The following is a 72089-nucleotide window of genomic DNA, read 5'->3' as shown; positions in this document are numbered from 1 at the left end:
GTTAGTGAGCCTGAACTTACGTCCATGTTAATCTTGATGAGTTTAGACCTTATGTCTATGGATTTGTGTTTAGCTTAGGCACAATCTTAGGTCATCCCTAGTAAGTTGTGTCTATGGTGTGGTATGACCGGATCTGATACAAGAAAGAAACTTGCGGGTTGACAGGTTATGTTTTGGTTATGATTATGCTAATGCTAAGAGTACTCTTGGGTTTTCGTGACCACGAGTTCTATATAGGATGATGTAAGTTGCAAGTTTAAGATGAACAAACACATGAATAGAAATGGTTATGTAAAGTAGTTGTCAAAAGTATAATAAATGTACCCTTAAGTTAAGATGACTAAAGACGATGTAACGGAAACGAGAAAAGCGTGAAAGCGGTTCAAGTAATACTGAAGTGTGAAAAGAATGAAATTTAGGGATGGAGCTTAGCATTCCTGATCGTTTAGAATATTAAGAAGTCTTGAAAAGAAAAGGAAGTATGAAGGGAATGTGAACTCGGTCCGGGTTGGACTGGGACCCGAACCCGATCTAGAATAGAAGAAGGGTAAAGGAGTCGCGATATGTGTGGTAGGTACCTTCCTTTACACCTGCACATGTTTTGTGTAACTTCCTACATGAATGCGTATAGGCCTTAACCTTTAATTGGAGAGGTAACGAAACTATCTAGTTGTGACTATAGTGAGTAAATGATTATTTTGTTCCCTTGGAGTGGGGTTAGTATGTTGCAACGTAAATGTATAGCAATGAACCTTCAAGTAAAGGGACTGAATGAAAAGAAAGAGTTTCCCTTAGGCAAATGTAAGAATGTTAAGAGGACCAAATTACTTACTTTTAAGGTAGAAATGTCATGAGTAAGAGATCTCTTTGGTCCTAGAAGGAGAGAAAGATGTGATAGATTAGATTGAACCGATTCTAAGTACCTATAAATATTTGGATCTTCATAGCTTTAAGACTACATAAATGTAAGAAGAACAAGATTGAATGTAAAAAGCCTGAAAAAGAGTAGTTCTTCTTATATTAAAAAGGAAGAGATATGGTACATCAAATGATTGTAGTATGATGTAAGACTTAGTAGACAGTTAAGAAAACTAATTAAGCATGGGGAGTAAAATTTTGCATGAGAATGAGCAATCCAACTATCATGATACTTAAGAACTGGTTGCAACTAAGTAGTAAGATGTGCATGATGTACGATGTTTAAAATAAAGACTAAGTGTATATACGAATGTGTATTATCGGTATCTAATGTGAGAGATGAGAAGATTTTTATGTTATGGTAATGAATTTAGAGAATGGAAGGAGGCGTCTCTGAAAATTCGCATGAGAATAGTCTGAAGAGAATTCATGAAAATAGGCATTGAAATGAGCTCTAAATCATAGATTGTACCTTATGGGTACATATATGAATAGTTGATTATCACAATGAAGGTACATACGAGTCCATAATTAAAATGGTGGGCGTAATCAGAAGTAGAGAAGCATGTTAAGGAACATGTTATGAATAGAAAGGAGAAATAATCGATAATAAGTTATCACCTATAATCAACAGTGATATGGGATGACGATAAGAGGAGTTATGAGTGTCATTAGTCAGAGAACAAGACACAGATGTTTGGTACAAACTTAAAATTGTAAAGTTAGTTTTGACTACAGAGTGGGAAAAATTAAAGATTAAGGTTCCCTACCCGTAAAGATGATGAGATATGTATTTAGGGCTACATTTGCATAGTAGCAATGAGTCTTGCGGCACGTTCTGGTTATGTATTGAAAAAGGAGCAGGTTCCGCTATTCATTAGCCAGAGAATATGATGTAGAAATTGATGATGAAAATGAAAATAGCGTACGTTTGATCTATAATTATATTAGATAATATTGAAGGCTTGTTCTGTAGTGACCCGAACTTTTCCATGTTTATATATATATTAAATGAAATTGATATTTACATGATTAAGCAATCCAACTTGTTAAGACGTGATTAATTGAAATAGGTTTCATATAGACAATTGACCACCCAAGTTGACCGGTGATTCACGAACGTTAAAACTTGTAAAAACTATATGATGACATATATATCGTTACATATATAGTTAACATGATATTATGATAAGTAAGTATCTCATTAGGTATTTTAACAATGAGTTATATACATAAAATTGTGTTTATTGAATTAAGAAACTCGAAACGATATATATAACGATTATCGTTATAACAACGTCTTACTAAATACATATGAATCATATTAAGATATTGAGACACTATATTTAATCATGATAAATGATAAGTAAACATGTCATTAATTGTATTAACAATGAACTACATATGTAAAAACAAAGACTACTAACTTAATGATTTCGAAACGAGACATATATGTAACGATTATTGTTGTAACAACATTTAACTGTATATATATCATACTAAGATATATTAATATATCATAATATCATGATAATCTAATAATTTAACATCTCTTTAGATATAATAAACAATGGGTTAATAACATTTAACAAGATCGTTAACCTAAAGGTTTCAAAACAACATTTACATGTAACGACTAACGATGACTTAACGACTCAGTTAAAATGTATATACATATAGTGTTTTAATATGTATTCATACACTTTTGAAAGACTTCAATACACTTATCAAAATACTTCTACTTAACAAAAATGCTTACAATTACATCCTCATTCAGTTTCATCAACAATTCTACTCGTATGCACCCGTATTCGTACTCGTACAATACACAGCTTTTAGATGTATGTACTATTAGTATATACACTTCAATGATCAGCTCTTAGCAGCCCATGTGAGTCACCTAACACATGTAGGAACCATCATTTGGCAACTAGCATGAAATATCTCATAAAATTACAAAAATATTAGTAATCATTCATGACTTATTTACATGTAAACAAAATTACACATCCTTTATATCTAATCCATATACCAACGACCAAAAACACCTACAAACACTTTCATTCTTCAATTTTCTTCATCTAATTGATCTCTCTCAAGTTCTATCTTCAAGTTCTAAGTGTTCTTCATAAATTCTACAAGTTCTAGTTTCATAAAATCAAGAATACATCCAAGTTTACTAGCTCACTTCCAATCTTGTAAAGTGATCATCCAACCTCAAGAAATCCTTGTTGTTTACAGTAAGATATCATTCTAAATCAAGGTAATACTCATATACAAACTTTGATTCAATTCCTATAACTATAACTATCTTAATTCGAGTGATAATCTTACTTGAACTTGTTTTTGTGTCATGATTCTACTTCAAGAACTTTCAAGCTATCCAAGATCCTTTGAAGCTAGATCATTTCTTGTCATTTCCAGTAGGTTTACCTACTAAACTTGAGGTAGTAATGATGTTCATAACATCATTCGATTCATACATATAAAACTATCTTATTCGAAGATATGAACATGTAATCACTAGAACATAGTTTAGTTAATTCTAAACTTGTTCGCAAACAAAAGTTAATCCTTCTAACTTGACTTTTAAAATCAACTAAACACATGTTCTATATCTATATGATATGCTAACTTAATGATTTAAAACCGAAAAACACGAAAAACACCGTAAAACCGGATATACGCCGTCGTAGTAACCCCGCGGGCTGTTTTGGGTTAGTTAATTAAAAACTATGATAAACTTTAATTTAAAAGTTGTTCTTCTGGAAAAATGATTTTTATTATGAACATGAAACTATATTCAAAAATCATGGTTAAACTCAAAGTGAAAGTATGTTTTCCAAAATGGTCATCTAGACGTCGTTCTTTCGACTAAAATGACTACCTTTAAAAAAATGACTTGTAACATGTATTTCCGACTATAAACTTATACTTTTTCTGTTTAGATTCATAAACTTAAGTTCAATATGAAACCATAGCAACTTGAAACACTCAAAACGGATTTAAAACGAAGAAGTTATGGGTAAAACAAGATTGGATATTTTTGCTTGTTGTAGCTACGTGAAAATTGGTAACAAATTTATATTAATCATATCCTACCTAACTTATATTGTATTATACATGTATTCTAATATATTATGTAATCTTGGGATACCATAGACACGTATGCAAATGTTTTGACATATCATATCGACCCATCTATATTTATTATTTGGAACAACCATAGACACTCTATATGCAGTAATGTTGGAGTTAGCTATACAGGGTTGAGGTTGATTCCAAAAATATATATACTTTGAGTTGTGATCTAGCCTGAGACGTGTATACACTGGGTTGTGGATTGATTCAAGATTATATATATCGATTTATTTCTGTACATCTAATTGTGGAAAACTAGTTGTAGGTTACTAACGAGGACAACTGACTTAATAAACTTAAAACATTAAAACGTATTAAAAATGTTGTAAATATATTTTGAACATACTTTGATATATATGTACATATTTGTTATAGGTTCGTGAATCGACCAGTGGCCAAGTCTTACTTCCCGACGAAGTAAAAATCTGTGAAGGTGAGTTATAGTCCCACTTTTAAAATCTAATATTTTGGGATGAGAATACGTACAGTTTTATAAATGTTTTACGAAATAGACACAAGTAATTTAAATTACATTATATGGGTGAATGATTGAAGCCGAATATGCCCCTTTTTCTTGGTAACCTAAGAATTAGTAAACCGATCTACTAATTGATGCGAATCCTAAAGATAGATCTATTGGGCCTAATGAACCCCGTCCAAAGTACCGGATACTTTAGTACTTCGAATTTGTTTTTATCATGTCCGAAGGATTTCCCGGAATGATAGGGGATATTCTTATATGCATCTTGTTAATGTCGGTTACCAGGTGTTCACCATATGAATAATTTTTATCTCTATGTATGGGATGTATATTGAAATATGAAATCTTGTGGTCTATTATTAAGATTTGATAATATATAGGTTAAACCTATAACTCACCAACATTTTTGTTGACGTTTTAAGCATGTTTATTCTCAGGTGATTATTAAGAGCTTTCGCTGTTGCATACTAAAATAAGGACAAGATTTGGAGTCCATGCTTGTATGATATTATGTAAAAACTGCATTCAAGAAACTTATTTTTGATGTAATATATTCTTATTGTAAACCATTATGTAATGGTCATGTGTAAATGGTATATTTTAGATTATCATTACTTGATAATCTACGTAATGCTTTTTAAACCTTTAACGATAAAATAAAGGTTATGGTTGTTTTAAAAATGAATGCAGTCTTTGAAAAACGTCTCATATAGAGGTCAAAACCTCGCGACGAAATCAATTAATATGGAACGTTTATAATCAATATGAACGAGACATTTCATGTTCATGTAATTAGGAGAATTTTATAAGCAAAAAGAATTTAATGGGTTTTGCATGAGGTATGTCAGATTCCCCATTTCTAGTTAATGTGGTTAAGAGGGGGAAAAAAAGGAGGGAAGGGGGGGGGGGGGGTAAGTGAAAATACATGGTTGAAGGGAGCATAATATTGGAAGATTGGTCATGGTGATAATATGATCGTTAACTTTATGGAGATAGATGAAGGTTAAAATAATCGTACCTCTATAGACTTTAGTAGAAATATTTTACCAAGAAAGAACCTATGGAAGATTCAAAGGTATGGAAGTTTATATACAAGTGATATGTGGGGAGCAAATGCGGGCTCTTGTATAGATTCGTGAATAGAGACTAAGAGATTATAGAAGATTTTAAATATTTAAGCAAATGAGTCATATAATGTGTGATTTGATGAAGAGACTTGAAAGATGAATTTTACAAGTGTAAAATTGGTGAAGGGTGTAATTTAATTAAGAAGAGAAATGTACTTATGAAATGTACTGTACAATTATACGGAAAGCTTACGATATGGAAATAATGGCGAGCATAAAAGGGATAAAGTCTTTTTATTTGTTTAATACTAAACACGATTTAAGATGATGATGCGAATAATCAATGTTGATGGTATGAGTTGTCGACACGAAAAGTACGTAAGGAAGTAAAATCTATGTAAATTGGTGAAAATTAAGAGAAGCTAGTGAAGAATTTAGAGTGATAACATGTTAATACTTTGAAAGAAGAAAATTAAGATGCGAGAATATGGTATAACGAGAAATTTTCTGGAAAAGAAATAATGATTTGTCTGGTATTAAGGACTAGTTCTCGGATATGAGGATTTTTATTGGTAAAGATTGTGATATAGAGGCCTAATAATACGGGAAAGGAGATAGAAAGCGGATAAATTGAAATATCTAATGAAAGATACATGAAGAAAGAGTACTTAAGGTATGAAATTTAAGAGATAGGGTGACAGAAAATAACGAATGTATGCCTAAAGAACACTTAGTGTGTGATTGATGGAGTGCACAAAATTCTACAAGAAATTACTAACATTAAGAGGAGATTAAGTAAAAGCTAAGTACTTTGGTTAACGAATTTGAAAGAGGTTAGTGAACAAAGTTTCGAAATTATGAAGACAAAGGTATAAATGATAACTAATTAGACGTAAAGCCTTAATAGATTCAGGAAGACTTATGATTATTTGAAACTATATACGATAAAAAGGGGAATTGGTCCCAACGAGTTATGAAGTATGTGCAAGGGCCGGTGAAGGTTCAAATGTAGTTGATAAGGTTTTTGAATTCACCAAGAAATATAAAGGAATGTTCGTGAGGACACGAACAACCTAACAGGAGGAGAGTTGTAACATCCCAAAATTTTAAGATAATATTTTATGAGAATTTATTAGTGATTCATTATGTTTAAGTATTTAACTAGCAAAATAAAATAGACAATTCAAGAATTTGTTAGTTAAATATTGGCAAGGACTAATCATGCAAAGTATGAAATGAGATGGTTAGTTAGTGTTAAGGACCACCTATACTATGTTTTGGTGGGGAAGGACCTAAGTTGCCAACTAGTGAAAGTTTATAAGTATTAAACTAGTCATGAAGCTTCTAGTTCATTTTGGGGAGAAAGTCCAAGAAAGAAAGAAAGAAAGAACGGGAGAGAAAGAGATGAGAGAAATTAGGGTTTTCAATTAGTGATCTAACCCTATAACAATCAAGTAAGTCTACAATCAAGGATGCTAGTAGCACAAAGAAGTAAGAAGATCATCATCAACATCCTTTTCTTCATGTTTTTCAAGTTTGAATTCTTAAGAAGAAGTTGAGGTAAAACTAGTAAACTTGAAATTATTGAAGTTTATGTTTAGTTTATGCTTAGATCATGATGTAATGGATGTTTTATGAGTTGAGTTAGTGAATTTTGGATTTAAGTGCTATGGTGTATGTCTAAATGGGTTTTGTTAATGAAATGAAAGTATAAGAGTAGATTATGATGGGTTTATGTTATGTTTATGTATAAATATTAGTTTTATAGTATTATGATACATGAATATGCATAATACTAGTTAAAAGATTGTGCATGGGGAAGAAGATGATTATATGTGTAATGAAATAGGTAAATATGGTTTTGTGCACATAAGGTGTTTGATAAAATGCTTCAATGAAAGTAAAAATTGTAATTTAACAAGAAATGTTATGGATAAGGAGTTTATGATGAGTAATGAAATAATATATTAGTTATTAATGGTAAAAAGGAGATTAAGAAAGTTAACGACTAGTAAGTTATGTTGCGCATGAAATGAGGTTAATTAATTAAGATTAATCTAGTTATGATTATAAAGATTAAAGGAAAAGTATGATTAATGCGAAATAACAAGATTAGCATTTTGTGTATTAGGTGCTAATCAAGGAAAGGAAGCAAACTTGGATGCAAATTGACAAGTGGCAAAGGTGAGTTAAATGGGGGTAATATAGGCGGGTCAAGGGTGATCTTGGAATCCATGATCATAAGTTATGTAAAAGAGATGTTTATGATTATTCTATGTTTTTGAGTTTAATTATAGAAGTGTACTTGTGGTTGTTTTGAATACGAGATAGGATGATATGGGTGACTTAATGCTCCCGGATTGCATCCGTGCAAGAGGGTGACGATTAAGTTCACTAGGTAAAGCTTAGACTTTTCTTCTATGTCAAAGTGCAAAGCTTAGACTTCATGTCTATTATAAGGCGAAAAGCTTAGACTTTGTGTCTATGTCAAGGTGTAAAGCTTAGACTTTATGTCTATGTCTATATCATGTGATAAGCTTGGATTTATATCCATGTGATAAGCTTGGACGGGGTCCATGTTAAGAGTAAGCTTGGATTTATATCCATGTTAAGTGTAAGCTTGGATGGGGTCCATGTTAAGAGTAAGCTTGGATTTATATCCATGTTAAGTGTAAGCTTGGACGATGTCCATGTTATGTGTAATCTTGAACACACATCTATGATAATGTTTTAAGCTTGAACTATGTACATGTCATGTGCTAAGATTAGACGTATGCCTAGGATGCGAGATGATCAAGTCCGAAACACGAAATCAACCTTCGGGTTGGAAGGTTATGGTTACGTTATGATTGTGTTTATGTTTTAAGTTTAAGATATTTATTTACCATTAACTCACTAAGCGTATTGCTTATTCCGTTATGTTGTTAATGTTTGTTAGGTTCTTATGCATCGAGAAGGTATGGGACGACAAGGTTTTAGAGGAGCATTCGGCACTTAGCAAGTGGTATGCAAGTCTCTTATTTGAATCTAGCTTTATGATAACCGCTTATTAACGCCAAGGGTCAAAAGTGTATTAAGATAAAAGATGTTTAAGTTTGTTTATGTGTTATGACGATTAAAACAGGTTGGAACGGAGTTGTTATGCATTGATAGTCAAACGGGTCACAAGTGTTAATTTGGTTAAAAACTACCATGTCAGGGCCTGATCCCGGAATGGGATTAAAAGATCCCGGATCAAAGGTGATTTTCAAGAAATCTGATCAAAACCTGATCCCATAGTGGGATGATGGGATCCCATAGTGGGATCTAAAAAAAAAATGTCATCGTTTTAGGGCGTTAAATTATTATTATTATTATTATTATTATTATTATTATTATTATTATTATTATTATTATTATTATTATTATTATTATTATTATATATAGATATCGATTCATGTATCTATTAAAATTTAGTGAACTTCATCAACCCATTTGTTTCATTATTGTTGTCATAAACCCCACACAAACCAATTCTTTACCCCACTTTGTGACTTATCTCATGAAGTCAGAAAATAACTGCATCTACATACTATTACATTTCATTTTATATGCACATATATGATCACATATATCATCATCACCATCTTAAGTTTTGATGATTAAAACACGCACCAATTTAAATCTTTCTTTGCTTACCATCAAAACTCAATACCATCATCATTATCTTCATACTAAACCACCACGAACAACACCATTGAACACCACTACATCCGTTACTGCTATTGTCCGAAACTTCTGTTTTTCTTTCGTTACTATCGAGAACCTGCAACCCTTCGTGAACCCACACTTAAAACCATCAACAAGATCTTTGTAATTACTATTGCTTTTATTCTATTTTCTGGTTTCATTATCATCGTCAACTACCCTAAAACCACCATTAAAACCTATGGATGTTTCTGCTTTCAGTTCACCGCAAAGACAACTCAACAATCGGATTATGCTACTGTTTTCGACTAAAACATCATCATCGTAACCTTCATCGATGCTACCAGGATGTTTCTGTTTTCGTTCATCACTAGATTACCATAACCACAACCTTCTTGCTCGATGAATAAAACCACCGAACCTTTATTGATTTTTTTTAGTTCAACTAATTATTAAATCGCCACCTTTATCTCTTATTGCAACCGAAGCTGCTGCTTGTTCAATACTTTTATTATACGGTTATTGTTGTTGCTATGCTCTCCTTTTGAAACACACGACCCATCATCAACTCAATATCACACACATATACCTTTGAAAACCCATTTAAAACCGCTACTGCTGCACCTTGTTGTTGCTTCCTGTCCAAACACCACCACACCACAACCACTATCCTCGTGTCCATAGTTACTGCTACTGCCACTGTTTTGTTTCAGACCATCACCATTGCAAACCATCACCACATCACCAAATATTCATCAAACCACCTTCGTGACCCATCTTGCTACTGCATTTTTTTTCTGTTTCTTTTAGTTCGACCCATCAAGTAAACCTTAAACTACTTTTCTTCATATTCAACCAACATTATTGCTGCCATTTTTTTTTTTTGGCCAACAAGGACGGCTCACAAAGAAATGATGTTCAATTATTTTTTTTAAAGAATAAAGATTAATGTAGTTGGTGAACCAAAGACTCGAGGGTTTTAATTATAAAATCGTGATATAATCTTAGTAACGGGCCATCCATGTTCTAAACAAAATGGCATTTTTTCTTTATTAGTGGCTGCCTTGCCCTACAAGCCCCACACGCACACTCATTAGATATAACGCATGCTCTTTTCTTTAAACGAACGGGATTAAGATATGATAAAGAATGAGTGATGAGCTAGACATTAATCCAATGTAGGCCGAGATCAATCAGTGCGTTTGAGACTTTTCCATGGTGGTCAATTGTTACCCACGTCATGTTGATGAAAAAGCAAACCATGAACAGCTGATTGTAGCTGAGATATTTTTTTTGTTTTGTTTTTGTTTTGGGTCTCGGTTGCTAGAGTGGTACAAGGCCATTTAAGCCCAACAATTTAATAGACTACATGATTGGGCCGATATGTATCTTCCTGTTGGCCAAATTCACTAGCTAGATATAGTGTGGGTTATGATGAGCTTAATGAGGTTACAATTATGATTATGGTGCATGATGATAGCGAGTTGATGTTACAACCGTAGGAAGGTTGTAATGGGAAGATATAAGAAATAATAAGAAGATGATGGTGATATAGTATAAGTGATAATGGTAGAAGAAATAGAAACAGAAGTTCGGGTTATACATATATTGGTTGTGAGATAAAACAGATAAACATAAATGGAAGATTTATTAAGGATGTTATCGGATTAGCGGGACGTCGCGGGTTCAAACCCGAACTTGGGCATTTTTAAGGGCTACCCCTTTGAGGTAGTTATTACTAATACTCTTATTATTATTATTTCATTATTATTATTATTGTTATTATTATTATTATTATTATTATTATTATTATTATTATTATTATTATTATTATTATTATAATTATTATTATTATTATTAGCATTTTACTATTATTGTTGTTATTACTAGTATTACAATTAATATTATTATTACTACTAATATATGTATTAATTATCATGAATTATTATTATTAAGATTATAGTTAAATTATTATTACTATTATTATTATTATCAATATTATTAAAAAAATAACATTTTTAGTAAAATCATCATTTTTATTACTTTTAGGATTACTAATATTATCATTATTATTATTAGTATTATTTTTAGAGACATTATTATTATTTTTATCCTTACTAATATTATTTTAGTATTATTATAACTATTATTTTAAAACAAGTAATATTATGTAAAAAGATACTTAATACATATAAAATAACTATATTAATATTTTAATGAAACATATAAGTTATTAAATGATATCACTAATGAATATATATATATATATATATATATATATATATATATATATATATATATATATATATATATATATATATATATATAACTGATATAGGTTCGTGAATCCGAGGTCAACCCTGCATTGTTCAGTATCATCATATGAATGTTTTACTACAAAATATTATACTGTGAGTTTCATTTGCTCCCTTTTTAAATGCTTTTGCAATATATATTTTTGGGACTGAGAATACATGAGCTGCTTTTATAAATGCTTTACGAAATAGACACAAGTAATCAAAATTACATTCTATGGTTGGATTATCGAATCTAATATCACCCCTTTTAGCTTGGTAGCCTAAGAATTAGGGAACAGGCACCCTAATTGACGTGAATCCTAAAGGTAGATCTACAGGCACTAACACCCCCCATACTGGAAAATGGTATGCTTTAGTACTTCGAGTTTATATTATACAGATGGATTTCTGTTTTGGGGATATTCTATATGCATGATGTTAATGTCGGTTACCAGGTGTTCAATCCATATGAATGATTTTTAAACACTTGCGAGTGTATGATTATTGAATAAAGGAAATCTTGTGGTCTATTAAAATTATGGAAATGATTGATTATGATAAACTTATGAACTCACCAACCTTTTGGTTGACACTTGAAAGCATGTTTATTTTCAGGTATAAAAGAAATCTTCCGCTGTGCATTTGCTCATATTAGAGATATTACTTGGAGTCATTCATGACATATTTCAAAAGACGTTGCATTCGAGTCGTTGAGTTCATCAAGATTATTATTAAGTCACTTATAGTTGGATATATTATGAAATGGTATGCATGCCGTCAACTTTCGATGTAATGAAAGTTTTTCTTTTAAAAACGAATGCAATGTTTGTAAAATGTATCATATAGAGGTCAAGTACCTCGCGATGTAACCAAATGTAATGTATTCGTCCAGATGGATTAGGACGGGTCATTACACATTGTTGGTCTTAAAATTCACAAGCTGATATATCTATGTTTATATCCAAATATTTCAGATATGTATTGTTAACTTGGTCGTGCACAACTTTACGTAGCACCTTCGACATATACTACATCAACCAATCTCAATTACAAGTACGATACAGGAACCATAACCATTTTCGTGCAACGCACGGGCAATGCACCTAGTATAGTGTATAATTAAACCACATGTTATGATATTATGATATTCATTAATACAACATATATTTCATTTTAACATAGTGCAAAGGAAATTTTAGAAGTTAACATTGATAGATAATACATTTACTAATGGTGCGTAGTTGTGCTAATATTTGCTACTAAATATATACTCCGTAATTATCTAAAGAGCCATTGGCCGAACAGTATCGAGGTAGCCCTTTTAACCAGAAGTTGAGGGTTCTAACTCTCCTTTTGTGGACAATTTGTATACATTTTACTCTATCCGTCTCAAAATAACTATTCACCTTACCATTTTATTTGTCTCAAAACAATTATTTCTTACTCAAAATAACCCAAAAATCTCTTGAAGTTCCAATTATATTATTGAAGAGATACATTTAGAAACGGCTAGTTAATATATCCGGAAATCCTTAATTAAAATAACTCATTTAATAAAGGGTACAACAATAGACAGTCCACTCATATCTCTTATATCCAACTAAAAGTCATATCACACACTTATTGTGGAACGAAGAGAATATATATATATATATATATATATATATATATATATATATATATAGTGGTAGGATCAAGAGGGAAGTAACCAATCGGGAGGAAGCAAATATTTTTTTTCTTCGTTTTTTGAAAAAACTTCATTCACGAACACTATAGATTGGATGAAAATAAGAACATTTAGAAAAGACACTTCGTGATGAATATTATTATTTTGGCAGGAAAACGCTCGAAGAAGTAATATATAACAATTATCGTGTTTTTCGAGCGTATGTTGAGGTTTTAGACATTAGGGTTCAGATATTAGGGTTTATAGGGTTTAGATATTAGAGTCTAGAAATTTAGGGTTTAGGGTTTAGATTTAGTGTTTAGATTTAGGATTTAGATTGAGTTTTTAACACGAACGGTTTAGAGTTTAGGGTTTAGGGTTTGGTGTTTTGGGTTTATGGAATAAACCCAAAACACCAAACCCTAAACCCTAGGCCCTAAACCCTAAACCATAAACTCTAAATCAGGCTAAATTTACTTCACAAAACATGAAGAAAAAAAACGTTAACATTATTCACGAACAATATTATCTTGAATGTTATTTTTGTCGATCGTTTTCCCGCCAAAATAATAACATTCATCACGAAGTGTCTTTTATAAATGTTCTTATTTTCATCCAATCTATAATGTTCGTGAACAAAGTTTTTTCAAAAAATGAAAAAAAAAAATTGCTTCCCCCCGCTTCCCCCCGATTGGTTACTTCCCCATTGATCCTGCCCCCATATATATATATATATATATATATATATATATATATATATATATATATAGGGGTATGATCAAGAGGGAAGTAACCAATCGGGGGGAAGCAAAAAAAATTTTTTTTCGTTTTTTGAAAAAACTTTGTTCACGAACATTATAGATGAGATTAAAATATGAAAATTTAGTAGACAAACTTTGTGATAAATGTTTTTATTTTGGCGGGAAAATGCTCGAAGAAGTAATATATAACAATTATCGTGTTTTTCGAGCGTATTTTGAGGTTTTAGCTATTGGGGTTTAGATATTAGGATTTAGATATTAGGGTTTATAGGGTTTAGATATTAGGGTTTAGAAATTTAGGGTTCAGATTTAGGGTTTAGATTTAGGATTTAGATTGAGTTTTTAATACGAACGGTTTAGAGTTTAGGATTTAGGGTTTATGGTTTAGGGTTTGGTGTTTTGGGTTTATGGAATAAATCCAAAACACCAAACCCTAAACCCTAAACCCTAAACTCTAAATCGGACTAAATTTTACTTCACAAAACATGAAGAAAAAAAAAACGTTCATATTCTTCACGAACAATATTATCTTGAATGATATTTTTGTCGATCATTTTCCCGCCTAAATAATAACATTCATCATGAAGTGTCTCTTCTAAATGTTCATATTTTCGTGTGATCTTGATGCCGGAAAAAAAATTCAAAAAAACGAAAAAAAAAAAATTGCTTCCCCCCGCTTCCCCCCGATTGGTTACTTTCCCATTGATCCTGCCCCTATAAATATATATATATATATATATATATCCTTATTATTATATTATAATAACAAAACCAATAATAGATCATCTAAAATTTCAAACAAGAATGGGCCAATAGCCTAGTGGCGAATGACTCACTCTCCCTTAGGGAAGGTGAGGGTTCGATTCCCACTAGGTGAGGATTTTCCAAATAATTGGATCAAAAACCATTCTTACCGGGCCCAAATGATCCTTTGGTCCCACGCATGCGAAGATTGAAACAATGACAATGCATGTTCGTTTATCGGGCCTGGCATGCTGTGGGAAAATGGGTGATGGTATTTCGCCAGGCTCCAGTGGGCTACCGGGGACCGCTGGATGGGTTGACAAGGTTAACACAGGGCTAACATTGTAGTGACCCGAACTTTTCCATGTTTATATATATTAATTGAGATTGATATTTACATGATTAAATGTTTTCAACATGTTAAGCAATCAAACTTATTAAGACTTGATTAATTGAAATATGTTTCATATAGACAATTGACCACCCAAGTTGACCGGTGATTCACGAACGTTAAAACTTGTAAAAACTATATGATGACATATATATAGATATATATATATATATAGTTAACATGATACTATGATAAGTAAACATATCATTAAGTATATTAACAATGAACTACATATGTAAAAACAAGACTACTAACTTAATGATTTTTAAACGAGACATATATGTAACGATTATCGTTGTAAAGACATTTAATGTATATATATATATATATATATCATATTAAGAGATATTCATACATGATAAAATCATGATAATATAATAATTTAAAATCTCATTTGATATTATAAATATTGGGTTAACAACATTTGACAAGATCGTTAACCTAAAGGTTTCAAAACAACACTTACATGTAACGACTAACGATGACTTAACGACTCAGTTAAAATGTATATACATGTAGTGTTTTAATATGTATTTATACACTTTTGAAAGACTTCAATACACTTATCAAAATACTTCTACTTAACAAAAATGCTTACAATTACATCCTCGTTCAGTTTCATCAACAATTCTACTCGTATGCACCCGTATTCGTACTCGTACAATACATAGCTTTTAGATGTATGTACTATTGGTATATACACTCCAATGATCAGCTCTTAGCAGCCCATGTGAGTCACCTAACACATGTGGGAACCATCATTTGGCAACTAGCATGAAATATCTCATAAAATTACAAAAATATGAGTAATCATTCATGACTTATTTACATGAAAACAAAATTACATATCCTTTATATCTAATCCATACACCAACGACCAAAAACACCTATAAACACTTTCATTCTTCAATTTTCTTCATCTAATTGATCTCTCTCAAGTTCTATCTTCAAGTTCTAAGTGTTCTTCATATATTCTACAAGTTCTAGTTACATAAAATCAAGAATACTTTCAAGTTTGCTAGCTCACTTCCAATCTTGTAAGGTGATCATCCAACCTCAAGAAATCTTTGTTTCTTACAGTAGGTTATCATTCTAATACAAGGTAATAATCATATTCAAACTTTGGTTCAATTTCTATAACTATAACAATCTTATTTCAAGTGATGATCTTACTTGAACTTGTTTTCGTGTCATGATTCTTCTTCAAGAACTTCGAGCCATCCAAGGATCCGTTGAAGCTAGATCCATTTTTTCTCTTTTCCAGTAGGTTTATCCAAGGAACTTAAGGTAGTAATGATGTTCATAACATCATTCGATTCATACATATAAAGCTATCTTATTCGAAGGTTTAAACTTGTAATCACTAGAACATAGTTTAGTTAATTCTAAACTTGTTCGCAAACAAAAGTTAATCCTTCTAATTTGACTTTTAAAATCAACTAAACACATGTTCTATATCTATATGATATGCTAACTTAATGACTTAAAACCTGGAAACACGAAAAACACCGTAAAACCGGATTTACGCCGTCGTAGTAACACCGCGGGCTGTTTTGGGTTAGTTAATTAAAAACTATGATAAACTTTGATTTAAAAGTTGTTATTCTGAGAAAATTATTTTTATTATGAACATGAAACTATATCCAAAAATTATGGTTAAACTCAAAGTGGAAGTATGTTTTCTAAAATGGTCATCTAGACGTCGGTATTTCGACTGGAATGACTACCTTTACAAAAACGACTTGTAACTTATTTTTCCGACTATAAACCTATACTTTTTCTTTTTAGATTCATAAAATAGAGTTCAATATGAAACCATAGCAATTTGATTCACTCAAAACGGATTTAAAATGAAGAAGTTATGGGTAAAACAAGATTGGATAATTTTTCTCATTTTAGCTACGTGAAAATTGGTAACAAATCTATTCCAACCATAACTTAATCAACTTGTATTGTATATTATGTAATCTTGAGATACCATAGACACGTATACAATGTTTCGACCTATCATGTCGATACATCTATATATATTCCGGAACAACCATAGACACTCTATATGTGAATGTTGGAGTTAGCTATACAGGGTTGAGGTTGATTCCAAAATATATATAGTTTGAGTTGTGATCAATACTGAGATACGTATACACTGGGTCGTGGATTGATTCAAGATAATATTTATCGATTTATTTCTGTACATCTAACTGTGGACAACTAGTTGTAGGTTACTAACGAGGACAGCTGACTTAATAAACTTAAAACATCAAAATATATTAAAAGTGTTGTAAATATATTTTGAACATACTTTAATATATATGTATATATTGTTATAGGTTCGTGAATCAACCAGTGGCCAAGTCTTACTTCCCGACGAAGTAAAAATCTGTGAAAGTGAGTTATAGTCCCACTTTTAAAATCTAATATTTTTTGGGATGAGAATACATGCAGGTTTTATAAATGATTTACAAAATAGACACAAGTACGTGAAACTACATTCTATGGTTGAATTATCGAAATCAAATATGCCCCTTTTTATTAAGTCTGGTAATCTAAGAATTAGGGAACAGACACCCTAATTGACGCGAATCCTAAAGATAGATCTATTGGGCCTAACAAACCCCCATCCAAAGTACCGGATGCTTTAGTACTTCGAAATTTATATCATATCCGAAGGGTGTCCCGGAATGATGGGGATATTCTTATATATGCATCTTGTTAATGTCGGTTACCAGGTGTTCACCATATGAATGATTTTTATCTCTATGTATGGGATGTGTATTGAAATATGAAATCTTGTGGTCTATTGTTACGATTTGATATATATAGGTTAAACATATAACTCACCAACATTTTTGTTGACGTTTAAAGCATGTTTATTATCAGGTGAATATTAAGAGCTTCCGCTGTCGCATACTAAAATAAGGAAAAGATTTGGAGTCCATGATTGTATGATATTGTGTAAAAACTGCATTCAAGAAACTGATTTCGATGTAACATATTTGTATTGTAAACCATTATGTAATGGTCGTGTGTAAACAGGATATTTTAGATTATCATTATTTGATAATCTACGTAAAGCTTTTTAAACCTTTATTTATGAAATAAAGGTTATGGTTTGTTTTAAAATGAATGCAGTCTTTGAAAAACGTCTCATATAGAGGTCAAAACCTCGCAACGAAATCAATTAATATGGAACGTTTTTAATCAATAAGAACGGGACATTTCAGTTGGCATCCGAGCGTTGGTCTTAGAGAACCAGAATTTTGCATTAGTGTGTCTTATCGAGTTTGTTAGGATGCATTAGTAAGTCTGGACTTCGACCGTGTTTACTTGAAAAATGATTGCTTAACAAATTTTGTTGGAAACTATATATTTTTAACATTTGAATATTATGTGATATATTAATCTCTTAACGCGTTTGATATTATGTGATAGATGTCTACCTCTAGAACAAGTCCCATTGACTCACCTAATAATAATGAAGAGTCAAATGTAAATTGGAATGATTCGTGGACTGATTCACAAGTTCCCGAAGAGGAACCGAAAGAAGAGTCGGAACCGGAAGAAGAATCGGAATCGGAAGAAGAATGGGAACCGGATGAAGAAATAGAACCGGTGGGGGAAATAATAAAACGGTTAAGTAAAAGAAAATCCTCAACCAACCGACCAAGGTTAATTATGGTCAATGGTGTTTCTGCCAAGGAAGCAAAATATTGGGAGGATTACCAATTCTCCGATGAATCGGATTCCGACGAGAATTCCGATGATGTTATAGAAATTACCCCAACTGAATTTAAAAAGGCAAAAGAAAATAATAAGGGAAAGGGCATAAAAATAGAGAAATCTAATTCCAACCCCGATGAACTTTATATGTATCGTCAACCCTCGAAGTCCTTAAGTTGTAACAATGACCCGGGAACCTCTAAACCACCAGGTTTTTCTAAACCAATGTGGAAAACGACGGCTCGTATTAGGGGAACATCATATATCCCTAGAAACTTGGCAAAACGAACCAAAACCGAAGAAGAAGAAACAAGCGAGTCGGAATAAGATAGTTGTATTCGTGTGGTGTAATATATGTAATATAGTGTGCTTATGCTTTATGATATATGTAAAAATTGCTTGTATTAATAAGTATTTTTTTTTATGAATCTAACTCTTGTCTATTTTACAGTATAAAAACACAAAATGGATAGACAACCCAATATTTTAAGAGACCTACCCGGAGACATGATTGATGAAATCTTGTCTAGAGTCGGTCAGAATTCTTCGGCACAACTATTTAAGGCGAGATCAGTTTGTAAGACATTCGAAGAACGTTCCAAGAATGCCTTGGTTTATAAAAGGCTTTCCTTCGAAAGATGGGGGATATCACATTGGGATATCCATAAGTTATGATGTGTTTACTTTGACGCATATATTGCGGGGAACCCAAATGCTATTTTACGCAATGGGTTAAGAAATTATTTTGACTCAATATATCCGAATATTAGACTTCATGATTTAGAAAAAGCGGCTAACATGCGACATAAAGAAGCATGTTATGCTTACGGATTAGTAATGTTCGCTTCTCACCAAAGTGAGAACAAGAACATCGGGCTACAACTATTAAACAAAACGTTCCCACAAGTGACGGAGTCGGTAATTGGGGTAATAAATGAGGTTTTTAGATTTTTACGGGACTGTTGGACATTACGTATCCCTCGTCCCTTTGACGACGTTACAACACGATGTCTTATCAACGGCAATAGCGGTTATGTTCCACAAGACCAAGGATGGGAAGTAATCCTAGTAAAACCAGAATGCATGACTTGTTTCTGGACGTATGAATTACGTGTCTTTATTGTCTTTGCTGAACGACTTGTGTACTAGCTAGAATTATCTTCACAACCATCTTGTATCAAATTTATTGTGTGCTATATTTCATGCTGTATGTAAAATAAGCTGTATTGTAAGTTTGTAAAATATTGTGTAAAAGTTTGAACTCGAAATATTATTATAATCAGTTTTTCATATAGAATTGTAGTAGTTGAATTGTATATTAGCTACTAAGTATGAACTTAACGGGTAGGTACTACCCGAATTTAAACTTATAAAACGCTAATTTGAAGAAAAAGCTTTTATAAATGAGTTCATATTATGCTACGAAATACTATTAACTACTCTTAATATTCTGTATGATTAACTTGTTCCATTTGACTATTTTGAAGGAAATGGCACCGACTACTCGACACACCGTGAATATGAATGAAGAGGAATTCCGTACTTTTCTAGCTTCAAACATAGCCGCAGTACAGGCTGCGCTACATACCAACAATAACCTTGGATCTAGCAGTACAGGAAATCGTGTAGGATGCACCTACAAAGAATTCACTGCCTGCAAACCTTTAGAATTTGATGGAACCGAAGGACCGATCGGATTGAAACGGTGGACCGAGAAGGTCGAATCGGTGTTTGCCATAAGTAAGTGTACTGAAGAGGACAAAGTGTACCTTCACAGGTTCTGTGTTAACATGGTGGAATACCTATCTAGAGCAAGTGGGAAAAGACGATGCGTACGCACTACCGTGGTCAGCATTCAAGCACTTGATGAACGAGAAATACCGTCCCAGAACCGAGGTCAATAAGCTCAAGACAGAACTTAGAGGGTTACGAACCCAAGGATTTGATATTACCACGTACGAAAGACGATTCACAGAATTGTGCCTATTGTGTCCGGGAGCATTCGAAGATGAGGAAGAGAAGATCGACGCGTTTGTGAAAGGATTACCGGAAAGAATCCAAGAAGATATAAGTTCACACGAGCCCGCCTCCATACAACAGGCATGTAGAATGGCTCACAAACTAGTGAACCAGATTGAAGAAAGAATTAAAGAACAGACTGCTGAAGAGGCCAATGTGAAGCAAGTCAAAAGAAAGTGGGAGGAAAACGGTGATAAGAATCACCAATACAACAACAACAGCAATTACAACAATAATCGCAACAATTATCCCAACAATCGCAACATCAATCGCAACTACAACAAATGGCCCAACAATAACAACAACAACGACAACAACAGCAACTACAACAATCATCCCAACAACAATAATAACCGCAACAACAACAACAATCAGAAGCAGCTATGCCAAAGGTGTGAAAAGTATCACTCGGGGTTCTGAACCAAATTTTGCAACAAGTGTAAAAGAAATGGTCATAGCGCGGCGAAGTGTGAGGTCTACGGACCAGGGGTTAATAGAACGAAAGGAACAAATGGTGTCGGAACGAGTAATGGCGGAGCAAGTAGTGTCGGAGCAAGTTATGCCAATGTAGTTTGTTATAAATGTGGAAAACCGGGCCACATTATTAGAAATTGCCCGAACCAGGAGAACACGAATGGACAAGGTCGCGGAAGAGTTTTCAATATTAATGCGGCAGAGGCACAGGAAGACCCAGAGCTTGTTACGGGTACGTTTCTTATTGACAATAAATCTGCTTACGTTTTATTTGATTCGGGTGCGGATAGAAGCTATATGAGTAGAGATTTTTGTGCTAAATTAAGTTGTCCATTGACGCCTTTGGATAGTAAATTTTTACTCGAATTAGCAAATGGTAAATTAATTTCAGCAGATAATATATGTCGGAATATAGAAATTAAACTGGTTAGCGAAACATTTAAGATTGATTTGATACCAGTAGAGTTAGGGAGTTTTGATGTGATAATCGGTATGGACTGGTTGAAAGAAGTGAAGGCAGAGATCGTTTGTTACAAAAATGCAATTCGCATTATACGAGAAAAAGGAAAACCCTTAATGGTGTACGGAGAAAAGGGCAACACGAAGCTACATCTTATTAGTAATTTGAAGGCACAAAAACTAATAAGAAAAGGTTGCTATGCTGTTCTAGCACACGTCGAGAAAGTACAAACTGAAGAAAAGAGCATCAATGATGTTTCCATTGCAAAAGAATTTCCCGATGTATTTCCGAAAGAATTACCGGGATTACCCCCACATCGATCCGTTGAATTTCAAATAGATCTTGTACCAGGAGCTGCACCAATAGCTCGTGCTCCTTACAGACTCGCACCCAGTGAGATGAAAGAACTGCAAAGCCAATTACAAGAACTTTTAGAGCAGGGTTTCATTCGACCAAGCACATCACCGTGGGGAGCTCCTGTTTTGTTTGTCAAGAAGAAAGATGGTACATTCAGGTTGTGTATCGACTACCGAGAGTTGAACAAACTTACCATCAAGAACCGCTACCCACTACCGAGAATCGATGACTTATTTGATCAACTACAAGGCTCGTCTGTTTATTCAAAGATTGACTTACGTTCCGGGTATCATCAAATGCGGGTGAAAGAAGATGATATTCCAAAGACTGCTTTCAGAACACGTTACGATCATTACGAGTTTATGGTCATGCCGTTTGGTTTAACTAATGCACCAGCTATGTTCATGGACCTTATGAACCGAGTGTGTGGACCATACCTTGACAAGTTTGTCATTGTTTTCATTGATGACATACTTATTTACTCAAAGAATGACCAAGAACACGGTGAACATTTGAGAAAGGTGTTAGAAGTATTGAGGAAGGAAGAATTGTACGCTAAGTTTTCAAAGTGTGCATTTTGGTTGGAAGAAGTTCAATTCCTCGGTCACATAGTGAACAAAGAAGGTATTAAAGTGGATCCGGCAAAGATAGAAACTGTTGAAAAGTGGGAAACCCCGAAAACTCCGAAACACATACGCCAGTTTTTAGGACTAGCTGGTTACTACAGAAGGTTCATCCAAGACTTTTCCAGAATAGCAAAACCCTTGACTGCATTAACGCATAAAGGGAAGAAATTTGAATGGAATGATGAACAAGAGAAAGCGTTTCAGTTATTGAAGAAAAAACTAACTACGGCACCTATATTGTCATTGCCTGAAGGGAATGATGATTTTGTGATTTATTATGACGCATCAAAGCAAGGTCTCGGTTGTGTATTAATGCAACGAACGAAGGTGATTGCTTATGCGCCTAGACAATTGAAGATTCACGAACAAAATTATACGACGCATGATATGGAATTAGGCGCGGTTGTTTTTGCATTAAAGACTTGGAGGCACTACTTATATGGGGTCAAAAGTATTATATATACCGACCACAAAAGTCTTCAACACATATTTAATCAGAAACAACTGAATATGAGGCAGCGTAGGTGGATTGAATTATTGAATGATTACGACTTTGAGATTCGTTACCACCCGGGGAAGGCAAATGTGGTAGCCGATGCCTTGAGCAGGAAGGACAGAGAACCCATTCGAGTAAAATCTATGAATATAATGATTCATAATAACCTTACTACTCAAATAAAGGAGGCGCAACAAGGAGTTTTAAAAGAGGGAAATTTAAAGGATGAAATACCCAAAGGATCGGAGAAGCATCTTAATATTCGGGAAGACGGAACCCGGTATAGGGCTGAAAGGATTTGGGTACCAAAATTTGGAGATATGAGAGAAATGGTACTTAGAGAAGCTCATAAAACCAGATACTCAATACATCTTGGAACGGGGAAGATGTACAAGGATCTCAAGAAACATTTTTGGTGGCCGGGTATGAAAGCCGATGTTGCTAAATACGTAGGAGAATGTTTGACGTGTTCTAAGGTCAAAGCTGAGCATCAGAAACCATCAGGTCTACTTCAACAACCCGAAATCCCGGAATGGAAATGGGAAAACATTACCATGGATTTCATCACTAAATTGCCAAGGACTGCAAGTGGTTTTGATACTATTTGGGTAATAGTTGATCGTCTCACCAAATCAGTACACTTACTGCCAATAAGAGAAGATGACAAGATGGAGAAGTTAGCACGACTGTATTTGAAGAAAGTCGTCTCCAGACATGGAATACCAATCTCTATTATCTCTGATAGGGATGGTAGATTTATTTCAAGATTCTGGCAGACATTACAGCAAGCATTAGGAACTCGTCTAGACATGAGTACTGCCTATCATCCACAAACTGATGGGCAGAGTGAAAGGACGATACAAACGCTTGAAGACATGCTACGAGCATGTGTTATTGATTTCGGAAACAGTTGGGATCGACATCTACCGTTAGCAGAATTTTCCTACAACAACAGCTACCATTCAAGCATTGAGATGGCGCCGTTTGAAGCACTTTATGGTAGAAAGTGCAGGTCTCTGATTTGTTGGAGTGAAGTGGGGGATAGACAGATTACGGGTCCGGAGATTATACAAGAAACTACCGAGAAGATCATCCAAATTCAACAACGGTTGAAAACCGCCCAAAGTCGACAAAAGAGCTACGCTGACATTAAAAGAAAAGATATAGAATTTGAAATTGGAGAGATGGTCATGCTTAAAGTTGCACCTTGAAAAGGCGTTGTTCGATTTGGTAAACGAGGGAAATTAAATCCAAGGTATATTGGACCATTCAAGATTATTGATCGTGTCGGACCAGTAGCTTACCGACTTGAGTTACCTCAACAACTCGCGGCTGTACATAACACTTTCCACGTCTCGAATTTGAAGAAATGTTTTGCTAAAGAAGATCTCACTATTCCGTTAGATGAAATCCAAATCAACGAAAAACTTCAATTCATCGAAGAACCCATCGAAATAATGGATCGTGAGGTTAAAAGACTTAAGCAAAACAAGATACCAATTGTTAAGGTTTGATGGAATGCTCGTAGAGGACCTGAGTTCACCTGGGAGCGTGAAGATCAGATGAAGAAGAAATACCCGCATCTATTTCCAGAAGATTCGTCAACACCTTCAACAGCTTAAAATTTCGGGATGAAATTTATTTAACGGGTAGGTACTGTAGTGACCCGAACTTTTCCATGTTTATATATATTAATTGAGATTGATATTTACATGATTAAATGTTTCCAACATGTTAAGCAATCAAACTTATTAAGACTTGATTAATTGAAATATGTTTCATATAGACAATTGACTACCCAAGTTGACCGGTGATTCACGAACGTTAAAACTTGTAAAAACAATATGATGACATATATATGGATATATATATATAGTTAACATGATACTATGATAAGTAAACATATCATTAAGTATATTAACAATGAACTACATATGTAAAAACAAGACTACTAACTTAATGATTTTTAAACGAGACATATATGTAATGATTATCGTTGTAAAGACATTTAATGTATATATATATCATATTAAGAGATATTCATACATGATAATATCATGATAATATAATAATTTAAAATCTCATTTGATATTATAAATATTGGGTTAACAACATTTGACAAGATCGTTAACCTAAAGGTTTCAAAACAACACTTACATGTAACGACTAACGATGACTTAACGACTCAGTTAAAATGTATATACATGTAGTGTTTTAATATGTATTTATACACTTTTGAAAGACTTCAATACACTTATCAAAATACTTCTACTTAACAAAAATGCTTACAATTACATCCTCGTTCAGTTTCATCAACAATTCTACTCGTATGCACCCGTATTCGTACTCGTACAATACACAGCTTTTAGATGTATATACTATTGGTATATACACTCCAATGATCAGCTCTTAGTAGCCCATGTGAGTCACCTAACACATGTGGGAACCATCATTTGGCAACTAGCATGAAATATCTCATAAAATTACAAAAATATGAGTAATCATTCATGACTTATTTACATGAAAACAAAATTACATATCCTTTATATCTAATCCATACACCAACGACCAAAAACACCTACAAACACTTTCATTCTTCAATTTTCTTCATCTAATTGATCTCTCTCAAGTTCTATCTTCAAGTTCTAAGTGTTCTTCATATATTCTACAAGTTCGAGTTACATAAAATCAAGAATACTTTCAAGTTTGCTAGCTCACTTCCAATCTTGTAAGGTGATCATCCAACCTCAAGAAATCTTTGTTTCTTACAGTAGGTTATCATTCTAATACAAGGTAATAATCATATTCAAACTTTGGTTCAATTTCTATAACTATAACAATCTTATTTCAAGTGATGATCTTACTTGAACTTGTTTTCGTGTCATGATTCTGCTTCAAGAACTTCGAGCCATCCAAGGATCCGTTGAAGCTAGATCTATTTTTTCTCTTTTCCAGTAGGTTTATCCAAGGAACTTAAGGTAGTAATGATGTTCATAACATCATTCGATTCATACATATAAAGCTATCTTATTCGAAGGTTTAAACTTGTAATCACTAGAACATAGTTTAGTTAATTCTAAACTTATTCACAAACAAAAGTTAATTCTTCTAACTTGACTTTTAAAATCAACTAAACACATGTTCTATATCTATATGATATGCTAACTTAATGATTTAAAACCTGGAAACACGAAAAACACCGTAAAACCGGATTTACGCCGTTGTAGTAACACCGCGGGCTGTTTTGGGTTAGTTAATTAAAAACTATGATAAAATTTGATTTAAAAGTTGTTATTCTGAGAAAATGATTTTTATTATGAACATGAAACTATATGCAAAAATTATGGTTAAACTCAAAGTGGAAGTATGTTTTCTAAAATGGTCATCTAGACGTCGTTATTTCGACTGAAATGACTACCTTTACAAAAACGACTTGTAACTTATTTTTCCGACTATAAACCTATACTTTTTCTTTTTAGATTCATAAAATAGAGTTCAATATAAAACCATAGCAATTTGATTCACTCAAAACGGATTTAAAATGAAGAAGTTATGGGTAAAACAAGATTGGATAATTTTTCTCATTTTAGCTACGTGAAAATTGGTAACAAATCTATTCCAACCATAACTTAATCAACTTGTATTGTATATTATGTAATCTTGAGATACCATAGACACGTATACAATATTTCGACCTATCATGTCGATACATCTATATATATTTTGGAACAACCATAGACACTCTATATGTGAATGTTGGAGTTAGCTATACAGGGTTGAGGTTGATTCCAAAATATATATAGTTTGAGTTGTGATCAATACTGATATACGTATACACTGGGTCGTGGATTGATTCAAGATAATATTTATCGATTTATTTCTGTACATCTAACTGTGGACAACTAGTTGTAGGTTACTAACGAGGACAGCTGACTTAATAAACTTAAAACATCAAAATATATTAAAAGTGTTGTAAATATATTTTGAACATACTTTGATATATATGTATATATTGTTATAGGTTCGAGAATCAACCAGTGGCCAAGTCTTACTTCCCGACGAAGTAAAAATCTGTGAAAGTGAGTTATAGTCCCACTTTTAAAATCTAATATTTTTGGGATGAGAATACATGCAGGTTTTATAAATGATTTACAAAATAGATACAAGTACGTGAAACTACATTCTATGGTTGAATTATCGAAATCGAATATGCCCCTTTTTATTAAGTCTGATAATCTAAGAATTAGGGAACAGACACCCTAATTGACGCGAATCCTAAAGATAGATCTATTGGGCCTAACAAACCCCATCCAAAGTACCGGATGCTTTAGTACTTCGAAATTTATATCATATCCGAAGGGTGTCCCGGAATGATGGGGATATTCTTATATATGCATCTTGTTAATGTCGGTTACCAGGTGTTCACCATATGAATGATTTTTATCTCTATGTATGGGATGTGTATTGAAATATGAAATCTTGTGGTCTATTATTATGATTTGATATATATAGGTTAAACCTATAACTCACCAACATTTTTGTTGACGTTTTAAGCATGTTTATTCTCAGGTGATTATTAAGAGCTTCCGCTGTCGCATACTTAAATAAGGACGAGATTTGGAGTCCATGCTTGTATGATATTGTGTAAAAACTGCATTCAAGAAACTTATTTTGTTGTAACATATTTGTATTGTAAACCATTATGTAATGGTCGTGTGTAAACAGGACATTTTAGATTATCATTATTTGATAATCTACGTAAAGCTTTTTAAACCTTTATTGATGAAATAAAGGTTATGGTTTGTTTTAAAATGAATGCAGTCTTTGAAAAACGTCTCATATAGAGGTCAAAACCTCGCAACGAAATCAATTAATATGGAACGTTTTTAATCAATAAGAACGGGACATTTCAAACATGTCCCTGCCGATACACATGTTTTTGAAACAATCTAAAATTTCAAACACTAATCCTAGCCTTCCATTATCATTAACATCTATAATCTACACCATCCAAATTTTTTAATCAACATTATGACCTCATAATCACCTTTAGTAGTTATTCAATGACTAAAATACCCTTGACATAAAAAAACGGGATCAATATGGTAAATTAGGAGTTCTGCAAAATTGAATTCATTCACGCTCAAACAAGAAAAACAGCCTGATTTCCTCTCAAAAAATACACTACAGATCTTCAAAATCAAGATTACATCTTCATCTGCAAAATTTATTCACAATTTGATAGAAGAAAGGGATTCTGAAGGAAAATTAGGGGTCTCTTCCATCAATCTCTTTCACTGCTTCTCTCAACGAAAAAAAACCCTATTATGCTCTCCACCGTCGTCGCTAGGGTTACAACAATTGGCAATTCGTACAGTTTGAGATCGAGAAATAGTGGTGCGGATAAGAAGGCGTCTGGTAGTCGTTTAACACAGTCAAATGGACGAATACGAACATTTCTTGATCTGAAACAACCTGGTAATGAATCAGGAAGATGATTCAAATGAACCTAATGTGTATTACACTGGTGGTGATAAAAGGTACAATAATTATTACTATAATGTAAGGTTTATTTATTTTATCAATTTTTGTTTATTATAATCTATTAGTAATAAAGTTGATTCATTGATTTGTTTATCATAGTAAACAGATCATAGTTTGATGATGATTTTGATGATTATATTTCTAAACTATCAAGATTAATGCTTGGCGTTCTATGTAGTTTTTAGATACTCTGAGATTAATTTGAATCGCTTCTAAGTGCAGTTATGTTCAATTGTTCAAAGATTATTGAGTAGGACTGAAGAAAAGAATATTCCTTTATTAGCACGTAAAATGTAATACTCCACGTATGAAATGATAGTAGATAATTCTTCAAATAGATGACGCTGCTCCATAATATGCATATATTCTTTGTAAACTCTTGATCACTATCAATCAGGTTTATGCTTTTGTATAGGCGTACAAAATATACTCTCTGGATAGATCATCTGATACCATAGGTTACAATATCTAGCTATAGGACATTAATCATGATTTGATTCATGATCAATACAATTCGCTAATGTAAATGTCATATACATTAAGCAGCAAAAGTGCACATGACATCCATTTATTTATTTTATAAGATTGTAAAAGCAATCTGACATTTAGTGTTTGATTGCAGTGAAATGCTTGTGCATGATCCGAAAAGGGTGAACTATGTGGAAGCTCTGTCTAACCATGCTAGACAAGCAGGTACAGAAGAAGGAAATCATGGTCATTATCATCAAATGTCATCTTCAAGCTCGAGAAGCTTTGCTGGAAGAGGAAGACTACTGTCTGGAGAGACAACAAGAGCTGCTGCTCCCATACAACCTGAATCCGAGGTTAACAACAACACACATATCACTTTTTAGACCAATGGATTCACAATCAATGATGGTCCTTTGAGGAGGCTGGATGATCCTCAAAATGCATGATTTTAGGAGGTAGTACAACTTTTTAACACGAGTTTGATCAACATACAATAACACTAAAAAATAAATCAAATAGGTTTCTTTGATGCCTAAAACCTTTGTCTGCTGGCCTGCTCTATATTGATGCAAAATTGATTATTTCAGTTTCTTTTATTATCTTGAACAATAAAGAACTCTCTTTTATAAAATCAAATTCAACATAAAAGGAAGAGTTGTTATAATTTGTGTAATTTTGCAAAACTTTATAAAATTTATTATGTCTACATTAATTTGAAATGAAAAACAGATCTTTGAACTTATGAACATCTGAAGTGGCGAAATGGGCGGGTTGGCCTTATTTAGTGATTCTTTTTTCGTACTTTATTTGGTTATGAAATGTTATTGCGTTATGGATTCCCATTTGGTTTTGAATTATGGAGATAACAAAGGGATAATACATCATTGAGAGTTGAGCATTAACAACATAAGTGCAGTATACAAATAAGTCTTGGGTGTCATTTGCACTACCGGACTTTTAGGGTCTTCATTTTCTTGATGTGGGTATAATTTATAGTTCTAAATATTATTGTGATACCAATCAACATGATGTAAATATACGTCTGATGCTCATAGATACATTTTGTACACTTAGTCTGATGCTTATAAAACTTATTCGTTCCATTTAATGATAAATTAGTATTTTGATTAAATCTATTAATTTTATTATTGAGTATTGTTTTTTTTTCTCGAGACTTCTTGCTATTTAATTAGTTTTAAAGAAATTCATTTTTTTTATTAAAGGTATTATTTTAATTATTCGCTTAACTTACATTTTGCTAATTTTACATGTGTTAGCTTTACATTTATTTATTTTTTCCTTTCTTATCTTGATACAGATTTGATCGTTCAATGGTTTGGTGACCAGAATTATCAGTGATACAAATATAGATTGTATGTATAATTTGTTACTATTATAGATAACAACCGGAGATAATGATAAGGGTGTGAAGCTTTATGATCCGGGGTATCTCAGTGCGGTACATGTTCGATCGTCATTTTGCTATATTGATGGCGATGAAGGGATTTTGAGGTACAGAGGGTACCAATTGAAGAGTTGGCTGAAAGTGGTTCGTTCTTAGATGTAGTCTACCTTTTATGTGAGTCATACACATTTAGTTTTTTTATTAGTACTCAAAGTTTGTGCTTATATGGTTATATGTCGTCTGTCTAAAAGAAGTAGAAAATGAGAAATTGTTGTTTGTTTTATGTACTAACAGTAGGTCGGTTCCTAAAAACATTACAAGTACTAATGATTTATATTGTCTGCTGCAGTGTACGGAAACTTGCCGTCTCAGAGCCAATTAGCAGGGAGTTCACTGTAGCACAACATCAGCCGATTCACAGGGTATCTTGGTAAGACGGTTTTACTTTCAAAATTTATGTATAGTTCACTCGATTGCATAATGTTGTTACAGGGTTAAGATCTGTACAAATCTAAGCCATTACGTGACAAGCAAATAGTTCGCATACTTGGGAAGGTTTGATTATTCACTACTTCATCCGTATCCTTTTTCCTTATATTATTAATTTATAATAAGTTTTTTTAAATTTCATCGGCTTATGTGTTATTGCTAAATGGCCAGGCACCTACTATTGCAATGGCATCATATTTTCGGATGGCGGGTAGGCCTCCCATTCTTCTATATAGCAACCTTTATTACTCGGAGAACTTCTTATACATGCTAGATTCATTGTATGTTCCTTATGATGCTTGAAAATTACAAGTCAACATGTCTGCTAATACTATATCATACTTTGTTTACACTTAAAGTCAGAGTTGAAAAATATGCAACATCTTAGTTGTTCCTCTTTAGACCACTCCTATGTATGATTTTCGTTCTATTCTTTCAGTAAAAATTCGCGGGAAATGAGAGATAAAAAAAGGGAAGGTTTTGCTTAGACATGCAAGTTTTCAACTGTAAGTTTGTTCCTGTTAAAAGTATTAGTTTAGATGTATTAAATTTGTTGTGTATTTTTTGTTTTACTTACTTTATTACTGATAATTCTACAATGATTATTTGGTTACACAGTGTAGGCTGTTGAGTACGCAGTCTTTAGATAATAGTATTGTGTTAGGTGTTAATACGGTTTCGTCTTTGTTAACGGGTCATGAATATGTTGTTACTGCTATAAATTGGAGCGAATAAAAAATTTCAATTGTAACTGGTCATCTTTCATTCGCTTTTGTACTTGAAGTTTGTTATGTAGTGGTAGCATTTTCGCCCGCTTCATCTAAAATTAGATTAAATGGCCGGGTCAATAAGACCAAAAGTTTAAAAAGCACTGCTCAAACAAGTTTAAAGTTTCCATAATGTATTATTGATGCATATAAATACCTCTGACAGATGTCTCCATTTGAGTATTTTGTTGCTTTAGGAAATTTACTTAAAAACTTCCTTCTCTGATGTCTCCATTTGAGTATTTTGTTGTTTTGCAGTGGATGAACTTAAACATAAATTTTCAGGTTATACCCAATCTTCAGGTAATACCCATGTTTTATTATTCGGGCTCAATCTGTCAAATATTTGGTGCTGGAGCTATATAACATTACACCTCGGGTCGGGCTATTTCGTCACTCTATCCTTAAAGTGTGTGAACAGGTGCTATACTTTATAGTATCCTCTATCAAAGGTCCTGAAGTACATCCTAATTTCTTTGTACATGTTTACATCTATACCAATTTCGGTAAAGTTTGTAAATAATTGATACAATTTAGAATGATGTATTGAAGTTGATGTTTCTTTAATATGAGAGTTATATTGTTGATTGCAGATTTGTGGAACTATTGTGACAACTTTCATTGCATGCTAAAGACGAGCATTACTGAGATGGAGTCTGGGTTCGGTGCTTGCATAGAACGGCGTACTGAGTGCATTACTGACTTTTGAGAGGTTGTTCGGCTGCTGAGGTATTATAATTTTCTTCTAACAATTGGCATGTTGAACAATAATTAGAATTTGTTGTGCACAGCCTTTCAAAAACATTATATATTTTGTGTTATGAAGATTAACGTTGCTAAACCATGACGAGTTCTGACCGATTAAACTCTGATTACCGATTTTTACAACTTTGACTAATATGATGTAGAAGATTGCATGTGTGTGACCATATATGTATGCTTATGTTAGGGGTATTTACGTGTGGATTATTTTGATTCAAAACTAATTACATGAAGCTTCTTTATGCATATTTTTAACAATCCATGCTACTTACTTTAGACTCATGGAGTGGTAACTATATGGTGTCAGATTGTAACAATTGTTAAAACTTGATAAATATCGTTTTTGTAGGGTTTCTTTCAGAAGATTAGTTCTCCCAAATCTTAGAAATCGCAACCAGTCCGATCCATCCATTTTGACACCTGAGACTTTTTTGTCATTTAATAAATCTAACTCTACTATTTTCTTGAAGGTTTTTACATTGCAGATGTGGAGTTTAGCAATACTGGATTACAAAGTGCTGAAAGTTTAGCGAAAGATTTAGGGAAATATGAGATCACGATAGATTCAAGGTGTGCTCCATTTTCTCATTTAAGCTTTAACATTATTTTGTATTATAGTTTTGGATTTTTGTTGGTTCATCTTGTACGTTATGTAGAAACTTTAGCCTGTGAAAAATTGATTGTCTACGTATGAGTGTTCGTTACTGGAATGGGTATAACTACTTTCGCGTATGGAAAAACTGGGCTGTTTACGGGTTTGTGGTTGTGTTGTTTACAGAATTACAGGTTTGTTTGTATTACAAACTTAACGTTTAATTGTAAAAACTATGTCTCTAAAATAATTTATTAATTGCTGGAAAGGATAGATCTGTTTTCAATTATATTAAGAAATTGAAGGGTTTAGCCAAACAGATTGTGAATCCACCCACACATAGAAGTCCTAGCAAAGGACATAAAAAGAAAAAAAGATAAGGTAAGGGAAATCTTTGAAGAGGCTGAGGCTAGATCTAATGATAATTTAGATGTCAATCAGAATGAGCAGGAGCATGATATTCAATCATCCGTGATTTCACGGAAGCTAATCAAAGTTCAAGAGAGTTGGCAATTGCAGCCCAGCACAACAAAACTTTTAAAGGAAAGAAAAATAAAGCCGAAGAGGTTGCTGATAAATTACAGGTTGGGTCTGCTGAGTGTTCGGATGATGTTAGGGAAGGTGATGATGACGAGCAGGAACATCAACCTACCTCTAAATTCGCAATAAAACCAAACAAGGTTAGTGGCAAAATTCTAAATCCTAAGAAAAACCCTAAAGAAAAACTTGAGTGGGAGAACTTTCTTGAGGGTATGTTCGATAGTAGCGAACGCCCAATCAAACATAAACAATGAATTTCGCTACACTAGGGGTCTCGGGAATAAGGATAAAGGTAGAAGAGTTGGGACCTTGATTAACAAATTCGACGTATGTACACCACGAAATTAGAAGGATGTGCATTATAGTTTGTGATTGTTGGAGTTGTGCAAATCTTTTTAGCAAACACATCAATTCCATGGTTATGCTGCCTATGTTTTAATGAAAAGGTGCAGACTTCTAAAGAACGATTTGAAAGTATGGCATAATTGAGTTGTAGTCAAAGATAAGATTGAGATGGCTACTGTTGCAAGTTACAGTTATGACTTGAAGAAAGTTCAAGTAATAAGAGATTTGTCTATGTTTTAAATCTCTTGTCTGAAGAAAAAAATGGATTTGAAGGTGCTTTAATTGGTTTTTCAAAGTCAAGTAGATAGGAAGAAAATGTATGGATTTGAAGGTGCTTTAATTGGTTTTTCAAAGTCAAGTAGATAGAAAGAAAATGTTTCAAGCTCATGTTACTTGGTTTATCGAATCTTCCCAAAAAAAATTGATTTCAAGATGCTTTAGGTGGCTTATTTGTTTATAATTTATTGTTTGTATATGGGGATTTGGAGGTCTTTTTGGTGGGTAGTGTGTTTCAATTAATTGACTTTTATATTGTAAATGGTGTGAGATTTTTTGTTGAGGATTTGATTCTACACAACTTACTGGTGATGATTACTTCATTAGATGTAAATGGTTAGGGGCTGGTCTTGGTTCATTATCTTCCATTGTTGTATCTTATGGTGATCATGGTTTTATTTGTTGGTCTAAAAACAGACGGGTTTCTTTTTATAACATGTTACGATTCAAGTTTAGCTTTCACCAGTTCAACACCTTTTCTAGAACAATTCACCGGGTTAACCGGTGGAAAAGGGTTCATTTGCGGTCTGTTGTTAACGCGAAGGTTTGTGTGGTACTTCAATTCTATAGGTGGCCGTCTCAACATTGGATGTTAGTTCAGTGGGTGTAAGTTTGTTACTTAATATTTGCTAGAGACACTGAGCTTCTTTTGTTTGTCATCCCATTATGTAATCTAGATAGTTCTCTATTTGTATTGTATGGGGTTAATTCACTTGGACATGTAATCATGTAAGTCCTTGTGAATCAAATTGTATCCTTTGACTTTTCACAATTTTGTGAAAATATTATGTATTTAATTTTCCGTTTTTTGCTAAAAAAAGTATAGTCAAAATTGGAGTTGTGAACAATTTGCTTTAACTAGTTTTCGAACCCTCGCTTCGCGCCGGGGGTTCGATTTTTAATGTATTTTATTGTGTTTAGTTACGGAGCCTGCGAGTGAAAAATCAACATATATGAAAAGTACCCTAAATATTTAGCTTTTTTTAAAAGTGTCCGTTTTGCGTATAGTTAGTGACATTGTGTTCATAAAATTATTTCGAGTTTAAGGATGGTGTCGGAAAAATTTAACTCGTTCGAGCGAGAAGATATGACCTGTTGAATGTTTGAGTGGAGTTTATTTAAGATATTTTATGAAAATTTTGATTTGACGCTTTAACCCCCTGTGTTGGGGGCCGATTTTAATTTTTGAACAAAGTGTGTGGGGCTTTTGTGGTGTTACTTGAAAGAAAGAAGGGGAAAAAAAGAAGTGAAAAGACGAAAATACTCCTGGTACTATTCATAAGTTTTGTCTAATAGTTAATATGGTAATTGCATGTTCATCTGACAAGTAGTGCAATTTAATAAGATTCTACTTTATTCTATTCTTATAAATATTATAATTATATAATTATGATTTTTAACTTCATGTTTTTTGGTTTTTCAGGTTGTAACTTGAAAAAAAGATGCGTTCATGGTTTTTAACTTTATGTTATTTGTTTTTCTAGGCTATAACTTGCTTGTTTTATTATGAGTAATTGAACATTACTACCGAAACAGTTTTGATTTATTAACAACCTAACAAATAGTATATAAAAAATAATTATTCTGACAATTCAAATTTTGATTCGTCCCTGAAAAAATCTCGCGAATTCGCGGGTCTTAAGCTATATATATATATATATATATATATATATATATATATATATATATATATATATATATATATATATATATATATATATATATATATATAAAGTATCTTATGTGTGTGTGTGTTTTTCCAATGAGAAGAGATAGAGTGAAGTTGGTGAGATGAAGTAAAACCAAGAGTATGAGTAAAGACATAGCAATGGGGGCAGAGGAGTTTGGTTTGAATATCTTACAAACTTCATTCGTCCGTATGTTTGGTGGAGAAATTACACAACTTTACCTCACCCCCCAACGAAGAACTCATTTACCCAACTTTTAATAACTTGTACTCCCTAATAAACTCCAGTTCCAATTTCAATTCCATTTCCATTTCCATTTCATGAATATAAATAAAAAATAAATACTTGTATCTTGGGAATTAATTAACTGATCTACGATGGAGATGGAACAACTGGTACACACCAGAGATCTCCTCAAGACCAGCTTACAACAATCAAGAGAAATCAGCTTTGAAATTTACAAGACTAGTGCTGCCAATGTCTCTCGTATCAATCACACTTTTCCATCTTTGGAATCACGCATCAGAAACATGGCTTCCAAATGTGCCACATTTGGCATCAAAGACCTTGTCGAGCGTGCACTTCCACCCCTTTATTCGGTTTTCATGGTCTACAAACTAGTACTTGACCTCCAGACTACGTTGCAGGTCTCACACCGCAAATCCTCCTCTTGTTTTGATGACCACCTCAACATCCTCAAACGCTTGCGACAGTCACTTGCACTTCTCACCAACACTTGCAAATTAGCGATCAGGTGGGTCCAAGATGTGAAGCAATTTCTTGATCAAAACACCACCACCACATATAATAATGATTATGATGATGACGATGATGATGATGATCATGACTTCCACCCCTACCACTCAAATGTTATCAAGACTTTGTATTTACTAGAGGAGTTGCAGGGAATTGAGGAGCGTTCCCTACTCGACGAAGGAATTCTTGGTGTTGCCTTTCGAGACTTGAAACATGAATTCAAATATCTTTTAATCCACAACAGTTTTCCTCTTCAAATTGATGAAACTGATAATCATCCATTACTACCACATCTTCCTTTTCCTGTTGTTGATAACCTTAAAGCCATCATTACATTTTTTGCAAACGACAATCATCATTTGGATGAATGCATGTCTATTTACACAAGGGTTCGTACCACAATTGTTCAAACAAGTTTACAAGGTCTTGGCTTGGATTATTTAGAGATGCCAATATCAGAACTCGAAAGCATGGAAGACATACAAGATTATGTAGACAAATGGGGGATGCATTTAGAGTTTTTAGTAAAGCATCTCCTTGAATTCGAATACGTACTATGCAACCAACTGTTTGGCCACATACAATTCGGTACAGATTGCTTCTCCAAGATTGCATTCCATTCAAGAATACAAGATTTTATCAAATTTGGGAATGCGGTTACAAAGGGTAAGAAAGAAGCACTCAAATTATTCAAGTTGTTGGACCTGTTTTCCACCCTCAACAATATTCGACATGTGTTCAACAAGATTTATGGCGGGAAACCTTGTTTGGAGATTCAAAATCAGATGAGGGATCTCATTCGAAAGGTGGTCAACGGGGCTTGCGATATTTTCAAGGAGATTTCAGCACAAATTGAGCTGCAAAGGCTATCAGATCCTCCTCCAGATGGTACGGTTCCAAGATTGTTAAGCTTCGTAACAGAATATTTTGACGAGCTGCTAGACGAAGACTACAGATTAGTACTCGACCAAGTTCTTGAAATCTACTGCAGCTGGAACTATAATAACAACAAGACATTATTCACAAAGGGGGGACTTAATGTTTCAGTTGAGGTTCACAACATGGTAAAAATGTTGGAACTTAACTTGGAGACATGGGCAAAGAGATACGAAGACGTGGTTCTGTCTTATATTTTCATTATGAACACGAGTTATTACCTGAGCAAACATTTAAAGGGTACAAAGCTGGGGAATCTAATGGGAGAATCTTGGATAAAACTACACGAGGATCGCGTAGAATACTATACAACACTCTATTTGAAGAGGAGTTGGGAGAAGCTTCCAGCTATCTTGATAGACGACAACGGTGGGGCCGGGGATGATGCGAAGAGGAAGAGGATCAAAGGGTTCAATGATGAATTTGATCAAGTGTACAAAAAACATTCAGGGTGGGTGTTGTGCGATAGAGGTTTGAGGTGGAAAACATGCCAGAAAATACTGCAAGTCATAGTCCCGGTTTATAAGAACCACATGATTAACAACATGGGCTTGATTGAAGGTGCGGATGGTTATGGTTCGAGTCCTAACAACAACAACTACATAAAATATAGTGCAGAGAGCCTAGAAAATTTGCTAACTTCCATGTTTCAACCAAAGTTAGATAAGTATGGCAGCAGCAAATGTACTACAAACTTAATGGGTAAGATCAAGAGTGCCATTGCAGGTCGCTTCTCACCGATAAGACTTGCGGCAGCTTAACCAATAATTTCATATAGCTCAACTCTTGATTGTGCAGAACGTCATAATCAACGGAGTACTTACTCTCTCTCACCTCATGTGATGTGTAGTACCATAATAATATAAATATAAGATGTACAAAATATATAATTCTGTATAAAACAGTCTTACCTTGTTACCTATATGAATCAAAAGTATATGAAACAATTTCATTAATAACTGTCATCTGAAAACAGTATACCGACTTTCTTGGTGGAGAGTATTGTTAAGATGCAAACGGCGATTAATGAAGAATCTATAATAAAATAAAGCGTTATAGAAAGAAAAAAGCATAATCAAATAACTAGAATAAAAGGCATCAACCATTGCATTGCATATTCAAAAAATTGTTCCATTCAGCAGAAGAAATGTAGCAGCATGAAGAACGTATGTATGTCCCTTACAGATAGTATAACTATCAAATAACTAAAATGAGGCAGCCGTCATACAAAATATCATGCTCAAATCAAGAAAGATACAGGAGTCGAAACATAACATAATGAAATACAATAGGTCACCGGGCTTTAAACACACTTGTCTCTTTTAACTCCTACTATTTTTGCTAGCACATTCACAACCAGTGAGTCATATAATAATTTACTTATAACTAGGACAATGTAATTTGTAATCTCACTATACTTTGGAGGCGATCTTCTTCAAGTGTTTGACTTTCTCAAATTCTAGGGGATGGTAATTTTTTTCGACTTCCCATGCTAGTTGGGCCATACCATTAAAACTTGATTTTGCACCTTTCTCATTTGTGACTTCTCTAGGAAAAGGGATCCGGACCTCATAAACATCATTTTGTGGACCATATAGATGTATGTCAAACCCTAACCGGTCAACCCACACCATCTTTGCTCCTGACACCTAAACAGCCAGCCAAAATTTATGCCATATCATAAACAATGCATATAACTAACCGGGTTTGGTCACAATTTCTCTAACCAAACTTGCTCAAGGGCCTAATTGCTTTAAAAAAGTTATCAACCAGTAACGTTCCATAGACAAACTGAGCAAATAATGGAATGCACATATTAGTTCAAACCTGAATATCTGAGTCCACATAGATATTGCAAAACCGCAGGACATCGTCCATGTTATGTGTGTTTATCTCATGAACTAGATGCTCCGCACAAGCTCGAAGTGGATCCGCTGTTGCCTGTTTATATTCTGAAGAAGTAACCCAAACACCATCCTGCCATTTTGTAAGATTGGGTTGGTCCCACATTATTCCATAGGACGTGTAGGATGCATGAATATAATTAATGCAGAAATGTACCTATTTTTCATATTAAAGAACATAAAAAGTAGATGTGTAAAAGTGGATAGTAGGTAGATAGACAGACCTCCATGAAGTTGTCCATTTGTAGTACCCGTTCCACACGAAGAAGATGAATAAATTCCGCATCTGCTTTTTCCCCAAACCTCTTTTCCCATAGCGACTGTAGAATTGAACATTTTGTAATAAACCAATCAATAGACGATTAATAATAATGAAGTTAATCACTGATTTATAAGGAATAATAAAATAACATTGGATGTTATGCTGCTTATTTTCCCCCCAAAGCATATTAGAATAACCGAATGTAAAATGTAAAATGATAAACAAGTGCATAATAATTAAGTAAAAGGGGGGCTGAAATGAAGAATACCTTGAAGAATAACTGATCACTCTGAGGACACTGAAGGATACCTTGAATGGTGCATTGTGTTGTTCGAAGCCCACATTGTTCCAACTGTCAAATTACTCAATTAATTAAAATTATTTGAACAACAACAACAAGTACTGTATTAATTTAATCATATCATAATAAAGTAAAGATAGAGAAGGGGATACCTGAACATTAAGGCTGGAGGGAATATAATTATTATTATTGTGGCTGGAATTAGAAGAAAAAAAGGAATGATAATGTTTAGGGTTCAGGCAAACAATTGGAGTGCCTTGTTCTGGATCAACGGCGAAACGGACACCAACACCAATTGAACAATTCTTAAATTCATCTTGAGGATAAGAAGTGGAAAAAGTAGCAACAGATGATAACTCCATTATTGTTCTCGAAACCTCCGCTGCAGATGGTTTTTTATTAGTTAATGATAGTGATAGATCGATTGTTTTTGATTGAGAAGCCACAGCAGCAAGTGAAGAACAACATCTCAACGTTTTAGATTTTGATTTGGAAGTGGAAGTGAAACAGATGATGGGCGGTTGTCGTTGTAATTTTGGGGAAGAGATGATAACCATGTTAGAAGATGATAACATTGAACTGGATGATGATGATGATGATGACCCTTTCCAATTCATCATAGAGTGGTGCTCTTAATGATGTGTATTTTGCACGGAAGAAATTGTCGAGTGGTCAACATTTTGGCTATGTTCGTTTTGAAGGTATTACCGATATCGATTCGTTTACCAAGGTCTTGAATTCCATTCAAGTAAATAGTAGATGGATTCGAGTCTATAAGGCTTTGGACAAGAATTCCTCAGGTGTCGAACCTCCTTTTGGCAGAAATCGTGAAAAGAAGACTACTGCTTTCCCTGCTAACAGAAATCATGGTCCTGTCCCAAATATTGATGGGCTCGAGGACTTTCCTCCGGCTCCTTGGAACCGAGGGCAGTCTAATTCATCTAAATGTGGGGACAATAACACTGCAATTCCATTTGATTATCTCGAACCCAATAATTTTCAATTCCCTGCCAATAATCGAATTGAAATTAAGGTTGGAGGTAAAAGTTACGAATTTAGCCTACCTGTGTCGATGAACAACCATAACCTTATTTTTAGCTTTAACAAGGATCGTGTCTCATGGACGTTAATCGAGGTTAACAATTTACCGAAAAAAGTCGAATGTGGTGATGCTTTGAAGAAAACCAGTGAAGGTGATTTGTGTTCGTCGAGTGTGGAGAAAACCAGTGAGTCCCAATCGGTGCCTGACAAGGTTTCGTGTATGATGGATAATGAGGTGGATAATGAAGTGGGTTCGAATGGTATTTCCTGCAATAAAGTGGCCATGGAACAAGATGAGGAAGGAGATGGATATGCAGGTGTGGACGAAAAGCTTGAAGAGGGAGAGTTTGTTCCATCTCCGTTTGACGGTTTTTCGGTTGATGTTTCTTCACCGGAATTTGTGCAGGTCGATTCTTCAATGGCCGGTATGGATCTTGGTTCGAGGGAGGATGATGCGAATTCCAATACGGCTGCAGAATCCAATGACACGCGTGACAAGTTGGCTTCCCCGGGACATATTCAAATTAACTTTTGGCCTGAAAATAATTTGGGTAATGGGCCAGTTCAATTTAAGGATTCTAAGGTGGACTGCGAAATTCCAATTGGGCTGAACTTCTTTACAGATGTAAATGGAAACGCTTCGGGTGAATCTAGTTTTAATGACCGGAACCTTGTTGACTCGAATGAGGTTATTGATTGTCCTTCATCCAACGCTGTTGCCCGTTTTCGTGTCAAGAGAAGAAAAGCCCCTCCTCTGATTAAAAGTCACTTCATTAATCATGTGTGGGGAAGGAGTAGTATGAAACTTCGCTGACGTCGGGAAAACTTTCGCTGGCAAGAAAGATTTCTTATTAATAATGTGATGAAAAATGCGATTGAGGACGACGATGAGGAAGCTTGTTGCTCATGTTGTTGTTCTTCCTCCAGTGAGTCCTCGGAGTCGGAAACATAGATTCTAGCTAGTCGTGGTGTGCGTTTTTCGTGTTCTCGTAATCTTGCGTTTTTTATTGCTTCGAGTCTCTTTGTGTTGTGAGTTTTTAGTTGGGTGTTGTCTCGTGTTTTTGGTTCTAGCTTCTTGCTAGTTCCGGTTCGTGTAATTTTTATATTTTAATAAATTCTACTTGCCTTTAAAAAAAATAATAATAAAATAAAATAAAATCATAGAGTGATTGCAGCAGCAGTAACATCCAAAATCAACTACTATTTCGGCTTTTTTGATATGGTTGGCCCAAACCGATTAAATCATAAAGCCCATTTATCATTTGGGTAAACTCATTTAATCAGGGTCCAATCCCACAAACTACACTTTCTAAGTTATTTTAGAAGAAGAAAAGTTCAATTTAATTAGGGATTCCAATGAATTGGATAGTGGCGGAAGCAGGATTTTATTTCAACGGGGACGAATTTTTTTTTAAAATCGCAGCAACTTTTTTGGACAAAATATGGAGTTTTTTGAGAAAAAATTGGAGCTTTTTATAAGGCAAAATGTTAAAATTTTTGGGCAAAATTTGAAGGTTTTAGGGCAAAATATGTAGGTTTTGGGGCAAAAAAAAATTCACCGAGAGCGAAGTCGAAAAATCCAAAATTTTAAACTGAAAATTGCAAATCCACTGCCCCCCATTCCCCCCCCCCCCCGACACACACACACACACACACACACACATAACCGCCCCTGGAATTGGATATGAATCGAATATTTTCATATCTATATTAATATTCATATTATTTTGTTAAATTAGTGTATATATATATATATATATATATATATATATATATATATATATATATATATATATATATATATATATATATATATATATATTCGTTAATTAAACGGGTGAATAAATATATGTTAGATATTACAAAAATTTATGAAAAATAATTTTATTATGAAATGAAATTGTCAAAAACATTTCATCATATTATATATATAAAAACACGTGTGATCGTTGTCGCACGACGGGATTTGAACACACAATTTGAAGGTTGATAAGTCTTTTAATACCATTAGTCCAGAAGTACTTTGGTAATTGTAAGTAAATATATGTTGAAACTAATATTACGTGAATCTCTAAGATTATTAGTTAGATGCACATGCTTTGACCTACTTTTAAATGTTATTATATTTTATTATGACCACTGTTTTCTGTATGGTTTAGAATTTAATTTACCTAAATTAATGTATGCATTTTGATACTTTGTTAAAAGTCAATAATAAAAAGATAATGTGTTTTATACTTTCAATAATTAGTTTATAGTGCATATGTATTATTATTATTATTATTATTATTATTATTATTATTATTATTATTATTATTATTATTATTATTATTATTATTATTATTATTATTATTATTATTATTATTATTATTATTATTATTATTATTATCTCTTTAACTATTTTAAGTCAGGATTAATATAGGTGACACTTAATAAATATGTTTTAGGATAAATTTATTTTGATGATTGATGATGATACAAATGACATGGAAAAACTATTATTTTGATCAAAGTGGAATTGAGATTGTGCAAAGTTAACAAAAAATTGTCAGTTTGAAGTTGGAATTTACTGTTTATCAGATTTTCAAATGAATATATATACAATTTATGCAAAATTAACAAAGTAAAAATTACATTTAGCACTATCTCGATCATTGACTTAGCTTTCGGGCTAGATGACACATATGCTGCACATTTAACCTTGAGACCATATGTTAACTCGAAGAAAGAAATATTTGTAATACATAACTAAGTATATACTCATCATTATGTCATTACCAGATAGAACTACACCCCCAACATAACAAAAAAACAAAACCTGCGCGCTAGCTAGCTACTGTACATATTAAACTATGCTTTCGTATATGAAAAATCTTCTAACAAGAACATCAAATCAACACTCATTGATTAATGAACACACACTATTTAGACTCCTTAAGCTTACTCCCTATACGTGCGTACACATCTTCTAGTTCTTTCACTACATCTCTCATTGACGGTCTTTTGCTTGGTTCCGTTTGTGTACATCTCAAAGCAAGCTGAAGCACTTGGGTCACTTGTTCCCTAACAAACGAATCATACAGATCATCATAAAGACCTGGATCCACAACCAATTCTAACTCTACCGTTTCACTCCAAACTGACCGCATCCATCTCACAATGTCTAGCCCTTCTTCAAATGAAGGATCAACTGCCTGTTTTCTGGTCATTAGTTCCAGCAAAACTACACCATAGCTGTACACATCAGACTCCGTGCTTTTCGTAGATGTAAATGCATTTTCTGTCCAAATGTTTATATCTTTATTTAGCATAATAATCATATATATGTAGGTATACACATGCTTTCAATTCAATAATTGTTTAAATTAATAAAAGTTTTAGGGTTTTTCCTGTTCAGGTTACCCGGGAAGGGCGAGTAATCCGAACCCATACTCTATTGTATGCAGCCCATCAGGAATACTCCATGCCTCCCTATTTCCTACTCTTCCCTTGCCACCCCATCAGGAGTAATTGTTCAAATTAATAACAGACAATAAAACAAAAATGAAATATAAACTAGACAAAATATCACGAATGGTTCTTGTAGTCTGTATCGGATTATACTTGTGTTTCCTGTGTTTTTTTCGTCAAAGATGGTCCTGTGGTCTGCCTTGAATCACCGGTGGTCCCTGTGGTTTGAACCACATGGACCATCCTTGACAAAAAAAAAAAACAAACCACGGGGACCACTAGTGATTGAAGTGCAAATCACATGATATCCTTGAGGGAAAAAAGCTCAGTGACCTGAGTGTAATCTGAAACAAAACACAGGGACCATCCGTGATATTTTAATTTACCTGGGGCAATGTAGCCAATTGTGCCACGTAACGTGCCACTCATTAGTGTGGAGGATGATTGATCCAGAAGCTTAGCAATGCCAAAATCAGAGATGTGTGGTTCCAACTCCGCATCCAAAAGAATATTCATTGGTTTGATATCTCTGTGAACTATAGCAGGATCACAATCAAAATGAAGATACGCTAAACCATGTGCGGTTCCAAGAGCTATGTTACAACGAATGCTCCAATCTAACAATGGAGGTGGATATACCTCATGCAATATGTCATGAAGACTACCATTATCCATAAACCTGTACAATATCAACCCATAATCCTTTTTCATCCAAAATTGTTCCAGTTTCACAACATTCCTATGTCTTACCTTCCCTACCGTCTGAATCTCTCGAATCATGCTCGTACTTCCTTCTTTTTCACCACCTCTAAACTCAAGTTTCTTTACAGCATAAACAATACCCTCATCCAAGGTTGCCTTGTACACACTTCCATGGGCGCCTTTACCAATTAAGTACGTGTCATCCAACTCCATTGTAGCTTCCATTACTCTACGAAACAAAGATGAATCGCTCTCTTTATCAGTAACCATTTCTTCAATGTCATGTTTGTCTCTTCGCGTACAATGAAACACCGAGTCAAGTCCAATGACAGCTGCAAACAAAAATGCTGACGTTCCAAGGGCTACCATTGCAGTTTGGAGCTTATTAAGTCCTTTACGTCTCTCAAAATGACTGCTACATCGTCTCAAGGTTATTCTGGTAGCATCACAATCATTCATAAGGCTGCAATCCACACACAGACCCAGATTCCCTAAAAATGAATAAGCCGACGCTTTGAGAAATTTCACCAACGCTGCTGGTATTTGACCCGTGAAGAGATTGTATGAGATGTTGAGGTCGGTTAACGCGTGAAGCTCTGCAAGTGACGTTAGGGTTCCGTTTAGATGGTTGTGAGAGACATCAAGGTCTTGTAACATCACCAGTTTATTGAAACCTGAGGGAAGTTTACCAGTTAGACTATTGATGCTGATATTCAAAGTGACAAGTGTATCGAGAGCTACTAATCCTGATGGGATGGTCCCACTTAATGAATTTCCACCAAGTCGAAGATCTATCAGTGCCTTGAAGTCTGCTACGAAACTTGGGATGCTCCCTGAAAAATGATTTTCTGATAAATCAAGTGTCAGTAACCCTGACATGGTCCGCAAAGCAGTTGGAATTGACCCGTTGAACGAGTTATGACTCGCATCAAAGTTCAACATCCTGCTGCAATTACCTAGTTGAGATGGCAATTGACCTTCGAATACATTGTAAGAAAGGTTTAAACCCTGAAGCTGCAACAGGTTTCCAACCTCCTTCGGTACAACACCGTAAAGCCTATTCATAGATAGGTTAATTTTTGTGATATTAATAAGATTGCCGTATGTTTTTGGAATTTCTCCTTCGAACCCGTTGTTTTGAAGATTCAAGAATAACAGGTTTCGGGTATTAACGAAGTCTGGAAGTGGCCCAGTCAGATTATTATATTTTAGAATCAATCTTTTAAGACTCGGGCAGTTGCTAAGATCAAAAGGAACACTCCCTTCAAGAGGATTTAAACCCAGAACCAGCGTCAAAAGTTTGTTACCAGAGCAAAGATTGGGTGGGACGGGTCCGGTGAAAGAGTTATTCATGAAATCAAGTATGGTTAAAGAACTGCTATTGATTCCTAACGTTTGAGGTATGATGCCCGAAAAACGATTAGTATAAAGAGTTAATTTTCTCAACTGCTTCATCCAGGTGACCTCGATTGGTAGTTCACCAAAAAGATGATTCTCGTATAAAAGAAGTTCCTCGAGGGTTTCGATTTTCCAAATACTCGTTGGAACCTCACCAGTTAAAAAGTTGGACATCAAATAAAGTTTTGTGAGTTTAAGCGTACCAAGCTCACTTGGAATTAGACCTTTAAGTTGATTAGTGTCTAGTTGGAGATCAACTAATGAGGTGCAATTCGAAAGTTCGTATGGTATCGAACCTGACAACTCGTTATCCGAAAGGTAAAGAAGAATCATGTTAGTGAGTTGACCGAAAGAAGACGGGATCGGACCTGTTAAGCCGCTTCCCACAACCGCAAACTGTTGCAGTTTACTACAGTTTCCCAACTCAGGTGGAAGACTGATAAATTGGTTGAAAGATAAATCTAAATAGATCAAGTTTTTGCAACTACCACCTAGAGGAATTTTACCCTCTAAACCAGCATCATGAGCATCTAAATAAACAATATTAGCAAGATTATTAAGGCTATCAGGTAAGGATTGGGTGAACCGATTATTATCGATACACAATTGTTGAAGCTTAGTCGAATTTCCCAAGTTAGACGGAATGAAACCGTTGAGGTTGTTAAAGCTTAATAACAGAATCTCCAAATTTGGAATGCGAAAAACGGATTCTGGAATCGAAGCATTGAGTGAGTTATTAAAAAGGCTTAAATATTTTAAGTTTAATAAGTTACCAAGGCTTTCTGGAATATTACCAGAAAAAAAGTTGAGGGACAGGTCTAAGTGTTGAAGAAGACTACAGTTGGCTATCTGTGAAGGAATTGGTCCAGAGATGTAGTTAGAGCTTAAATTTATAGATTTAAGGTGAGTTAACCGGGATATTTCTGGACCGAGTTGACCGGTAATTTGACAACCTGATAAGTCGAGAGAGACTATGAAGTTGTTGTTGTTCGGGTCACAGAGTACACCGGGCCAGGAACATGGATAAGGATCAGATGCATTCCAGGTGGATATAAGAGAAGGAGTTGAAATCCAGTGGGTTGAGAGTGATAATAATATCTGGCCATCAGGGCACAAACCAGATACTACTACAGAGTAGAATAAACAAGCAGTAATTGACCATAAGTTGATGAAACCAATCTTAATGATGTTTGTTCTTATCCTCATTAAACTGAATGTTTATTACAATAAGAATAAGAATAAGGGTGAGTGTGTCTGTATGTGTGGGGGATTGTTGTATGAGATGGTTGATGAGATTAATATATCATAAAAATTTCTCCGCCCACATCACAATTCTTTTTCCTTTTTATAATGCCATGATTATAATTATCGTCAAGTCAAATATATGGAATAGAATATATGCACATGAAATGTTATATCATGAAAAGTGATATATTGCAGATCTCGTTCATAGGTGGCTGTCATCGTATTTCTATTTCTATATATTATGAAAATATACCCTAAAATTAACTACTACTACAAGTATTTGTTTGTGTATGGTCTTTTCTTTCCATCTGCTTGTCAGTTTGTGTATTTCTTTTTTGTCTTGTTAGTGTGAATTAATATTAATATAATAATAACAATAATAACAATAATAATAATAATAATAACAATAATACTGTTGGACCCCTAGTTTCCAACAAATTAGACCACTAGTCCTTTTCTTTTAAAAAGTACAGAAATAGTCCCTCATATTATATCAAATGCATAGCGCTAGTCCTTCTGGCTAATGAAAGTTAAAAATGCCCGCTAAATTATATCATTTGCTAGGCACATGAGGGAAATGCAATGTTTCATTTTAAAGTCCACTTCTACGTCATTTATGTTGATGCGGTTTCAAGTACCTAAACTCCATATCCATTTATACACTTCCGTTTTAAACGAAGGAAGCTCGAAAATTTCAACAATTATTTTTTTTCTCCAAAGATGAAAAGACGTGTTAAGAAAGTATGAAAATTTGTTCTTGTTTAAGAAATTACGAAGAGAATACTTTTTTCCTTGAAATCACGAAGCATATATAATGCTAAACACATCTAATTAATATCATGTTTTTTTCCCTCTAAAAGAAACATTGCGAAGCTTACAATTTGAAGATCTGTATATGTGTATTAAGACTTAAAATGAAAAAAGCCCAAAAGAGGTAAGTAAGTCATCTTCTCCTCTAATTTAGTGTTCTTTCTAATCTTCAACATATAAGTCACCTAAATGATAATTGTAAGGTGTTGAAAGAATTTAAAAAGATGGTTAATGATATTGCTCAAATTATACATATTTTTCATAACTTTTATTGAGCAATATTCGCAAATTATTGGCCAGATTAACACACTTATATATACCTCTTGCGATTAATTTGCTATTTGGAGATTTCAGATTACATTAAAGGTTACTATCACAAAAAAGGCGAACTTGGAAAGAAAAACGATTAAAACTATTAAAAATCAGAAAAATAGAGTTGAGGCCGGCGGCCCATGCATGTTGGCCGCCGTCGTGAAGAAAATAAAACTTAACACCTAAATAAAGTTCCAAAAAGAGAGAAGTTTCCCGCCAAATTACAAACCGGCGGCCTGAAACCTGAGGATGGCGGCTGCGCGCGTAGTAAACTTTTACCAAACATTTATGACGAATCTCTAGCAACAGCACAAGACGGCGACCAGATATCTCAGGACGGCGGAAAAGCGTCTAACAACTTCTTTAAAATAGCAAAACATGTTGATCAAATGACAACTGTGTGACGACCTGACAAAATTGCCATTGACGGCGCCGTCAACTTAGGTCCCGTTACGTGGTCATAGTTCCTAAATGAGACGCGTTTGACCAAAATTATGTCGCATTCATTTGAAACGTATAAGACTTACAAAGTTTAGTTTACCAAACGGTTCGACAACAAGTTTAAGTTTACAAAAGTAATAAAGTATCAATGAAATAACTTACGACATAATAAGGTGAAAATCAAGGTTGCTATAAATAGCGTAAGTAAGTATGCTTTAAGTTTGAATCCAAATGTGCTATCACTAGCGTATGCATGTATGCTTGACCCCAAGCAAGAAATCAAAGTGTGCGGAAGCATGTATCAAGTAGCCAAGTATAAACCTGAGAAACATATAGAAAACTGTCAACGAAAGACGTTGGTGAAATCATAGGTGTATTTGTAAACGTTGTTTTTGAACCACCAGATTTGTATAAGTTGATTATCTAAATCGTTTGCATTCCAAAGTTGTACGTTTGTATAACACCCCGTCAAAAATCCCTTTAACGGAATGTTAACTCTGGTCCCAGTGCTTGGCTTGACTTCTACGTAACGACAGTAATTTACAGCGGAAACAATTAATACCTGAGAATAAAACAAGCAAAACGGATCAACAATAATGTTGAGTGAATCTACAGGTTTTAGGTAAACAATACAGTATGTTTAAGATACAATATTCCGAAAATGTTTATTAGTGGAATACCACCAAGGTTTAATGTTAAAAGTTTGTAGACAACACCGTGTCCAGTTTCAAAAGCTTGTTGACACTACCATGTCAAGTTTCAATTAGGTGTGGACAATATCATGTCTAGTTTTATCTCATTTGTTCATAAACCACAATTTTAAATAACGTTGTATAGTATCTGAAAAACAGTTATCAGAAAAATGGTTTAAGTTCCTTGACCACGAGATTTTACAAGTACAACTCCAAGTTGCGAAACGTTTGCATAATCTATGAGCACCTGAATACTAGCAATGATCCGAGTATAGAATCCACTATACCCGCCTTTACCTCATAAAATGTTATACACTTGTTCGAGTGTATCTAATGTTCAAAGTAAATGCACCACAGTTAATAATGTAGGGTGAGGTTGTCAACCCAACGGATCCGTCCATCTAAATTGTGCTTACACCGATGGTATTAAAAGTATTCAAGCTAGAGGCTTTGTGAACAAACTCAATATGCATATATAGTACTCATATCAATACAAAAAGTATTTAAAAATGTAAGTACAACAGCGTGTATTCTCATCCCTGAAAACATATAAAAAGTGGGACTGTAGACTCACCTTTGAATAAAGCTCGGATTGAAAAGTGGACAATTAACTTGTACGGTTTATAGCCGAGTAATGCAACCTAAGTATATGTATTTAGGTTGGTCAATAAATATGTTTTAAACAAGTGTGGTTTCATAGTATCAGTTGTGTAGTGACCCGAACTTTTCCATGTTTATATATATTAATTGAGATTGATGTTTACATGATTAAATGTTTCCAACATGTTAAGCAATCAAACTTGTTAAGACTTGATTAATTGAAATAGGTTTCATATAGACAATTGACCACCCAAGTTGACCGGTGATTCACGAACGTTAAAACTTGTAAAAAAACTATATGATGACATATATATGGTTATATATATAGTTAACATGATATTTTGATAAGTAAACATATCATTAATTATATTAACAATGAACTACATATGTAAAAACAAGACTACTAACTTAATGATTTTGAAACGAGACATATATGTAACGTTTATCGTTGTAACGACATTTAATGTATATATATCATATTAAGAGATATTCGTACATCGTAATATCATGATAATATAATAATTTAAAATCTCTTTTGATATTATAAACATTGGGTTAACAACATTTAACAAGATCGTTAACCTAAAGGTTTCAAAACAACACTTACATGTAACGACTAACGATGACTTAACGACTCAGTTAAAATGTATATACATGTAGTGTTTTAATATGTATTTATACACTTTTGAAAGACTTCAATACACTTATCAAAATACTTCTACTTAACAAAAATGCTTACAATTACATTCTCGTTCAGTTTCATCAACAATTCTACTCGTATGCACCCGTATTCGTACTCGTACAATACACAGCTTTTAGATGTATGTACTATTGGTATATACACTCCAATGATCAGCTCTTAGCAGCCCATGTGAGTCACCTAACACATGTGGGAACCATCATTTGGCAACTAGCATGAAATATCTCATAAGATTACAAAAATATGAGTAATCATTCATGACTTATTTACATGAAAACAAAATTACATATCCTTTATATCTAATCCATACACCAACGACCAAAAACACCTACAAACACTTTCATTCTTCAATTTTCTTCATCTAATTGAACTCTCTCAAGTTCTATCTTCAAGTTCTAAGTGTTCTTCATAAATTCCAAAAGTTCTAGTTTCATAAAATCAAGAATACTTTCAAGTTTGCTAGCTCACTTCCAACCTTGTAAGGTGATCATCCAACCTCAAGAAATCTTTGTTTCTTACAGTAGGTTATCATTCTAATACAAGGTAATAATCATATTCAAACTTTGGTTCAATTTCTACAACTATAACAATCTTATTTCAAGTGATGATCTTACTTGAACTTGTTTTCGTGTCATGATTTTGCTTCAAGAACTTTGAGCCATCCAAGGATCCATTGAAGCTAGATCCATTTCTCTCTTTTCCAGTAGGTTCATCCAAGGAACTTAAGGTAGTAATGATGTTCATAACATCATTCGATTCATACATATAAAGCTATCTTATTCGAAGGTTTAAACTTGTAATCACTAGAACATAGTTTAGTTAATTCTAAACTTGTTCGCAAACAAAAGTTAATCCTTCTAACTTGACTTTTAAAATCAACTAAACACATGTTCTATATCTATATGATATGCTAACTTAATGATTTAAAACCTGGAAACACGAAAAACACCGTAAAACCGGATTTACGCCGTCGTAGTAACACCGCGGGCTGTTTTGGGTTAGTTAATTAAAAACTATGATAAACTTTGATTTAAAAGTTGTTATTCTGAGAAAATGATTTTTATTATGAACATGAAACTATATCCAAAAATTATGGTTAAACTCAAAGTGGAAGTATGTTTTCTAAAATGGTCATCTAGACGTCGTTCTTTCGACTGAAATGACTACCTTTACAAAAACGACTTGTAACTTATTTTTCCGACTAGAAACCTATACTTTTTTTGTTTAGATTCATAAAATAGAGTTCAATATGAAACCATAGCAATTTGATTCACTCAAAACGGATTTAAAATGAAGAAGTTATGGGTAAAACAAGATTGGATAATTTTTCTCATTTTAGCTACGTGAAAATTGGTAACAAATATATTCCAACCATAACTTAATCAACTTGTATTGTATATTATGTAATCTTGAGATACCATAGACACGTATACAATGTTTCGACCTATCATGTCGACACATCTATATATATTTCGGAACAACCATAGACACTCTATATGTGAATGTTGGAGTTAGCTATACAGGGTTGAGGTTGATTCCAAAATATGTATAGTTTGAGTTGTGATCAATACTGAGATACGTATACACTGGGTCGTGGATTGATTCAAGATAATATTTATCGATTTATTTCTGTACATCTAACTGTGGACAACTAGTTGTAGGTTACTAACGAGGACAGCTGACTTAATAAACTTAAAACATCAAAATATATTAAAAGTGTTGTAAATATATTTTGAACATACTTTCATATATAAGTATATATTGTTATAGGTTCGTGAATCAACCAGTGGCCAAGTCTTACTTCCCGACGAAGTAAAAATCTGTGAAAGTGAGTTATAGTCCCACTTTTAAAATCTAATATTTTTGGGATGAGAATACATGCAGGTTTTATAAATGATTTACAAAATAGACACAAGTACGTGAAACTACATTCTATGGTTGAATTATCGAAATTGAATATGCCCCTTTTTATTAAGTCTGGTAATCTAAGAATTAGGGAACAGACACCCTAATTGACGCGAATCCTAAAGATAGATCTATTGGGCCTAACAAACCCCATCCAAAGTACCGGATGCTTTAGTACTTCGAAATTTATATCATATCCGAAGGGTGTCCCGGAATGATGGGGATATTCTTATATATGCATCTTGTTATTGTCGGTTACCAGGTGTTCACCATATGAATGATTTTTATCTCTATGTATGGGATGTGTATTGAAATATGAAATCTTGTGGTCTATTGTTACGATTTGATATATATTGGTTAAACCTATAACTCACCAACATTTTTGTTGATGTTTAAAGCATGTTTATTCTCAGGTGAATATTAAGAGCTTCCGCTGTTGCATACTAAAATAAGGACAAGATTTGGAGTCCATGTTTGTATGATATTGTGTAAAAACTGCATTCAAGAAACTGATTTCGATGTAACATATTTGTATTGTAAACCATTATGTAATGGTCGTGTGTAAACAGGATATTTTAGATTATCATTATTTGATAATCTACGTAAAGCTTTTTAAACCTTTATTTATGAAATAAAGGTTATGGTTTGTTTTAAAAATGAATGCAGTCTTTGAAAAACGTCTCATATAGAGGTCAAAACCTCGCAACGAAATCAATTAATATGGAACGTTTTTAATCAATAAGAACGGGACATTTCAGTTGGTATCCGAGCGTTGGTCTTAGAGAACCAGAAAATTTGCATTAGTGTGTCTTATCGAGTTTGTTAGGATGCATTAGTGAGTCTGGACTTCGACCGTGTTTTCTTTAAAAATGATTGCTTAACATTTTTGTTGGAAACTATATATTTTTAACATATGAATATTATGTGATATATTAATCTCTTAACGTGTTTGATATTATGTGATAGATGTCTACCTCTAGAACAAGTCCCATTGACTCACCTAATAATAATGAAGAGTTAAATGTAAATTGGAATGATTTGTGGACTGATTCACAAGTTCCCGAAGAGGAACCGGAAGAAGAGTCGGAACCGGAAGAAGAATCGGAACCGGAAGAAGAATCGGAACCGGATGAAGAAATAGAACCGGTGGGGGAAATAATAAAACGGTTAAGTAAAAGAAAATCCTCAACCAACCGACCAAAGTTAATTATGGTCAATGGTGTTTCCGCCAAGGAAGCAAAATATTGGGAGGATTACCAATTCTCCGATGAATCGGATTCCGAAGAGAATTCCGATGATGTTATAGAAATTACCCCAACTGAATTTAAAAAGGCAAAAGAAAATAATAAGGGAAAGGGCATAAAAATAGAGAAATCTAATTCCAACCCCGATGAACTTTATATGTATCGTCAACCCCCGAAGTCCTTAAGTTGTAACAATGACCCGGGAACCTCTAAACCACCAGGTTTTTCTAAACCAATGTGGACAACGACGGCTCGTATTAGGGGAACATCATATATCCCTAGAAACTTGGCAAAACGAACCAAAACCGAAGAAGAAGAAACCAGCGAGTCGGAATAAGATAGTTGTATTCGTGTGGTGTAATATATGTAATATAGTGTTCTTATGCTTTATGATATATGTAAAAATTGCTTGTATTAATAAGTATTTTTTTATGAATCTAACTCTTGTCTATTTTACAGTTTAAAAACACAAAATGGATAGACAACCCAATATTTTAAGAGACCTACCCGGAGACATGATTGATGAAATCTTGTCTAGAGTCGGCCAGAATTCTTCGGCACAACTATTTAAGGCGAGATCAGTTTGTAAGACATTCGAAGAACGTTCCAAGAATGTCTTGGTTTATAAGAGACTTTCGTTTGAAAGATGGGGGATATCACATTGGGAAACCCATAAGTTACGATGTGTTTACTTTGACGCATATATTGCGGGGAACCCAAATGCTATTTTACGCAACGGGTTAAGAAATTATTTTGACTCAATATATCCGAATATTGGACTTCGTGATTTAGAAAAAGCGGCTAACATGCAACATAAAGAAGCATGTTATGCTTACGGATTAGTAATGTTCGCTTCTCACCAAAGTGAGAACAAGAACATCGGGCTACAACTATTAAACAAAACGTTTCCACAAGTGACGGAGTCGGTAATTGGGGTAAGAAATGAGGTTTTTAGATTATTACGGGACTGTTGGACATTACGTAACCCTCGTCCCTTTGATGAGGTTACAACACGCTGTCTTATCAACGGCCATAACGGTGATGTTGCACAAGACCAAGGATGGGAAGTAGTCCTAGTAAAACCAGAATGCATGACTTGTTTCTGGACGTATGAATTACGTGTCTTTATTGCCTTTGCCGAACGACTTGTGTACTAGCTAGAATTGTCTTCACAACTATCTTGTATCAAAGTTATTGTGTGCTATATTTCATGCTTTATGTAAAATAAGCGGTATTGTAAGTTTGTAAAATATTGTATAAAAGTTTGAACGCGAAATATTATTACAATCAGTTTTTCATATAGAATTGTAGTAGTTGAATTGTATATTAGCTACTAAGTATGAACTTAACGGGTAGGTACTACCCGAATTTAAACTTATAAAACGCTAATATGAAGAAAAAGCTTTTATAAATGAGTTCATATTATGCTACAAAATACTATTAACTACTCTTAATATTCTGTATGATTAACTTGTTCCATTTAACTATTTTGAAGGAAATGGCACCGACTACTCGACACACCGTGAATATGAATGAAGAGGAATTCCGTACTTTTCTAGCTTCAAACATAGCCGCAGTACAGGCTGCGCTACATACCAACAATAACCTTGGATCTAGTAGTACAGGAAATCGTGTAGGATGCACCTACAAAGAATTCACTGCCTGCAAACCTTTGGAATTTGATGGAACCGAAGGACCGATCGGATTGAAACGGTGGACCGAGAAGGTTGAATCGGTGTTTGCCATAAGTAAGTGTACTGAAGAGGACAAAGTGAAGTACGCTACGCATACCTTCACAGGTTCTGCGTTAACATGGTGGAATACCTATCTAGAGCAAGTGGGACAAGATGATGCGTACGCACTACCGTGGTCAGCATTCAAGCACTTGATGAACGAGAAGTACCGTCCCAGAACCGAGGTCAATAAGCTCAAGACAGAACTTAGAGGGTTACGAACCCAAGGATTTGATATTACCACGTACGAAAGACGATTCACAGAATTGTGCCTATTGTGTCCGGGAGCATTCGAAGATGAGGAAGAGAAGATCGACGCGTTTGTAAAAGGATTACCGGAAAGAATCCAAGAAGATATAAGTTCACACGAGCCCGCCTCCATACAACAGGCATGTAGAATGGCTCACAAACTAGTGAACCAGATTGAAGAAAGAATTAAAGAACAGACTGCTGAAGAGGCCAATGTGAAGCAAGTCAAAAGAAAGTGGGAGGAAAACGGTGATAAGAATCACCAATACAACAACAACAGCAATTACAACAATAATCGCAACAATTATCCCAACAATCGCAACATCAATCGCAACTACAACAAACGGCCCAACAACAACAACAACAACAACAACAACAACAGCAACTACAACAATCATCCCAACAACAATAATAACCGCAACAACAACAACAATCAGAAGCAACTATGCCAAAGGTGTGAAAAGAATCACTCGGGGTTCTGCACCAAATTTTGCAACAAGTGTAAAAGAAATGGTCATAGCGCGGCGAAGTGTGAGGTCTACGGACCAGGGGTTAATAGAACGAAAGGAACAAATGGTGTCGGAACGAGTAATGGCGGAGCAAGTAGTGTCGGAGCAAGTTATGCCAATGTAGTTTGTTATAAATGTGGAAAACCAGGCCACATTATTAGAAATTGCCCGAACCAGGAGAACACGAATGGACAAGGCCGTGGAAGAGTTTTCAATATTAATGCGGTAGAGGCACAGGAAGACCCGGAGCTTGTTACGGGTACGTTTCTTATTGACAATAAATCTGCTTACATTTTATTTGATTCGGGTGCGGATAGAAGCTATATGAGTAGAGATTTTTGTGCTAAATTAAGTTGTCCATTGACGCCTTTGGATAGTAAATTTTTACTCGAATTAGCAAATGGTAAATTAATTTCAGCAGATAATATATGTCGGAATCGAGAAATTAAACTGGTTAGCGAAACATTTAAGATTGATTTGATACCAGTAGAGTTAGGGAGTTTTGATGTGATAATCGGTATGGACTGGTTGAAAGAAGTGAAAGCGGAGATCGTTTGTTACAAAAATGCAATTCGCATTATACGAGAAAAAGGAAAACCCTTAATGGTGTACGGAGAAAAGGGCAACACGAAGCTACATCTTATTAGTAATTTGAAGGCACAAAAACTAATAAGAAAAGGTTGCTATGCTGTTCTAGCACACGTCGAGAAAGTACAAACTGAAGAAAAGAGCATCAATGATGTTCCCATTGCAAAAGAATTTCCCGATGTATTTCCGAAAGAATTACCGGGATTACCCCCACATCGATCCGTTGAATTTCAAATAGATCTTGTACCAGGAGCTGCACCAATAGCTCGTGCTCCTTACAGACTCGCACCCAGCGAGATGAAAGAACTGCAAAGCCAATTACAAGAACTTTTAGAGCGTGGTTTCATTCGACCAAGCACATCACCGTGGGGAGCTCCTGTTTTGTTTGTCAAGAAGAAAGATGGTACATTCAGGTTGTGTATCGACTACCGAGAGTTGAACAAACTTACCATCAAGAACCGCTACCCACTACCGAGAATCGACGACTTATTTGATCAACTACAAGGCTCGTCTGTTTATTCAAAGATTGACTTACGTTCCGGGTATCATCAAATGCGGGTGAAAGAAGATGATATTCCAAAGACTGCTTTCAGAACACGTTACGGTCATTACGAGTTTATGGTCATGCCGTTTGGTTTAACTAATGCACCAGCTGTGTTCATGGACCTTATGAACCGAGTGTGTGGACCATACCTTGACAAGTTTGTCATTGTTTTCATTGATGACATACTTATTTACTCAAAGAATGACCAAGAACACGGTGAACATTTGAGAAAGGTGTTAGAAGTATTGAGGAAGGAAGAATTGTACGCTAAGTTTTCAAAGTGTGCATTTTGGTTGGAAGAAGTTCAATTCCTCGGTCACATAGTGAACAAAGAAGGTATTAAGGTGGATCCGGCAAAGATAGAAACTGTTGAAAAGTGGGAAACCCCGAAAACTCCGAAACACATACGCCAGTTTTTAGGACTAGCTGGTTACTACAGAAGGTTCATCCAAGACTTTTCCAGAATAGCAAAACCCTTGACTGCATTAACGCATAAAGGGAAGAAATTTGAATGGAATGATGAACAAGAGAAAGCGTTTCAGTTATTGAAGAAAAAGCTAACTACGGCACCTATATTGTCATTGCCTGAAGGGAATGATGATTTTGTGATTTATTGTGACGCATCAAAGCAAGGTCTCGGTTGTGTATTAATGCAACGAACGAAGGTGATTGCTTATGCGTCTAGACAATTGAAGATTCACGAACAAAATTATACGACGCATGATTTGGAATTAGGCGCGGTTGTTTTTGCATTAAAGACTTGGAGGCACTACTTATACGGGGTCAAAAGTATTATATATACCGACCACAAAAGTCTTCAACACATATTTAATCAGAAACAACTGAATATGAGGCAGCGTAGGTGGATTGAATTATTGAATGATTACGATTTTGAGATTCGTTACCACCCGGGGAAGGCAAATGTGGTAGCCGATGCCTTGAGCAGGAAGGATAGAGAACCCATTCGAGTAAAATCTATGAATATAATGATTCATAATAACATTACTGCTCAAATAAAGGAGGCGCAACAAGGAGTTTTAAAAGAGGGAAATTTAAAGGATGAAATACCCAAAGGATCGGAGAAGCATCTTAATATTCGGGAAGACGGAACCCGGTATAGGGCTGAAAGGATTTGGGTACCAAAATTTGGAGATATGAGAGAAATGGTACTTAGAGAAGCTCATAAAACCAGATACTCAATACATCCTGGAACGGGGAAGATGTACAAGGATCTCAAGAAACATTTTTGGTGGCCGGGTATGAAAGCCGATGTTGCTAAATACGTAGGAGAATGTTTGACGTGTTCTAAGGTCAAAGCTGAGCATCAGAAACCATCAGGTCTACTTCAACAACCCGAAATCCCGGAATGGAAATGGGAAAACATTACCATGGATTTCATCACTAAATTGCCAAGGACTGCAAGTGGTTTTGATACTATTTGGGTAATAGTTGATCGTCTCACCAAATCAGCACACTTCCTACCAATAAGAGAAGATGACAAGATGGAGAAGTTAGCACGACTGTATTTGAAGGAAGTCGTCTCCAGACATGGAATACCAATCTCTATTATCTCTGATAGGGATGGCAGATTTATTTCAAGATTCTGGCAGACATTACAGCAAGCATTAGGAACTCGTCTAGATATGAGTACTGCCTATCATCCACAAACTGATGGGCAGAGCGAAAGGACGATACAAATGCTTGAAGACATGCTACGAGCATGTGTTATTGATTTCGGAAATAGTTGGGATCGACATCTACCGTTAGCAGAATTTTCCTACAACAACAGCTACCATTCAAGCATTGAGATGGCGCCGTTTGAAGCACTTTATGGTAGAAAGTGCAGGTCTCCGATTTGTTGGAGTGAGGTGGGGGATAGACAGATTACGGGTCCGGAGATTATACAAGAAACTACCGAGAAGATCATCCAAATTCAACAACGGTTGAAAACCGCCCAAAGTCGACAAAAGAGCTACGCTGACATTAAAAGAAAAGATATAGAATTTGAAATTGGAGAGATGGTCATGCTTAAAGTTTCACCTTGGAAAGGCGTTGTTCGATTTGGTAAACGAGGGAAATTAAATCCAAGGTATATTGGACCATTCAAGATTATTGATCGTGTCGGACCAGTAGCTTACCGACTTGAGTTACCTCAACAACTCGCGGCTGTACATAACACTTTCCACGTCTCGAATTTGAAGAAATGTTTTGCTAAAGAAGATCTCACTATTCCATTAGATGAAATCCAAATCAACGAAAAACTCCAATTCATCGAAGAACCCGTCGAAATAATGGATCGTGAGGTTAAAAGACTTAAGCAAAACAAGATACCAATTGTTAAGGTTCGATGGAATGCTCGTAGAGGACCCGAGTTCACCTGGGAGCGTGAAGATCAGATGAAGAAGAAATACCCGCATCTATTTCCAGAAGATTCGTCAACACCTTCAACAGCTTAAAATTTCGGGACGAAATTTATTTAACGGGTAGGTACTGTAGTGACCCGAACTTTTCCATGTTTATATATATTAATTGAGATTGATGTTTACATGATTAAATGTTTCCAACATGTTAAGCAATCAAACTTGTTAAGACTTGATTAATTGAAATAGGTTTCATATAGACAATTGACCACCCAAGTTGACCGGTGATTCACGAACGTTAAAACTTGTAAAAAAACTATATGATGACATATATATGGTTATATATATAGTTAACATGATATTTTGATAAGTAAACATATCATTAATTATATTAACAATGAACTACATATGTAAAAACAAGACTACTAACTTAATGATTTTGAAACGAGACATATATGTAACGTTTATCGTTGTAACGACATTTAATGTATATATATCATATTAAGAGATATTCGTACATCGTAATATCATGATAATATAATAATTTAAAATCTCTTTTGATATTATAAACATTGGGTTAACAACATTTAACAAGATCGTTAACCTAAAGGTTTCAAAACAACACTTACATGTAACGACTAACGATGACTTAACGACTCAGTTAAAATGTATATACATGTAGTGTTTTAATATGTATTTATACACTTTTGAAAGACTTTAATACACTTATCAAAATACTTCTACTTAACAAAAATGCTTACAATTACATTCTCGTTCAGTTTCATCAACAATTCTACTCGTATGCACCCGTATTCGTACTCGTACAATACACAGCTTTTAGATGTATGTACTATTGGTATATACACTCCAATGATCAGCTCTTAGCAGCCCATGTGAGTCACCTAACACATGTGGGAACCATCATTTGGCAACTAGCATGAAATATCTCATAAGATTACAAAAATATGAGTAATCATTCATGACTTATTTACATGAAAACAAAATTACATATCCTTTATATCTAATCCATACACCAACGACCAAAAACACCTACAAACACTTTCATTCTTCAATTTTCTTCATCTAATTGAACTCTCTCAAGTTCTATCTTCAAGTTCTAAGTGTTCTTCATAAATTCCAAAAGTTCTAGTTTCATAAAATCAAGAATACTTTCAAGTTTGCTAGCTCACTTCCAACCTTGTAAGGTGATCATCCAACCTCAAGAAATCTTTGTTTCTTACAGTAGGTTATCATTCTAATACAAGGTAATAATCATATTCAAACTTTGGTTCAATTTCTACAACTATAACAATCTTATTTCAAGTGATGATCTTACTTGAACTTGTTTTCGTGTCATGATTTTGCTTCAAGAACTTTGAGCCATCCAAGGATCCATTGAAGCTAGATCCATTTCTCTCTTTTCCAGTAGGTTCATCCAAGGAACTTAAGGTAGTAATGATGTTCATAACATCATTCGATTCATACATATAAAGCTATCTTATTCGAAGGTTTAAACTTGTAATCACTAGAACATAGTTTAGTTAATTCTAAACTTGTTCGCAAACAAAAGTTAATCCTTCTAACTTGACTTTTAAAATCAACTAAACACATGTTCTATATCTATATGATATGCTAACTTAATGATTTAAAACCTGGAAACACGAAAAACACCGTAAAACCGGATTTACGCCGTCGTAGTAACACCGCGGGCTGTTTTGGGTTAGTTAATTAAAAACTATGATAAACTTTGATTTAAAAGTTGTTATTCTGAGAAAATGATTTTTATTATGAACATGAAACTATATCCAAAAATTATGGTTAAACTCAAAGTGGAAGTATGTTTTCTAAAATGGTCATCTAGACGTCGTTCTTTCGACTGAAATGACTACCTTTACAAAAACGACTTGTAACTTATTTTTCCGACTAGAAACCTATACTTTTTTTGTTTAGATTCATAAAATAGAGTTCAATATGAAACCATAGCAATTTGATTCACTCAAAACGGATTTAAAATGAAGAAGTTATGGGTAAAACAAGATTGGATAATTTTTCTCATTTTAGCTACGTGAAAATTGGTAACAAATATATTCCAACCATAACTTAATCAACTTGTATTGTATATTATGTAATCTTGAGATACCATAGACACGTATACAATGTTTCGACCTATCATGTCGACACATCTATATATATTTCGGAACAACCATAGACACTCTATATGTGAATGTTGGAGTTAGCTATACAGGGTTGAGGTTGATTCCAAAATATGTATAGTTTGAGTTGTGATCAATACTGAGATACGTATACACTGGGTCGTGGATTGATTCAAGATAATATTTATCGATTTATTTCTGTACATCTAACTGTGGACAACTAGTTGTAGGTTACTAACGAGGACAGCTGACTTAATAAACTTAAAACATCAAAATATATTAAAAGTGTTGTAAATATATTTTGAACATACTTTCATATATAAGTATATATTGTTATAGGTTCGTGAATCAACCAGTGGCCAAGTCTTACTTCCCGACGAAGTAAAAATCTGTGAAAGTGAGTTATAGTCCCACTTTTAAAATCTAATATTTTTGGGATGAGAATACATGCAGGTTTTATAAATGATTTACAAAATAGACACAAGTACGTGAAACTACATTCTATGGTTGAATTATCGAAATTGAATATGCCCCTTTTTATTAAGTCTGGTAATCTAAGAATTAGGGAACAGACACCCTAATTGACGCGAATCCTAAAGATAGATCTATTGGGCCTAACAAACCCCATCCAAAGTACCGGATGCTTTAGTACTTCGAAATTTATATCATATCCGAAGGGTGTCCCGGAATGATGGGGATATTCTTATATATGCATCTTGTTATTGTCGGTTACCAGGTGTTCACCATATGAATGATTTTTATCTCTATGTATGGGATGTGTATTGAAATATGAAATCTTGTGGTCTATTGTTACGATTTGATATATATTGGTTAAACCTATAACTCACCAACATTTTTGTTGATGTTTAAAGCATGTTTATTCTCAGGTGAATATTAAGAGCTTCCGCTGTTGCATACTAAAATAAGGACAAGATTTGGAGTCCATGTTTGTATGATATTGTGTAAAAACTGCATTCAAGAAACTGATTTCGATGTAACATATTTGTATTGTAAACCATTATGTAATGGTCGTGTGTAAACAGGATATTTTAGATTATCATTATTTGATAATCTACGTAAAGCTTTTTAAACCTTTATTTATGAAATAAAGGTTATGGTTTGTTTTAAAAATGAATGCAGTCTTTGAAAAACGTCTCATATAGAGGTCAAAACCTCGCAACGAAATCAATTAATATGGAACGTTTTTAATCAATAAGAACGGGACATTTCAAGTTGTCTTATTGCTCGACTCGACATGCTTCAAAGTAGAAGTCAACATACAGTCAACTAGTTCATGCAAGTCAAACAAAGTCAACCGAAGTCAAACCGAAAGTCAAACTTGGTCAAAGTAGTCAACTAAAGTCAACATAAGTAGGTTCATGTCAAATGTTGGTCAACATGTCAAACCTAAGTCAAACAACACGTTCTAGATCATGAATGGTCAATTTCACAATTTCAGTTTATCGTTGTGCACAAAGTTCATGTACATGTACCAGACTTAGCATATTATCTCATAGTACAAAATTCAAGTAAACATGGAAAACTCTAGATCATAAGTATACTCAAAATAGATTCCAAAAAGTCAGGCCAGGGTCTCATACGATAATTAAAAATCAGGAATCAAAAGGGGTACATTTATGGCTTATCAAGTCAGTTTCTGACCGCGCACTGATTTCGTTTTGGCTATAACCGGAGCTAGGGACATGCAATTGATACAAGACAAATGGCCATGGTTCAAGGACAAGTCAAACTAACACATATAAAAAGTTGAGCAATTTTTGTTTAGCCAATTTGTACAGTTTATTCGTGCAAGTTGAATGTTCAGTTTTCAGCTCAATTCAGAATTTACATAATGTGTGGCCCTATTGTGCCCAATGTATAAGGTTTTAGAGATTGACATTAACTAACCATATGTCACATATTATGTTAAGATTCATTTTACAGAAGCATACTTTCTAATTCCATAAACACAAACCACAGAGTATAAAACAGAGAGCAAGTTGATGTTTCGATCCTAGTTTAGCTAGTCACCTTCACACGCGATTATACGAAGATCTAGATACAATTAGACTATGATATCTACATGAAAAGTGAAGTACTTTTTGTGTAATCTTCAAATATATGAAGCTTTAAACACAGAAGTTAACTCATCTTATTATACAAGGCTGTTTCCATGCAAGTGCTGTATAAATCCATTTTTACACTAATTCAAGCATATCTCAAGTTATACATAAGCAAATGACATGATATCCTAGTGAAAATTGTGTGTTTATAAATTATCTATCCAGTGGTATAAATTTTACAAACCCATTCGTGGTCTATCAAACCCAGATTTCTGATTACACAACAAAAACACAACGTTAATTTCAATTGGCCATAACTTGATCATCCGGAAACGAAATCAAGCGAATCCAAAGCCCAAAATCAATAGTTTTTAGCAAGGAATCTAATTATCACATAATATCATGCATTTGAAAAATCAAAATTTACTGTACACATCAAATACAAATTCAGTTTTCGCATAAAACAATCAAAACGAGTGATTCAACGCATCTAACAATCATTAATCATCAAGACTTGAGCAATAGACAACCTAATACATGAAACATTAATAAAAATCATATTTTAAAGATTAGGGTTAGCTATTTATACCTTTGATCGCGAAAAGAACAATACACACGCGTAGAGGATAACACGAATTGCCACTTTGATGTTCAAGGTTTAATCAAAAATTGAGTTTGAGTGTGTGTGTGTGTGTGTGTGTGTGTGTGGGTGATGGGCGATGGTAGCAGGAGATGGAGGAAGAGAGGATCGACCAAAAAAAATAATGGGAAAAAATAATGCAGTTTAGGTTTACACATGCCATTTATATTTAGCCCTAATTCCCTAATTAACACTTAAGTCCCTCAAGTTACAAGTTTTAAAATAAAAAAGGGGGTGGGAAATGGGCAATCGGCCGAATGGCCCAAGTGGGGAGTCCCCGGGCTCGTGTTTTGCAATTCCTTGTATTCGTGGCTCGTTTCAAGTGCCGTTTAGTCGTACTGAAGGCCCGAAACGCTAAACCGATCGTTAAAACGTAACCAAACGTTAATTTATTAAAAATCCAATAAATTAAATATTTTTAAAAAGATAATAATTATTAAAATAATTATTAAAATAAACCCGAGCGTTTCGTTTCTCAAAAAGCAGTTATCAACACCGTATCGTTTTTATCGTATTTCTTTATCCGAAGTATTTATTAATATTAACCCATATTAATTATTGTAACCCTCCAAGGATCAAGTATGCATTTATTAGACATAAACACACAAAAGTCAAGTAATCGCCGTTAAATTAATTAACAGAAGGTTAACGAAAGTTACGAAAAAAGCAGGGTTGTTACATTACCCACCTGTTATTGAAAATTTCGTCTCGAAATTTTAGTGATCGTCCGCTGAAGTAGTTTCCTCTAGAAACAGTTGCGGGTATTTCAGTCTCATCTGGTCTTCACGCTCCCACGTGATCTCTGGTCCTCTTCTTGCGTTCCACTGAACTTTAACGATAGAAATTCTGCTTTGCTTCAACTGTTTGACCTCACGGCCCAAGATTTCGACAGGTTCCTCAATGAAATGAAGTTTGTCATCAATACACAGTTCCTCTAAAGGAATAATCAATTTTTCATCGGCTAGGCACTTCTTTAGGTTGGATACATGAAAAACGTCGTGTATACCGCTGAGTGCTTATGGCAGCTCTAATCTGTAAGCCACTAGTCCAACCCTTTCGGTTATCTCAAACGGTCCAACATACCTAGGACTCAATTTACCTCATTTTCCAAACCGTACGACACCCTTCCAAGGTGATACCTTAAGCATAACTTTATCACCAACTTGGAATTCTATGTCCTTCCGTCTAACATCGACGTAACTCTTTTGATGACTCTGAGCCATTCTCAATCATTCCTGGATCTATAGGACTTTCTCCATTGTCTCCTGAATAATCTCAGGACCTGTCAACTGACTATCTCCCAATTCGCTCCAACAAATGGGAGATCTACACTTCCTTCTGTACAACGCTTCGAAAGGTGCAGCTTTAATGCTCGCATGGTAGCTGTTATTGTATGAGAACTCAGTTAATGGTAAGTACTTATCTCACCTGTTTTCGAAATCAATGACACATGCTCGCAATATGTCCTCAAAAGTTTGAATAGTTCGTTCGCTCTGGCCATCTGTTTGGGGGTGATATGCTGTACTCATATCTAAACGGGTCCCCATTGCTTTCTGTAATGACTGCCAAAATCTGGAAGTGAATCTTCTATCGCGATCGGATATAATAGAGATATGCACTCCATGCCTAGAGACGACTTCCTTAATGTAAACTTGAGCCAACTTGTAACGACCCGGATTTTTCCGATCATTTTATACATATGAGATTAATATTTACATAAATTAAACATTACCAACATGATAAGCAATCCAAATTGTTGAGTCTTGTGTTTTTGAAAAGAGTTTTACACAACGTTTGACCGTCCAATTTGACCGATGATATCACGAACTATATAATATACGATAATTATATGATTGTGTACATATACATATTTATACATATTTAACATGATCTAAGGATGGTTTAACATCTCATTGTGTACTAATAACAATGAGTTATAAGTATACTTTGAGACTACTAACTTAAGTTTTCAAAACGGTAACTATACGTAACGTTCTTTGACATATATACCTATAACCTATAATGCTTATACAAGTATCGTATAAATATGTATTTAATTACTTTTAAAGGGCTTAAATACATAAAACAATATAAGTATATTCACAAAAGATAGTTATATTTGAATTCTCGTTCCGTTTCCTCAAGATTTCTACAAGTATATCAAGGGTATATGTAACCGTATCATACCCAGCTTCTATACGTATTTACTATTGGTATATACACATCACAATCACTTTATTAGCAGCCATGAGCCAGCAAATTTTAGATCTTAGCATGCATGATTAATCAATTTGGCATATTACAAGACTTTTACACAATATTACAAACTTATACATCATTTCACCGCCATTTATACTCCATTCCATTTTCATTTTTACTACACATTTTCTCTAGCTAAAAACACCTACTTGTAAGCTTAATTCACCTCTAAGAAATCCAGCAAAAACTCTCTCAAGAATCACCTTAATAACCATCATATTAAGATCAAACAAGAACACTACAAGATACTACTTTCATTTCAAGTCTATATTCTAAGTTTACTTCCAATCTTTCAATCCAACTTCACCACTCTTTAGGATCAAGATTATTTCCTATCTTTTCCAGTAGCTTTATCCAAGTAACTTGAAGTAGTAACCTTGTTCATAATCTTATTCGATTCATATTCATATAGCTATCTTATTTTGGGTTATAAATTATAACAACAAGAACATAGTTTGAATGATTTCAAACTTGTTCACAAACTAAATAGATCCTTCTAACTTGACTTTTAAAACACTTCAAGACCTGTAATATATCATAATGATATGCTAACTTAACAAGATACAACTTGTTTTTACAAAGAACACCTTAAAACTGAATTGGAAGTTTATATTCTGGAAAAATGATATTTCTTATGAATATGTTAATGTATAAAAATCTCATGGTTTAACTCAAAGTGTAAGTATTTTTTAAAAACAATCATATAGATGTTGTTTTTATGACGGAAAGGATCACTTTCATAAGATTCACCTAAGTTTGACCTATAACCTGTGATTTCGAATACAAACTAAGGTATTTACTGTTCATATTCATAAATAATGGCTCGATCCAAGGAAGTGGCAGGTTGAACCAACAAAAACGGAGTTGTATTGAAGAAACTACGGCTAAAACAAAATCGGGTATCCGAAGCTAGTTTAGCTACGAAATTATTTGGAGTAAAACTAAACTAATCATATCTTTACTAATAAATATGATATTTTATATATATTTACTTATGATTTGATTTTATATATTTCAGGACCACCCGTAAACAATACGAGAAGATTAATTATAAGATCTCATGATTGTACGCAACACGTCATTTGACAACACGGTACTTTATGTACGCAACACGTCATTTGACAACATGGTACCATGGGTCGAGATTAATTCCGATCAATACGAATACGATGAGGTCTTTATTTATTTTATTGAGCAACTAATTGTGGACCACTAACATCGGACTGCTAACTACGGACTAATAGATATTAAAAGTATTATAAGTATATATGTAACGATTATTTGAAAAGAAAATATGTTGATATATTATATATATGGTTAGGTTCATGATATCTATCGGAGACCAAGTCGTGTTAAATATCTTCAAGGCAAAAGTGAGTATATAGTCCCACTTTTAAACTCTAAATATTTCGGGATGAGAATACATGCATTTTATGATTTACGTTATGGACACAAGTGATTAAAAATATATATTCTACGTTGAGTTGTACCACTGGCATACTTCCCTGTAACTTGGTAACTACTATTTACATGAGGTATTGTAAACGCGAATCCTGTTGATAGATCTATCGGGCCTGACAACCCCAACCGGACTGGACGACCAGTATTCAACGGTTGCACAGTACTTCGTTTTGGTGAATACACTTGGTACGGTGTAGTAAGATTTCATAATAAAGGGAATATGCGACGTTGATTAAATGTTAAGTATGGTTATCAAGTGCTCAACCACTTAGAATATTTTTATTAAAACATTTATGTATATTAAATCTTGTGGTCTATATTTATAACGCTGCTAGCATTAAACCTATATCTCACCAACTTTATGTTGACGATTTAAGCATGTTTATTCTCAGGTGATAATTAAAAGCTTCCGCTGCATTATGCCGAATTTAAGCAGGATTTGGAGTATGCATATTTGTGTCAAAAATAAAACTGCATATCGGAAGATTTGTAATGTGAAATATGTTGGAAATCGTATTGTTATTATCAAATGTAAAGTTTGTAAAACTAAGATTATCGCTAAACGATAATCATTATTATGCTGTTTGAACCTTTGATTATAATAAAGGTTATGGTTTGTATTATAAAAACGTATGCAGATTTTGAAAAATGTCACATATAGAGGTCAATACCTTGCAATGATGAAATGTCCCGTTCTTATTGATTAAAAACGTTCCATATTAATTGATTTCGTTGCGAGGTTTTGACCTCTATATAAGACGTTTTTCAAAGACTGCATTCATTTTTAAAACAAACCATAACCTTTATTTCATAAATAAAGGTTTAAAAAGCTTTACGTAGATTATCAAATAATGATAATCTAAAATATCCTGTTTACACACGACCATTACATAATGGTTTACAATACAAATATGTTACATCGAAATCAGTTTCTTGAATGCAGTTTTTACACAATATCATACAAACATGGACTCCAAATCTTGTCCTTATTTTAGTATGCAACAGCGGAAGCTCTTAATATTCACCTGAGAATAAACATGCTTTAAACGTCAACAAAAATGTTGGTGAGTTATAGGTTTAACCTATATATATCAAATCGTAACAATAGACCACAAGATTTCATATTTCAATACACATCCCATACATAGAGATAAAAAAATCATTCATATGGTGAACACCTGGTAACCGACAATAACAAGATGCATATATAAGAATATCCCCATCATTCCGGGACACCCTTCGGATATGATATAAATTTCGAAGTACTAAAGCATCCGGTAATTTGGATGGGGTTTGTTAGGCCCAATAGATCTATCTTTAGGATTCGCGTCAATTAGGGTGTCTGTTCCCTAATTCTTAGATTACCAGACTTAATAAAAAGGGGCATATTCGATTTCGATAATTCAACCATAGAATGTAGTTTCACGTACTTGTGTCTATTTTGTAAATCATTTATAAAACCTGCATGTATTCTCATCCCAAAAATATTAGATTTTAAAAGTGGGACTATAACTCACTTTCACAGATTTTTACTTCGTCGGGAAGTAAGACTTGGCCACTGTTGATTCACGAACCTATAACAATATATACATATATATTAAAGTATGTTCAAAATATATTTACAACACTTTTAATATATTTTGATGTTTTAAGTTTATTAAGTCAGCTGTCCTCGTTAGTAACCTATAACTAGTTGTCCACAGTTAGATGTACAGAAATAAATCGATAAATATTATCTTGAATCAATCCACGACCCAGTGTATACGTATCTCAGTATTGATCACAACTCAAACTATATATATTTTGGAATCAACCTCAACCCTGTATAGCTAACTCCAACATTCACATATAGAGTGTCTATGGTTGTTCCGAAATATATATAGATGTGTCGACATGATAGGTCGAAACATTGTATACGTGTCTATGGTATCTCAAGATTACATAATATACAATACAAGTTGATTAAGTTATGGTTGGAATAGATTTGTTACCAATTTTCACGTAGCTAAAATGAGAAAAATTATCCAATCTTGTTTTACCCATAACTTCTTCATTTTAAATCCGTTTTGAGTGAATCAAATTGCTATGGTTTCATATTGAACTCTATTTTATGAATCTAAACAGAAAAAGTATAGGTTTATAGTCGGAAAAATAAGTTACAAGTCGTTTTTGTAAAGGTAGTCATTTCAGTCGAAAGAACGACGTCTAGATGACCATTTTAGAAAACATACTTCCACTTTGAGTTTAACCATAATTTTTGGATATAGTTTCATGTTCATAATAAAAATCATTTTCTCAGAATAACAACTTTTAAATCAAAGTTTATCATAGTTTTTAATTAACTAACCCAAAACAGCCCGCGGTGTTACTACGACGGCGTAAATCCGGTTTTACGGTGTTTTTCGTGTTTCCAGGTTTTAAATCATTAAGTTAGCATATCATATAGATATAGAACATGTGTTTAGTTGATTTTAAAAGTCAAGTTAGAAGGATTAACTTTTGTTTGCGAACAATTTTAGAATTAACTAAACTATGTTCTAGTGATTACAAGTTTAAACCTTCGAATAAGATAGCTTTATATGTATGAATCGAATGATGTTATGAACATCATTACTACCTTAATTTCCTTGGATAAACCTACTGGAAA

The 72089-nt window shown here is 34.0% G+C and overlaps 3 protein-coding genes and 2 long non-coding RNA genes across 6 annotated transcripts; 3 read left to right on the top strand and 2 right to left on the bottom strand.

Moving 5' to 3' along the window:
* The first annotated feature begins 30643 nt into the window (after window positions 1-30643).
* LOC139892757 (uncharacterized) lies at window positions 30644-31466 on the top strand. Its single transcript, XR_011774222.1, has 3 exons — window positions 30644-30899; window positions 31075-31280; window positions 31386-31466. It is a non-coding gene; the product is annotated as an uncharacterized lncRNA (long non-coding RNA).
* Window positions 31467-31652: 186 nt separating this feature from the next.
* Window positions 31653-33493, top strand: LOC139892756 (uncharacterized). 2 transcript variants are annotated; one of them, XR_011774221.1, is made up of 4 exons: window positions 31653-31720; window positions 32267-32433; window positions 32575-32710; window positions 33214-33493. It is a non-coding gene; the product is annotated as an uncharacterized lncRNA (long non-coding RNA). The 2 variants fall into 2 exon arrangements; XR_011774220.1 differs by lacking the exon at window positions 31653-31720 and having other exon boundaries at window positions 31754-32433.
* A 3074-nt stretch (window positions 33494-36567) lies between these two features.
* Window positions 36568-38637, top strand: LOC139889500 (exocyst complex component EXO70A1-like). Its single transcript, XM_071872447.1, has one exon. It carries the CDS (start codon window positions 36568-36570, stop codon window positions 38635-38637), a length of 2070 nt encoding a protein of 689 aa, XP_071728548.1.
* Window positions 38638-39221: 584 nt separating this feature from the next.
* LOC139892755 (glutamyl-tRNA reductase-binding protein, chloroplastic) lies at window positions 39222-40965 on the bottom strand. Its single transcript, XM_071875879.1, has 5 exons — window positions 40496-40965; window positions 40311-40394; window positions 40005-40100; window positions 39704-39853; window positions 39222-39525 (listed from the first exon to the last, which is right to left on the bottom strand). Exons 1-5 carry the CDS (start codon window positions 40961-40963, stop codon window positions 39289-39291), a joined length of 1035 nt encoding a protein of 344 aa, XP_071731980.1. The 5' UTR covers window positions 40964-40965; the 3' UTR covers window positions 39222-39288.
* Window positions 40966-44305: 3340 nt separating this feature from the next.
* On the bottom strand, window positions 44306-48140 carry LOC139889499 (uncharacterized). Its single transcript, XM_071872446.1, has 2 exons — window positions 45221-48140; window positions 44306-44664 (listed from the first exon to the last, which is right to left on the bottom strand). Exons 1-2 carry the CDS (start codon window positions 48138-48140, stop codon window positions 44306-44308), a joined length of 3279 nt encoding a protein of 1092 aa, XP_071728547.1.
* Between the last annotated feature and the right edge of the window lie 23949 nt (window positions 48141-72089).

The sequence above is a fragment of the Rutidosis leptorrhynchoides genome, chromosome 2, assembly GCF_046630445.1.
Source record: "Rutidosis leptorrhynchoides isolate AG116_Rl617_1_P2 chromosome 2, CSIRO_AGI_Rlap_v1, whole genome shotgun sequence".
NCBI classification, from domain to species: Eukaryota; Viridiplantae; Streptophyta; class Magnoliopsida; order Asterales; family Asteraceae; genus Rutidosis; species Rutidosis leptorrhynchoides.
The sequence above is the reverse complement of the archived record's forward strand: the minus strand, read 5'-3'. Positions and strand labels throughout refer to the sequence as shown.

Bases quoted from the DNA above. Each gene is read 5' to 3' on its own strand.
- LOC139892755 (XM_071875879.1), bottom strand. From the start codon at position 40,963: ATGATGAATTGGAAAGGGTCATCATCATCATCATCATCCAGTTCAATG. The intron at 40,395-40,495 runs GTATCCCCTTCT...GTAATTTGACAG, and splicing joins CCTCCAGCCTTAATGTTCAG to TTGGAACAATGTGGGCTTCG. The intron at 39,526-39,703 runs GTTTGAACTAAT...CTGGCTGTTTAG, and splicing joins ATGTGGACTCAGATATTCAG to GTGTCAGGAGCAAAGATGGT.
- LOC139889500 (XM_071872447.1), top strand. From the start codon at position 36,568: ATGGAACAACTGGTACACACCAGAGATCTCCTCAAGACCAGCTTACAA.
- LOC139889499 (XM_071872446.1), bottom strand. From the start codon at position 48,140: ATGAGGATAAGAACAAACATCATTAAGATTGGTTTCATCAACTTATGG. The intron at 44,665-45,220 runs GTAAATTAAAAT...ACATTTGGACAG, and splicing joins AATTGGCTACATTGCCCCAG to AAAATGCATTTACATCTACG.